Here is a 72,089-nt window from a genome sequence, read left to right as displayed (position 1 = left end):
GTTACACTACTAGTTACATTACTTTTTCTTCACGCCCCACAGAAGCTGTAACTGTGTATCTTCCGCATAAAATTTTGACAATAAAATTCAATAAAAAAACCCTCTTATTTGTGGACTTCAGCTCGGCCTTCAATACCATCATACCTGACCTTCTCTCAGACAAACTGAGACAGCTCTCTGTGCCCTCCTCCATCTGTCAGTGGATCACCAGCTTCCTGACAGACAGGCAGCAGCTAGTGAGGCTGGGCAAACTCACATCCAGGACTCTCACCATCAGCACTGGCGCCCCTCAGGGTTGCGTTCTCTCCCCACTGCTCTTCTCCCTCTACACGAATGACTGCACATCAAAGGACCCCTCTGTCAAGCTCCTGAAGTTTGCGGACGACACTACAGTCATAGGACTCATCAAGGACGGTGACGAGTCTGCTTACAGACAGGAAGTTGAGCAGCTGGCTGTCTGGTGCAGTCTTAACAACCTGGAGCTGAACACGCTCAAAACTGTGGAGATGATAGTGGACTTCAGGAGAAACCCCCCTGCTCTCCCCCCACTCACCATCATGATCAGCACTGTGACTTCAGTAGAGTCATTCAGATTCCTGGGAACCACTATCTCCCAGGACCTGAAGTGGGACAATCACATTGACTCTATTGCGAAAAAGGCCCAGCAGAGGCTGTATTTCCTCCGCCAGCTAAGGAAGTTCAACCTGCCTCAGGAGCTGCTGAAACAGTTCTACTCTGCAATCATCGAGTCTGTCCTATGTTCTTCTATAACTGTTTGGTTTGGTTCAGCTACCAAAACAGACATCAGAAGACTACAACGGACAGTTAGGACTGCTGAGAGAATTATCGGTGCCCCTCTGCCCAGCCTCCAAGAACTTTACACCTCCAGAGTGAGGAAAAGGGCTAAGAAAGTCACTCTGGACCCCTCACACCCAGCTCACTCTCTCTTTGTACTGTTGCCCTCTGGCCGGCGCTACAGATCACTGAGCACCAGAACAGCCAGACACAAGAACAGTTTTTTCCCCCAGGCCGTATCCCACCTGAACAACACATAACACACCCCGGTACTGTACATCTGTAAATAACTCATCAAACCTTCATCTGTACATAGGACACATGCACATTCACAGTTCTGTCTATGGTCTCTTTTCTGTATATTTTTATTTTTATTACTATTGTTATTCTTAATTATTGTATATTCTCTTCATTAGTGTTCTTTATCACCTTAATTATATGTTGTCTGCACTATGTTTGTACTTTCTGTACTGGAAGCTCATAACACCAAGACAAATTCCTTGTGTGTGCAAACACACTTGGCAATAAAGCTCTTTCTGATTCTGATTCTGAAATCTAGGAATTATTTGATTGTTGGATTTTAAAGCAGCGGGGTTGAGGCATCAAAAGTAACTAAGCTGTTTTATAGATGGTAACCGTAATATTATTGCTGAAATCTTAGTAATTAGTTACACTACTAGCTACTGCAAAAAGTATTATTACAGTAACCAAGTTACTAGTAACTGCCCAACACTGGTGATGCTGCATTCAAGAAAATAGGTGCCAGCATAAAGTCCAAGAAAACAGTCAAGCAAAACAAACATGGTGTACTTTTAAAATGTGATTTGTATTCCTTCCATATAGGCACTCGCACTTTGTCGATTCTTGGAAACGCCGCAGGGTCACCAACACATTGATTTACTCGACAAATCAGTTCTTGAACTTGGAGCTGGAACTGGCTTACTTTCGGTTGTCATTACGTTACTGGGTAAGTGTTGGGATAAGACTCGGGTACTAATCTAAATTGTTTTGTACATTGAAAGATAATCACAGGAATTGCTCTATAGGTGCCAAACTAACAGCAACGGATTTACCCGAGATACTAAGTAATCTGAGATACAATCTCAACAGGAACACGAGAGGCCGGCGGAGACACGAGCCCCTGGTTGCAGAGCTCTACTGGGGTCAAAAGCTGGACGAGATCTTCCCCAGATCCACACTCCAGTATGATTATGTGTTGGCGACTGATGTGGTTTATCACCATGACTTCTTGGCCAAGCTGCTGATCACCATGCGTCACTTCTGCCAGCCGGGAACTACTCTAGTCTGGGCAAACAAGGTCCGCTACGCTTCGGATCTGGGCTTCATTGACAACTTTCTCAGATATTTTGAAATCACACTCCTTGAAGAGTTGGATGACGTGAGGATTTACGTAGCAATCAGCAAGACACCAGAGTATGAAGATGACCAGGTTCAAGAGATGAATGAGGAAGAGGAGGACAATTATGAAGCTGGAGAGCCAAACTCTACAAATGAGACAGGAAACAATACAGAGGAAGTGGAATATCTGGAGTCTGATGATACTCAAACTCCAGATGAGGCACAAGTAGACGAAGAACTCCAGGATTTGGGAAGACCTGCAGAGGAAGAAGGTTAGACTTGCATATTGTAGTGGTCCAATGCCAATGTTCTTATATAGGCACTTTCATACCGGAGAAACCTTTTTATAAACTACGTTTACATGGAAACTTTTTGATTCCATCGGAATGACTTCATACTGATTGATGAATCCGTATCCGATAGTGTTTACATGAACACCAAATAAAGTGATCGGGTTGATGTGAGCGTTTATATGTAACCCTGGAGCACAAAACCAGTCTTAAGTCGCTGGGGTATATTTGTAGCAATAGCCAACAATACAATGTATGGGTCAAAATTACAAATTTTTCTTTTATGCCAAAAATCATTAGGCTATTAAGTAAAGATCATGTTCCATGAAGATATTTTGTAAATTTCTTACCGTAAATATATCAAAACTTCATTTCTGATTAGTAATATGCATTGATAAGAACTTCATTTGAACAACTTTAAAGGTGATTTTCTCAATATTTAGATTTTTTTGCACCCTCAGATTCCAGATTTTCAAATAGTTGTATCTCAGCTAAATATTGTCCTATCATAACAAACCATACATCAATGGAGAGATTATTTATTCAGCTTTCAGATGATGTATAAATCTTAATTTCGAGAAATTTACACTTAGGACTGGTTTTGTGGTCCAGGGTCACGTGTCACAAGCTTCTGATCGGATTTAATCTTTTGACATGCGCACACTGCATGAATATACAGAGTTTCCCGCTGTTTTCGCAAGTTGTTTTAAAAAGCACACTTGATATTTATCTACTTCTGGTTCTAATTACAATATTTTTACATCACTGCACATGTGCAGTACTTTCAAGTGTTTACATGTCCTCTCGCTCGGATTACAAAAGGAATAAACCACCCCTTACAATCAGATCGAAATTTTATTCAGATCTGGCCAATTCAATCCGATTGACGTGGTTGCATGTAGCTTTTTTTATTCCAATTGTGCTTCTAGTCCTATTACGATCTGATTAATGTTCATGTAAATGCAGCTATAGTTCCCAGAACTATTGGCATAAGTTCCTTGATTTTTGGCATGTTCGCACTGCATTAACTAGGAACGTATTTAGTTCTAGAAACTCCATTTGGGGGAAATAATTTAGCTCCTACTTGAGAGTAGGGTCTAAAACAGTTCTATAGGAACTATCAGTGATGTAAGTATATGTTGATTGGCCAAACGCATACAAAACACTGGCTACCCGGCATTTTTAAAAAGCCAATAAAAATATTTACTCCACGAACATGGATAACAACAATAACGGCATTTACCTGTTGTCTGCAGCATTGTGTTCTTTTCTTAGCGTCAATGATAACACTGCAAGATGTCATAGGAGATAAAATGCCGTGAATAAAGATGTCGCAGGAACTCTGAAGCAGCTGACAGTAATATCTTTATTCGCGGCATTTACAAACATTTACAACAACCGGTGAATGGAATGCAGTGCTCGGAGCAGTTTTTGTTGTGTGTCGTGGGTTTCATGATGATGGAGATGGAATGTAAACGAACAATTTATGCGATTGAAAGTGAAAATCTAAAAATGTAAAAACGTTTTCTTCGAGACTGAGAAAAGAATAAAAACGCTGCAGACAACCAGTAAATGCCATTATTGCGGTTTCCCTTGTTCATGGAGTAAATATTTTTACAAAGAATTTTAAAAATGCCATGCGTTTGGCCAATCAGCATACACCTACAGTGGGTACGGAAAGTATTCAGACCCCCTTAAATTTTTCACTCTTTGTTATATTGCAGCCATTTGCTAAAATCATTTAAGTTCATTTTTTTCCCCCTCATTAATGTACACACAGCACCCCATATTGACAGAAAAACACAGAATTGTTGACATTTTTGCAGATTTATTAAAAAAGAAAAACTGAAATATCACATGGTCCTAAGTATTCAGACCCTTTGCTGTGACACTCATATATTTAACTCAGGTGCTGTTCATTTCTTCTGATCATCCTTGAGATGGTTCTACACGTTCATTTGAGTCCAGTTGTGTTTGATTATACTGCCTGGACTTGATTAGGAAAGCCACACACCTGTCTATATAAGACCTTACAGCTCACAGTGCATGTCAGAGAAAATGAGAATCATGAGGTCAAAGGAACTGCCTGAAGAGCTCAAAGACAGAATTGTGGCAAGGCACAGATCTGGCCAAGGTTACAAAAAAAATTCTGCTGTACTTAGGGTTCCTAAGAGCACAGTGGCCTCCATAATCCTTAAATGGATGACGTTTCGGACGACCAGAATCCTTCTTAGAGCTGGCCGTCCGGCCAAACTGAGCTATCGGGGGAGAAGAGCCTTGGTGAGAGAGGTAAAGAAGAACCCAAAGATCACTGTGGCTGACCTCCAGAGATGCAGTCGGGAGATGGGAGAAAGTTGTAGAAAGTCAACCATCATTGCAGCCCTCCACCAGTTGGGGCTTTATGGCAGAGTGGCCCGACGGAAGCCTCTCCTCAGTGCAAGACACAAAAAAACACCTGAAGGACTCCAAGATGGTGAGAAATCAGATTCTCTGGTGTAAGGGTATTACATATAATATTAATACGTAATTTAAAGAAATAGTTTAATTTAGCTCAAAGGGAATCATTTATGATTTTATAGGGATTTGAACAGAATCAGTGTTACGGCGATTCACTGAACGAGCCGTATGACAAACTCTGCACTGGATATTAAAATCCCAAATATAGTGAAAACACTATTAAATAGCACAGTAACTAGATCGGCAGATTAAGGCATTTACTTGTGAGCAGAAAACACAAGATACTTCTCTTTTCAATGTAAATAAGATTTTATTTATATAAACCTAAAACAAACTAATCTAACACATGAACACAAGCATTCACACATTCACACGTTGCAGAAAGAGAGAAAGTGAGGAAAGGATGAGTTTAAGAGAATGGAAATGTGAAATCCCAATTAATATGCAGCAATATGTGCTATTGCATAGACCTGAACAACCATCAATCACTTATTTAACCCTCGCTTTGAGTTTCTCAATGAGGCTAAAATTTATATTAAATACACCAATTAGAACCTGTTAGAACCTGGAGGTGTGTTGCTTGCTTTGCCTGTGTAACGGGGTTGTGTCCTCGTTGCAGACAGGGGGGGTTTCCCGAAGTGTCTGATTGGCTGGAAGTTCAGTAGTCTTTGAAGTGACGTCTTTGGGCGTTGGCTGGGGATGCGGAGTTGGTCTGGTTGAAGTTGTAGCAAACTTACATTAGAACACGAAACTCCACGAAAGAAAAGAAACTAAAGTAAAAGAATAAAAATAAAATGATGTAACGAGACTAAGTTGTTTTCCTTCTCATTATGGCACGTGGGCCAGAGCACGCTCAAAGAGCAGCACGCGGTGAGAGGGACGAGAGATAGAGAGAACAAAAAGAGTGTAACAGAGCGAACAAAAAAAGAGGAAGAAAGAAGGAGGGACAACAGTTTTAAACTCGCTTCTGGACACATCCCATCTGGATGTCTTGACCAATTAGATACTGTATTATCTTAGCTAGGGGTGTTCTTTACATCATAAATCAGCTTGTTATCAGTCACATGGTCCAAACTTTACAGGCTCGTGCAAAGTATACCTTTTCAACATTGATTTTTATAACAAGACTATGATACATTTGACCAAGAATTGATTGGAAGAAACACTTAAAGCATGGATTTTCAAGCTCATACATACTAAATATGCAATATTTATCTTTAAGGCTCGAGCTATTCAATAATGATTAAAAAGACATACATATTATTTGATTAAAACATGATATGTGGGTACAACATAAAAATGTCCTTTTAGGATGATTTTATGTGCATATGGAGAAGAAAGTCTTTGTATAGTTCTAAGGAGAACGAAGGCATGTTCTTTAGACAAAGGAATGTTGGGTTGGACTGTCTTCTATGTGGGGGAGAAGTTAGTCTAAGGAAGCTTGTGAATACAATCGTGGAACACGTGATGGCCATCTCTTTGACCATCAGTCTTGATTATTTGCAACAAATTTGACAGTCTCCTTCTTGAATTGGAATTATCAATAAGTGTTCGTTTGTCTCAAGGTTGTAAGCTGTTTGGTGAAAGAGGCTTGCTAAGTTAGGATTGCTTCAGCTAGTTGGAGCTAGGAATCCGGACAGATTTATGATATCCTGTTTCTTGGAGCCTCTCTTTCTGGAATCTCAGCTTCTCATGTTTCAATGTTCTGATGCATCTTAAAATTGTCTGATTCAGTCTCTGATATCCTACACTGGTCTGATGAGACCAAGATAGAACTTTTTGGCCTTAATTCTAAGCGGTATGTGTGGAGAAAACTAGGCACTGCTCATTACCTGTCCAATACAGTCCCAACAGTGAAGCATGGTGGTGGCAGCATCATGCTGTGGGGGTGTTTTTCAGCTGCAGGGACAGGACGACTGGTTGCAATCGAGGGAAAGATGAATGCGGCCAAGTACAGGGATATCCTGGACGAAAACCTTCTCCAGAGTGCTCAGGACCTCAGCCTGGGCTGAAGGTTTACCTTCCAACAAGACAATGACCCTAAGCACACAGCTAAAATAATGAAAGAGTGGCTTCACAACAACTCCGTGACTGTTCTTGAATGGCCCAGCCAGAGCCCTGACTTAAACCCAATTGAGCATCTCTGGAGAGACCTAAAAATGGCTGTCCATCAACGTTTACCATCCAACCTGACAGAACTGGAGAGGATCTGCAAGGAGGAATGGCAGAGGATCCCCAAATCCAGGTGTGAAAAACTTGTTGCATCTTTCCCAAAAAGACTCATGGCTGTATTAGATCAAAAGGGTGCTTCTACTAAATACTGAGCAAAGGGTCTGAATACTTAGGACCATGTGATATTTCCATCCATCCATCTTTTTCCGCTTATCCGGGACCGGGTCGTGGGGGCAGCAGTCTAAGCAGAGATGCCCAGACTTCCCTCTCCCTAGACACTTCCTCCAGCTCTTCCGGGGGGACACCGAGGCGTTCCCAGGCCAGCCGGGAGACATAGTCTCTCCAGCGTGTCCCAGGTCTTCCCCGGGGTCTCCTCCCAGTGGGACGTGCCCGGAACACCTTCCCGGGAAGGCGTCCAGGAGGCATCCTCCACGTCCCTAGAGCTAGCTTCTGTGTCCAGGGATCGGGTTGTCGAGGCCCCCGCCTTCGACTGCCGCCCGATCCTCTTAGCAGGTGATATTTCAGTTTTTCTTTTTTAATAAATTTGCAAAAATGTCAACAATTCTGTGTTTTTCTGTCAATATGGGTGCTGTGTGTACATTAATGAGGAAAGAAAAGAACTTAAATGATTTTAGCAAATGGCTGCAATATAAACAAAGAGTGAAAAATTGAAGGGGGTCTGAATACTTTCCGTACCCACTGTATGTCACCGGTAGTTCCTATAGAACTGTTTTAGACCCTACTCTGAATTAGTTCCCCCAAACAGAGTTCCTAGAACTAAACATTCCTGGTTCCTGCGGTGCGAACACACCAGAAAGCAAGAACTTCCACCGATAGCTCTAGGAACTATGAAAAGCTTCCTCCAGTGCGAAAGCGCCTATGGATACTTATCTGATGGGATACTCTTTCTTTCAGTTGTACCTGCCAACACAGAGCGCAGATCCTGGGCTCCCGCCTTCTACTACAGTCTTGGCAAGGAGATCTACTACTTTCTGGGTCATGAAATCAAAATTCAAGAAGCCATAGACCATTATGGCGGTGTGGTATGGCCAGCGGTGAGCATTAAACATTCAACAGCAGTATATCAACCTGTCAGATCAGGAAGAAAGTATATGTGTACTTTGTGAGAAGATAAAATACATGGAGTCTAATGGAGACTACGAACTCCTGGTTTTGAATGTCATAGGCATTGGCCCTTTGCCGATTCCTGGACACCCCAACGGGCCGACAGCAGATTAATCTACTTGACAAATCAACGCTGGAGCTCGGAGCAGGAACAGGCCTCGTCTCGATAGTCGCTACACTTCTTGGTACATCTCAATATATGATGCAATTAGGTCAGGGGTAGGCAAGTTCATTCCTAGAGAGTCGATGCCTTGCAGAGTTTTGCTTCAACCCTGAAAAAAAAAAAAAAAAAAACTCACCTGCCTACAGCCTTAGTAATCCTGAAGACATCAAGTAGCTTGTTGGATTTAGGATGGAGGTAAACTCTGCAGGACAGCAGCTCTATAGGTCTTTACTTGCCTACTCCATGAACCAGCAGTTCCCAACCTGAAGCCCCCAACAATGCACATTTTGCATAGTCTCACGTAGCCAGACCTTTAGACTGACAGCAGAAGGAGGTCTGGGAACCTTAGCCGCTTTGAATGGCCAAGGCCTGCCCAAGAGGCCACATGACTGATAGGTAAAGCAACCAATCATGTTTCATTTTGTGTCGAGCCACGTTTAGGGGTGTGGAAATGTCCCCACAATAACAGACCGGTGTGTAAAACTCAGACATATTTTAAAGATTCTATGCCACTAATTTTAAATATTTCACATAATCCAGTGTTTAGTTGATCCTGATAAGTGCAAATCATCACAGTTGCAAACACAACGGCTTTAGTCTTCCATGAGGGGTTTGGCCTAACGGCATTTTTGTTTCTAGGAGGAACGTCAAAGAACACGACTGAACAAATCCTGTATAATTTAACCAATCCGAAACTCCTGATGTGTTTCTAATTTTCTGTGCCCGGTCCGTAGAAGTGACGTCTGAGTCTGAGACTATACTCCAAGACCTGAAATAGGTCTGTCAGACAAAGTAGGGAGTAGGGATGGGCGATATGGGCTTAAAAATATATCACAATATTTCTGGTATTTATTGCGATAACAATATTAATGACGATAATTCAGGGAATCCTGTTTCTTTGGAGAAAAGTATTATATCTTATATAATTATATAATTATATCTTTCCTATTTTTATCCAAAATAGGGTGTTGTGAGCATTACGGAGTACACATGTAATGTAATGACTGTTTAATTCATACCGGAAACCAGAGCGCGCTCTTGTGCAGAAACTCCACATATGCATCGCAGAAGTAATAGCACTGACAACTCTCCAGGATATCCAACTCTCCAGGATAATCCCTAAAATGGACAAAGGTATCCAGTTATAGCTAAAAAAAAATCTCAATGGAGATTTTTTAATTGATGAAACTTGAAGACAATAAACATATGACTGCACAAAATATATGGTTTATCTGTGTTCTTCAAGCAGTCTTGGGTATTTTTTATAAGGAACGTATATTTATAATGCAATGCTAATCGGCATAGCCTTTACCACTGTATATAATACTATCATTCTGTGATATGAAACCACGTCTGGTCACAAAAAGAAGTTATTTCAAACACTCAACTATGTTATTAAGTTAATTTGAAGAAAAAGCATGTCAATAAATGATATCTTTGTTGATACAACAGGTTTCTAAACAGGCTCATACACATGCAAAACTGTATTGCACACGTGCTACTGTAGTACATTTATTCAAGGCTCAGACTGATTTTTTGTTGCACTGTACAGCCCTAATCAGTTCCAGACTGTAGAAGGAGCTCCACATTTAGCGATAAACTCCTCCTCAATTTCACGTCCGCCTTCCGCGATTAGACTTGATCATTATATCGCGATAAGACTAATTCTTATCGTGGGGAGAATTTTTACCGGTATATCGCAAACAATGAGATGTCGCCCATCCCTACAAAGGAGACATGCAAAAAGTGGAGTTTTTGTGGGGGGCTCAAGGAATGTGATTGGAAACCACTGGACTAAGTCATGTGGTGTAACCAATCCTGCTCCTGGAGGGCCAGTGTCCTGCAGAGTTTAGTTCCAACATCCCCAACACACCTGCCTGGAGTTTCTAGTAATCGTAAAGACCTTGACTGACCTGTTCAGGTGTGTTTAAATGGGATTAGAGCTGAACTCTTCAGGACAGTAGCCCTCCAGGAGCAGAACTGGACACCCCTGGTTTAGACGAAGCTTAAAGAGTTTGTTCACCCAAAAATTTAAATTAGCCTGTGTTTTACTCACCCTCGAGGCATCCTATGTGTATATGGCTTTCTTCTTTCAGACGAATCCAATCAGAGTTATATAAAAAATTGTCCTGGCTCTTCCAAGCATTATCATTGCAGTAGGCGGGTGTTTCTGTTCAACAGTCCAAAACACACCAAATAAAGCGCATCCATCCATAATAAAATGTGCCTCATACGGCTCCAGGGCATGAATAAAGGCCTCCTGTAGTGAATCCATGCATTTTTGTAAGAAAAATATCCATATTTCAAACATAAACACTTCTCTCTCACATTCACAAAGCCGTTCTGGCAGATAACGTAGGACATCGGCGTTGCGTGATTAATGATGAATGTGGAGAGAGAACAAAACATTAGTCTAAACATTCATCTGAGATATAGAGATTCGTCTGAAAGAGGAAAGTCATATACACCTAGGATACCTCAAGGGTGAGTAAAACACAGGCTCATTTTTATTTTTGGGTGAACTAACCCTTTAAGACCAAAACTAAATTATTTCACTGATTCGTAGGTGCTAAACTGACAGCCACGGATCTGCCAGAAATCCTTGGTAATCTGAGGTGTAACCTGAACCGGAATACCAGGTGGCACTGGAGACACGAGCCTCAGGTTACAGCATTGCAATGGGGCTACAAACTGGAGGAGATGTTTCCCCGTTCAATGCATTATTACGATTACGTGCTTGCAGCTGATGTGGTCTATCACCACGACTGCCTCGCTGAGCTTCTTGACACCATGCATCACTTCTGTCAAACAGGGACAACTGTAATCTTTGCAAACAAGGTCCGGTATCAGTCAGATCTGGTATTTATTGAGAACTTTCAGAAAGCCTTTAACACCACGTTACTCACAGAGATGGATGAGGTGAGGATTTACTCAGCTACCCTGAGAATCTGATGTGAACTTTAATGCACCGCTTTGAGAAGGCTTTCTGAACTTCACTGCTGGCACAGGTAGAGCAGGTGAAGATATGTCGCTCTGGCTTATGTTTGTTTAAGGAACCAACGCCATGTTCACACTGCAGACAATTCGCATTGGCTTTTTTAAATCAATCTGCCAACACTGATGTTTGCAAGTTATCAAACCAGCATCTTTAGACAATGTAGTGAATTCCCAGATATGTTCATTTGGCATCCAAACACGGGCCAAGACCTACAACAATAGGTTGGCAGTGTTATAATATTTGGATCGGCCCAATTCTTTTTTGCTAACTTGTCAATTTTATTACAAACATCAATTAACACAATGAATTAAACATGATTTTTTTTTTGCAGTAGAAAGACTGAAATAGCATTTTAAATTTGGTAATATTTAAAAAAATATTAGAATATTTTTATAATATGAAAATGTACTACATTAATATTTGTTTTATTTCCTAGAACGGCAGAAATAAAAACCAGATGAAATGTGAAATGTTTCCTAAAAGTAGTTACGCATTTGATCAATGCGTAAATATGAATGATATATAAATGTAATGTAACATAATACATCATACAAATTCTAAAAAATAAGAATAATACACAAAAAAAATTTATTTAAATTTTTACTCAGAAATTGCTAGTAATATTTACAAATAATTGCAAAGAAACGCAAGTAATTTTGTAAAACGTCGTCCAATAATCTTTGTTTTATTCAACTTGGAAAACTTATTTTTACAGTGTATTAAAGATAAATTATTTTTAATCACAATTATTAAAGTATAATATTATTAATTTGGTTTCATAATAAAAATATATTTCACATTTTTGTTCAGAATATATATTTATGTGATTGCCTGTGATATTAGAAGAGATTCATTCCAGTGTAAACAGTCAGATCAGAATTCAAGATGTTTTTGTCATCTTTGATTTGGATTGAAGTCATTCTGATTTGAGCAATTGCAAAAAAAAAAAAAAAAAACTGTATGAACATTAAAAGCTCAAGATGGGATTTGAAAAACAAATCTGAATGGTCTGCACTGAAAATAAAGCCATGCTGATTATAGATGTAGACACTTATGAAAATGAATCGGATTGAAATTTTGTTTTGTGAACCTAGACTACAACAGGATAGAGAATTTATGAAGAGTTTGTTACTAAACCTTTGCACAAACATACAATAAATACTGTAATGAATTATTCATGAGACAAAATTTCCAACAAAACATGGGCATAATTATTGAACCTTTATAAAAAAATAAAAAAAAAATAAAAACATACACCCGGAGTATAAAATGGTGAGTCTGGGTGGGAAAGACAGTGAACTCTCTAGTAGTTGTTTGTTGAAATGTTTGTTGTATATTTGTGCTGTTTATTAATATGGTAGCAGACAATTATTAAACAGTAAACAAGTTTAGGATGTTTAAACTGAGTTTACATTATGTAACAATGATGTAAAATACTGAGAAAACAGCTATTACCGTGCTGTAATGGGAGAACGCTGGCTTAAGAAATTTCAGATGAAATGCATTTCTTAATGAAAATTAATTATTGTGCTATGCACATAACCATACAAGAATATGATCTTACAAATATTGTTTACTATATCAGAAAACAATCTAATTTGAATTTAAAAATAGTAAATTTTAATACAATTTTGTACTAAAATGTGATTAAGTAAATTGTGATTCAGCATGTTTGTCACAAAAATTAGCAAAATATTGTCAGTTTCAGATAGTTTTATTCAGAATCTTCATCAAATACACATTTACTGTGTTAACAAAATAACCGGCTGTTACTTCTGATACGTCTCACGAGGAGTAATGGATATAAAATAACACCTACCTACTCTATGCATGAATTAAAATGACTTTAAAATATTGGCATTAACTAGTATTCATTTATACTTTATAAATACAAGACATCCATAAATATATCTGAAGATATCAAGGGTTTTTGATACAGAATTGTGTGATATTTCCTGAAGAAACGCAGAGGAGGACGGGGTTTGATGAATATTTAAGGCCATTTTTGAAGAACCTGTCGTTTGAGACGTCTGAGCTGAACATTAACGATCAATGCAAACACACATGATAGAAAACTGAAGAAAGATCACGTTTCCAAGCCAATGCAAAAGCTCTCTGAGGAAAAGTGACGTCACTAGTGAAAACACACATAGCATGAATTGCTGGCTTCGTTGCTTACTTTCAACACTGCAAAAAATATTTTCTTCCTTAGTATTTATGTCTTGTTTTCTGGTATAAATACCTAAAAATTCTTGAATCAGGATGCATTTACTTTTGTCTTGTTTTCTGAAAATATTATCCAATTTTTGTTAGTTTTTGCATAAAACAAGCAAAAATATCTGTCAGTGGGGTAAGAAAAATAACCTTAATTCAAAGGCTAAACAAGATTATTTTTCTTACCCCATTGGCAGATATTTTTACTGGTTTTAAGCAAACTAAGCAACTAAATTGATAAATTTTTTCAGGAAACAAGACATAATATCTTAAGTCATTTTACTTAAGTAAATGCGTCTTAATTCCAGAATTTGTAGATATTTATACAAAAAAACAAGGCAAAAATACTAAGGAAGAAAATCATTTTTTGCAGTGAAACGTCCCCCTCATGAAGGGAAATGGAGAGATCAGTTTTCAATGTCTAAACCCTGAAGAATCGTTCGAGACGCACAACGCTAAAATAAAGCATGACAATCTCCCTTTCACTTACACACCGAAACGACAGATTCAGAAAGAAATATTGGAGTCCAGGCTCAGAAATGGAGAAAACTTGGACTTTCAATCACACAAAAGCTCAGACTTTCTTCAGAACGGCACAAGATTGAAAGCCATGAACATGAAGCGACCCTCGTGTCTTTATAAAACATGCATACATTTGACTTATATAAGGGCCAATCACAAAATAAATAAAAAATATTATTTCACCCCAAAATATAAAAACAAAATGCCGAATGTTTTCCTTGAATTTAGGGTGAAACGAGCTGGACGTTTTACCCACTGGATGTCCATCATATTGCCTCGATGTTTTCTGTATTGAGCAGTTCATCGCTGTTATTGTTGTTGAGGGAAAAATGTCCACTGTGCAAATGTCTAGTAACAACATAATGCAAGTTACTGTACAAGTTCTTCTTAATAAAAAGAGAAAGATGATGATGAAGAATCCCAGTGAAATACAGCAATGTGATTCAAGCCGTAGGATGAGAACTGTGGGCTCAGTGCTGTGATCCGCACAGAAAGGCATTGTGGGATCCATGAAGGACCGTGTGATATGAGGTGTTTGGTTCCTGATGGTCTCCAGAAGGCATTAAAAGTCTCCTCGGTTAAAAACGAACGACTTTAGAAGGGTGTGTAGTCAGACGGGTACATGATGGGCAGCCAGTTGTCAGAGAACAAGACGCAGTGCATCCAGCCCAGAGAGCGCATCAGCTGCAGAGACGCACAACAAATCATCTTTTATTACAGGAGAACAGAACTTCAGACACATTTACTGCACTGATTATTGGGGGAAAATCAGTGGAATTATGCAGAATAATTTTGACCTTTTCTTGTAATTAAGATGTAGTATCTCACAATTTTGTCTTAGTATCTCATAACTTCTCATATATCTCCTGACTTTGTATCATAATTTTGCCTTTATCTCACATAATGCTGACTTAGTATCTCATAACAAATTTTTTTTGTCATAATGAAAAATTATTACTGAAGGATCATGTGACACTGAAGACTGCAGACGTCTTTCAGAAACTCTTACTTGTATGCAGTTCTTCCAGTTCTCTTTGCTGGGTTTTTCCTCGACGATCTTAGTCGCAAACTTCAAGGCTCTCGCGTACATTTTGCTTGCCAGCGCGTGTTTGTAGGAAAATGCTAGAACCTGCAAAGAAGATATCCTCACATCAAATGAAATGTGAGACCAGTGCTGGCAAACTGAGTCGGAATGAGCAAATTTAAAAAAATGAGAATTCGATATGAATATTTTCACAAAGCTGGAATGCTGTGCTTTGCAACAATAGACCTACAACTTGAGAAGCAGCAGCGGTCGTTCAGAAGTGAGCAAAGAAAAAGGCACTCCTCTCAGAAAACGTACAAATAAAGATGATTTCAGAAGTTTAATTTCTATTTGGAGCATTGGGATCACTAGAAGAGGACCGTGTGCATTCAAACTCATTCTGCCAGCACGGGTCACATATTACAGTGAACAAATAACTAGCACACCTGTAAACACCTGCGCTCTTTACCTTCGAGTCAGTGAGCTCTGCCCACTTCTGCAGCTCCCAGAAGGTGTCGGTCAGTGCTTTGGCCTGCGGCTCTTCCTCGGAGCTGCCCACTTCACCTGCACTAGCACCCTCCTGCGCAGACGTCTGCATCAGCTGATCCGCCAGAGCACAGCCCTTCCTGCAGAGCGCATCCAGCAGAGACACCTTCTGCTTCTCCATCTCACTGCAACGACACCACATCACTCACTTTAAAGGGACAGGTCACTCAAAAATGTCGTTCCAAACCCGTATGGCCTTCGTTCATCTTCAGAACACAAATTAAGATATTTTTGGTGAATTCCGAGAGCTCTCTGATCCTTCATAGACAGCAAGGATCCTCACACAGTCCTAAATTACAGTTGAATTCCTGATGTCACGTGGATTATTTTAATGATGTCCTTGCTACATTTCTGAGCCTTGATGGTGTTAGTATCCTTGCTGTCTGTGGAGGGTCAAATTTCATCAGAAATATCTTAATTTGTGTTCTGAAGATGAATGAAGGTCTTACGGGTTTGGAACGACATGAGGGCGAGTAATTAATGAGGGCGAACCCCAAGCCGTTTCAGGTTGACTTCAACATGAAGCATTAGCATATTCCCCGCCCACTTCTTGGTCTGAATGAAAATGCAAATTCATTCTTTGCCACTAGGTGCCGCTTTATGCATGGATCAGTTTGAGTGAATCGTTTGGGAGTCATTGAGCAAGTAAGGTAAAAAAATAAATGCATATAAGACAATGAAAGTGTTTTTTGACCTTGCATGCATGTCAACCTGTTGTTGGGGACTCCCAAAACCAAAATATGAACCTTTCATTACTCATAATAGGGGCACTATACATGACAATATAATTGCAATTAGACAAAATTGTTTCTAACAGTAAAAGGCTCCATCAGAGACTGATGATGCTCAGTACCTCTTGATGGAGGCGGCGTCGGGCCGCGGATCCATCTTCATGGTGAAGTAGACGGCGAGTGCGGTCTGGTCGATGTGAGACATCACTGCATCGGCTGCAGCTGCGATCTCTGGCAGACGCTTCATACGCTCCTGAGGAGACAGAAGAGCGTCTGTCAGGCACTGTGTGTGTGTGTGTGTGTGTGTGTGTGTGTGTGTGAGAGAGAGAGAGTGAGAGTGTGTGTACCTTCTCTGAGTCCAGTTGATGCAGTCTCTGGACATGAAGAGGCAGGTGTGTGGGGAACGCCTCCTTTAGCTCCTCGAACAGCGAGCTGCTCTCCAACCTGAAGATATACAGAGACATGCACTCATCAAAACTAGGCTTGTGACCATGAGGAAATTTTCCCACTGGTTATTCGACGTGTGACAACACCAGTAATACCAATATCACCATTGAGCTGGGTAGTAACTGAATACATGTAATCAGGATTACGTAATCCGAATCCAAAAATTAAGTACTTGTAATTAGTAGTGCTGTCAAACGATCAATTGCGATTAATCACATCCAAAATAAAAGTTTTTGTTTACATAGTATGGGTGTGTGTGTGTATACGGTGTATAAGTAGCACAGGTATATTTGTAGCAATAGCCAACAATACATTGTATGGATCAAAATTATACATTTCTCTTTTATGACAAAAATCATTAGGATATTAAGATCATGTTCCATGAAGATATTTAGTAAATTTCCTACCATAAATATATCAAAACTTCCTTTTTGATTAGTAATATGCATTGCTAAGAACTTCATTTGAACAACTTTAAAGGAGATTTTCTCAATATTTAGATTTTTTTGCTCCCTCAGATTCCAGATTTTCTAATAGTTGTATCTCAGACAAATATTGTCCTATCATAACAAACCATACACCAATGGAAAGATTATTTATTCAACTTTAAATGTATAAATCTCAATTTTAAAAAAATTGACCCTTATGACTGGTTTTGTGCTCCAGGGTCACATATTTGCAGGAAATGCACTAAAACACCAGTCAGATAGATTTTTAGATCTTTATAAATGAAAACCTTCTTTACGGTCACTATTGTGACCAGTGGGATTGAATGGGATAACACCGTAAACACCGACTATCAAAACAAGCAAGTTAATGAGTGCAACTGACTTGGTCATCCACTGGATCTTTAGGTCTCGCAGCGCTTCGGTGAACTCGTCCTTCACGTCCTTCTCCTTCTCCGCATCCTTCTCCTTTTCTCCTTTTCCATTCTTGGTTTTGTTGGGAGCAGGAACCAGGTGGTAAAAGAATGGCACGATATCCTGCATGAGAGCAACATCAGAGATGATACTGCTGTATCACATTACCCACAATCCCTCAAATCCATTTGCACTGTTCATATGGATTAAACACTGACTCTAATATAAACAGGGGAAATACATCAATAAACAGCCAGACTCATTTCCTATCATCATCTCTGACTTTGTCAAATAGATGCCAACAAACACATGACTGACATGAGAAATAATGGCTGTGTGTGTGTGTGTGTGTGTGTGTGTGTGTGTTTGTGAGAGAGAAGTGCATGTGAGTGAGAGAGAGAGAGCTGGGCGGTTTGATCATATATATTCTACTTGTAGATTAATAGTCAGTTATGTTTATTATTTACATCTGTGGTTCTGATGAACATTTTCAACTCGAAGACCCCAACTGTCCAACAACAATATTTAAAGGGCACCCCAAAAATATATAAATATATTAAATATAAAAATATTTAAATTATTATTATTATTATTATTATTATTAATAATAATAATAATAATAATCTTACAATTCCACAATTTTGGAATAATAATGCATATTAATATTATTAAAACATGACTTATTACATTTAACATGACTTATTATTATTATTACTATTATTATTGTAATAATATTAACATTCCACAATTTTGGGGGAAATAAGAAACATGATTTTGTTAGTGTTTTTTTTTATTTAGATCATCTTTAAATTTAGATTATTTCAATTTATACTACGGGGCCGTTGAATGCTTGAATCTGATTGGCTGACGAACGTTCTGAGGTGTGCAATTATTTTCAGGGAAACGCACGGCGAACGTAGTTCCAGGCAGCTTTCTTGACCGCATTACAGTTCCATATCACTTCGCATCGTTGTCAGCGCTGCCCTGACGATTTTATCAGTTAGCCTAGTGTAGCAACTTAAAGGCTACACATGACATTTCTCACTAACGAGGTAATAACAGCGCTGCATCTTAAAGCAGACTTACAGTTTAGAGACGGTGCTTCAGAACACTGTTGAGGGACACACAGAGGTAGCCTAATTCATACAAGCTCTCTCTCTCTCTCTCTCTGTTTCTCTTTCTCTGTGTCTCTGTCTCTCTCGCTCTCTTTCTAATAACTTCATTATTAACTGCATTAGTCTGCTATCAACGGCTCAAGCCTCCATTGCCAGCTTTAAAATGACGTTTTGGAACTAGCAAAAGAGTCGTTGGATGAGATGCGGAATAAATAATCCTACTCACAATAGCGATTTAAGTAGAAAAACCGGACGAATCCCTTGAAATATATAATCTGATCGATGTTTTGAGGTGTGGCAACCGTAGTATAAGCGGAATAATTGACTCCGGGCCGTTGAATTATTAGAAAAATAATTAGCATCACCACCTCGGGTGTGCATTATTTTTCTAATAATTCAACGGCCCGTCGTCAATTATTCCTTACATATTCAATTAATTTAAATACTTTTAAATCATCCTGGGGACACTTTGAAAATTTGACAAGACATTCCTGTTGAGAAGCACTGATTTAGATTATTGAGAGTGATGACGATTCAAACGAGTCACTGATATGAACCTAAATCTTATGAATCTTTTGTTCTGAGTCCATCAAGTTCTGAATAATAACAGAAGATAAATACTTGAATTATCACTAGTTTATCAAAAACAGACAATAACACGTGTTTACTGAATATATAAAACATCTTTAGGTTGGGTTTCCAGCAAAAACAATGTATTGGTCATGCTGCCCAGCACTAGTGTGTGTGTGTGTGTGTGTGTGTGTGCGAATTTAGGGTTTGTATTATTCATATAATATTGTTATTAAATAAGCCATTTAATCGGGCCCCTGCAATATAAATACATTAAAAAGCAAAAGTTCTGTTCTTTCTCTATCCGTCCAGTACCTTTTTAAATTTTCCTTGTCGTTTGGCTGAAGCTTGTCCCTGCTGGTCAGAATAACACACATCAGAGAGAGAATCTCACACACACACACACACACACTCTGTCCTCTCTATCCTCTGCCCTCTACTCCTTCACATCATCATCATGAATCACTGTAAGGTGCAGCAGTACAGGATGATCTTATACAGGACAGTGAGAGTAAAAACCCCATTAAACGAGCCCTGAAACTCAGAGACACACAGACGGGACACAGCCCTTCATCACTGAAACTGTGCTGGATGCTAGGGGTGTGCGATGTTGACAAAAAATAGTGGATTTTATTGATAACAATAATTAGATGACATTTTGCTGAGTGTGTTATTGTGCTGGTATCTTAAGGACTGCCATGGACAGCTGACTCCTAAAATTTTTGATAATCTTCATATTGGAAAAGATTAATTTCTATCTGACCATCACACAGAATAAGTTTAAATTGATTTTTACATTTTATGGGCATTTTTACCTTTATAAAGCCATTTTTTCTAAAAGTGTGCTTTATCTTTTGAGTCAAATTATTACATTTAATCAGTGAATTAGAATAATAAGACATTTGAGCTGTTACCAAGCAAATGAAATCAGTATCAACAAAATTCATCTTTGCAATGCAGAGGAAACACAGAAGATGCGTCTGAAGAGGCGTTTAGATGTATTTACACACTGTTTAATGCAGGACATGAATGCATTTAACCTGCAATTACAAATGCATAAATAATGTTTTGATATTAATCATAAAACGTTGAATAGATACTTTAAATGTGAAATTAAAACCACCAGCAGGTGGCAGCAAGTCACTGTTAATAAGTGAGTCATTGCGATTGAACCGAATCATTTAAACAGTTGATTCACTCAGGAATTAATCACTGTCATGTTGCTCAGAGACACAAAACTGTGCTGTGGCTGTGTTTGGGATGATTTTTGTTGTCAAAATAGTGCAAAAACAGGCAATATGGTGTCTAAAACACAAGTCTCTTAATTAACTTCCTGTTTGTTGAACTGTTGTAGAAAATCAATATCACATTTATAATGATGGTAATTTGTAGAGAAAAAAAAGGCACTTTTCATGTGAAATTAATTAACTATATGAAGGTATACATATATACATTTTCTGACCCCATGTCTTGAATTTGTGATCATTCTAAATGCATTTATTACACTGAATCATGTAGTGAAAGAATGCACTCTCAATGCGCTTCACGTAACGCAAGCGTGCGCTCTGTAGGGGTGTTTTGAATGATTTTTGAAAAATACTCGATAAAGTCAAATCGTACATCGTTAAAAAAAAACAATTACTATATTAAATCGCAGACAATATATAAATCACACACCCATACTGGACGCGCTCAGAAGACAGATATATAACTGAGATGCAGTGTAATTCTCTGTAGATAAAAGCATCTGCCTAATGCCTAAACGTAAATGTTGAACTTGGTAGTTAGATTGTTCACCAGAACCATGACAGTGGAAAGGAATAAAGCTGATAAACATGCTTTTGTATCGCAGTGCTGTTTTTTTGTTACTGGACTGGTAATAAGCTGGAGTCATTGTGAAGCACAGAACACAATGATCAGATTCTCTGAGTGAAACACGACCGACACAAGCTGATCAGACAGAGAACAGAAGCAAATCAATGTGAGCAGGGGTGTGCCATATGAACCGTATCATGGTTGTTTTAATGATGTGGAAGCTGACATTATTGAGTCTCTCCATCACTCTGCAAAAAAACAAAACAGGTCTTGATAGTCCACACTTTCATTGTGTGATATGGACTAGCAGACTGCAGTTAGAATGACCACGAAATTCAATATATGGGGCAAAAATGTTAAGGTTTCTATATGATAGTTATCACATGACTTTTTCTTAAATATCTGCATGCTTGCAAATGTGATATTGAATTTATGTAACAGTTCAATAAACAAGAGGATAATATCGTGAGTTACAATAAATCAGTGTTTCAAATCAATGATCCATTTATAAAGACAGTCACTTGCTTCGTTCATGAATGAATCAGCCGTTTGTATGAACCGGTTGAGTGAATAATTAATAATAATAATAATAATAATAATTCATTACATTTATATAGCGCTTTTCTGCTTCTCTAAGCACTCAAAGCGCTCTACATTGTGAGGGGTGGTGTCTCCTCGTCCATCACCAGTGTGCAGCATCCACCTGGATGATGCGACGGCAGCCATAGTGCGCCAGAACGCCCACCACACACCAGCTTGTAATAATTCAATAACTCACTCATTAAGAGAGTCATTTGCTTCATTCATGAAGGAATCAGGCATTTGTGCAAACTGGTTGAGTGAATAATTCAATAACTCACTCATTAAGACAGTGGCTAGTTGTATGCTTCATATTTAAAGTATCATTTTATTTAAAAATAACATTGTTTCAATATACAAAATCAAATTTTTAGAACATTAATCTCATAGTATTATTTATGTAATTGTAATTACAGTGTAAATGTTCCTAAACGCAGCTTCAGATGCAGTTTCTACAGTGCAAAAAATGGCTTTTCTTGATTCTGATTATTTTATTGGTAACAGCCTATAGTGTCTTATCATTCTAATTTAATTTATTGCATAAATGGAAGAATTTAACATATCTAATTAAAGGTTAAAAATGCCCTTATAAAGGTAAAAATGCCACTGGAAACCAATTTAATGTCACCCCTTATTGAAAAAGTTAATTTCTGCCACTGAATATGATGAATATAAAAAGCTTTGAGAGTCAGCTGACATGACAGACCCGCAACAACACAAAAACACACTAAATATTGTTTAATTATCAATATAGGGATGTAATGATGAACCGCAAGCCGGTTGAAAATCTATTCAAATATGTGACGATTCAGTTGGAGTAGGAGTTTATATGAATGTATCTCTGAGGGGAACGGATTGTCTTTAGAAAAGTTTACGTGGTATTTTCTTTTAATCTCGCCTCTGAACAATGCTATTAAAGTAGAGTTCATAAGCGTAGCTCTGCTTTGTTTACAGCAGTAAACACTGTATCATTGCTGTTCATAAGCGCCACCTGCTGGCATTCTGCATGTATGCTGCAACTTTGTTTGGATCGTGATTAAAATGCAGTGTTTTGCCTAGAAAATGACCATCATTTTTTGTCAGTACTGCACACCCCTACATGTGTGAGAGACTGAGCTATAGAAACACATTAAACAGCAGCAGGAGCAAAACAGCATGCAGATCTACAGATGAGCTGAATCAACACTGTGTTTGAAGAGACTGACGACTCACAGCTTTTTTGCCGAACTCGCTCTTGGGCAGAACCAGCGAGCCGGTGATGTATCCGCCGGGTCCCGCTCCTTTAGGGATCCTGAAACACAAAGATAAACGTCTGCATCTTCTGACGTCTAACAACAGCGGTGGCTGGACGCATGGATCGCGGAACAAACCAAAAGAAGGGTTTTTGCAGAACTACATTTTAATATTAGAAACAGCACTAAAAGTATTAGTTAGATGGACGATATATTATTTAGCTATTTTTTAAGGTATGACTCTGGATATTTGAAGTTTAGAATAGAGATCACAGTTCTCCCACGATTCTGAAAACAAAACATTAGACAACAAAATAAGTAAGCTAATTTACTTGAGTTTCTGACTAAATGTTTTAAAGTTATAAATGAGTCTTAGAAGGAAATATCTGAGTTACTTTTTCCAATAAGTAACTCCAGTTACTTTGTTTTTCATGTATTGACTGACAGCTCTGGTGTTGCCATGTTGACAGAAATCAGGAGTAAGTGCAGAGCGTTGTGTGTGAACATGTTCTAGACTCATCTCACTCGCACAAAAACAGATTCAGTATTCCTCAAAATGAATAAAAACAGTCAAATGCAAACTCAGAATATTATACAAACCTACAATAATTAAGACAAATATAATTTATGTATTTAGTCCCATTTTATTAACCAATGTCTTTGCTACTGACCTTCGATGATCCAATTCAACCATACTAACAAGCAAAAATTCCGCATTTGTGTATAATTTTTGATATTGCTGCAAAATGTTGAACTTTCTTCTTCTGCGTCATATTCTTCATGCAATTTGTTTGAGCTGCGCCCTCTACTGTACAGACGTGAATTTACATTTCCTTCAGCCTGAGGCAGATTCACTTCACTTTTGTTGTGAAAGGGTATTTTACATTTGCAAAAGAACTTTTTCTATTACAAAACAAAGAAGATTTAAAAAGTAACTCAAAAGTAACATAACACATTACTTTATATAAAAAGTAACTAAAAAGTTAAACGTTACATAATTAGTTACTTTTTAGGGAGTAACGCGATATAGTAATGCATTACTTTTAAAAGTATCTTTCCTCAACACTGGGCTGTAGGGACACTCACTTGTCGTCGGGCAGGGCTGTGATGTAGAAGGGCTGCGACGCGCCGGGGCTCAGTGTGATGGAGTTGGCCTTTTTCTTGGCAAGCATTGCGGCACGGTGCGTCTCGTAGATGTCCAGCGAGAGCGTGTTGGAGAGACGGTGAGACACGAGGAACGGCAGGTCCTTCAAACGCTCCAGATCGCTCTGCTGCTCGTGACGCACCTGCAGACGCACCGTGTAGTCGCCCTTCTCCAGCTTCAGAGAATACTGCCACAGACGAACAACAGCTCAAATAAATACTGCAACCCAACCTCATCAATCGCAAAACACCTGCTTGTTATTGTACTTAAAACAGGATGAGAAAGTGTTCTATTCTCTGTTTTTTTTCAACTGCCCCTTATCATGGATTTTTGACAATGAGCTTTCATGCAGTGTCTAACACAGCTATAAGTGAATGAAAACATCCTGCAAAGTTTTAAATCTGAAACTGCACCATGTATAAAGTTATTGTCTCTCAAAAGAAAGAGTTGAGACTGAATCATTGAAACGAGTCGTTTTTAACACAAATCCCAAGCCGTTTCATGTTGACGTCAACATGAAACATTAGCATATTGCCGCCCACTTGTTGCACGCGCAGACCTGGGGAAACTCGATTTTCACGTTGGTCTGAATGAAAATGAAAATTCCTTCTTTGCCCGGTAACACTGTACACAAAGCAGCACTGTGCTCACAAACTACTTTAAATGAAATCCACCAATCACCGCCGATTAGCTTCATGCAAAAGGAAGGGTTTGGAAAAATGAATCGTTGAGCGAATCGTTTGGGAGTCATTGAGCAAATAAGGTAAAAATAAATGCATATTATAAGAAAATGTAAGTGTTTTTTGACCTTGCATGCATGACAACCTGTTGTTGTGGACTCCCAAAACCAAAATATGAACCTTTCATTACCCATAATAGGAGCACATTCATGTTGAATTTAGCATTAGTATTTTTTTTACAACCTGAAATCCCATCAATCCCTGAGGTTTGGGAACCCTGGGTTATTATATTATATTATATCATATATTTTACTTATTTACTTACTTGTTTACTCGCTCATTGATTCACCCACTCATTGACTCCCCCACTCACTCATTGACTCACCCACCGACTCACCACTCACTCACCCACTCACTCATTGACTCACCACCCACTCACTCATTGACTCACCACCCACTCGTTCATCGACTCACTCACTCACCCACTCACTCTGACTCACCCACTCGTTCAGACCCACTCACTCACTCACTGACACCCCACCCACTCACTCACTCACTTACTCCCCACCCACTCACTCACTGACTCACCACTCACTCATTGACTCACCACCCACTCACTCACTCACTGACTCACCACCCACTCACTCACGCACTGGCTCACCACTCACTCACTGACTCACCCACTCACTCACTCATTGACTCACACACTCACTCACCCACTCGTTCATCGACTCACTCACTCATTGACTCACCACCCACTCACTCACTCATTGACTCACCACCCACTCACTCACTCACTGACTCACCACCCACTCACTCACTCACTGACTCACCACCCACTCACTCATTGACTCACCACCCACTCACTCACTCATTGACTCACCACCCACTCATAGACTCACAACCCACTCACTCATTAACTCACCACCCACTCATAGACTCACAACCCACTCACTCACTGACTCACCACCCACTCATTGACTCACCACCCACTCACTCACTCACTGACTCACCACCCACTCATTGACTCACCACCCACTCACTCACTCACTGACTCACCACCCACTCACTCACTCACTGACTCCCCACCCACTCACTCACCCACTCATTGACTCACCACCCACTCACTCACTCACTCACTCCCCACCCACTGACTCACCACTCACTCTCTCACTCACTGATTGACTCACCACTCTCTCATTGACTCACCACCCACTCACTCGCTCATTGACTCACCACCCACTCACTCACTCACTCATTGACTCACCACCCACTCACTCACTGACTCATTGACTCACCACCCACTCACTCACTGACTCATTGACTCACCACCCACTCACTCATTGACTCACCACCCACTCACTCATTGACTCACCACCCACTCGTTCATCGACTCACTCACTCACCCACTCACTCTGACTCACCCACTCGTTCAGACCCACTCACTCACTCACTGACACCCCACCCACTCACTCACTCACTTACTCCCCACCCACTCACTCACTGACTCACCACTCACTCATTGACTCACCACCCACTCACTCACTCACTGACTCACCACCCACTCACTCACGCACTGGCTCACCACTCACTCACTGACTCACCCACTCACTCACTCATTGACTCACACACTCACTCACCCACTCGTTCATCGACTCACTCACTCATTGACTCACCACCCACTCACTCACTCATTGACTCACCACCCACTCACTCACTCACTGACTCACCACCCACTCACTCACTCACTGACTCACCACCCACTCACTCATTGACTCACCACCCACTCACTCACTCATTGACTCACCACCCACTCATAGACTCACAACCCACTCACTCATTAACTCACCACCCACTCATAGACTCACAACCCACTCACTCACTGACTCACCACCCACTCATTGACTCACCACCCACTCACTCACTCACTGACTCACCACCCACTCATTGACTCACCACCCACTCACTCACTCACTGACTCACCACCCACTCACTCACTCACTGACTCCCCACCCACTCACTCACCCACTCATTGACTCACCACCCACTCACTCACTCACTCACTCCCCACCCACTGACTCACCACTCACTCTCTCACTCACTGATTGACTCACCACTCTCTCATTGACTCACCACCCACTCACTCGCTCATTGACTCACCACCCACTCACTCACTCACTCATTGACTCACCACCCACTCACTCACTGACTCATTGACTCACCACCCACTCACTCACTGACTCATTGACTCACCACCCACTCACTCACTCACCGACTCACCACCCACTCATTGACTCACCACCCACTCACTCACTCACTCCCCACCCACTGATTGACTCACCACTCTCTCATTGACTCACCACCCACTCACTCGCTCATTGACTCACCACCCACTCACTCACTCACTCATTGACTCACCACCCACTCACTCACTCACTCATTGACTCACCACCCACTCACTCACTCACCACCTACTCAAGATTCAAATAGCTTTATTGGCATGGTAAAAGAAATCTTTACATTGCCAAAGCTTTAATAACACTATACAAAAAAAAATAAAAAATAAAATAAAATAAATTATATTTTTTTTATAGAAGTGCCTCAAGGCATATAGTGTGTTGGTATTTCTGTCCCGCTGGAGGCTCTTTCGTCGTGACAGGACCTCACATACCTGGCGGCCAGGTTTGAGCTTGCTGGGCTTTCTCCTAACAGGTATGGGAGTTTGTCCATATTTGGTTTCTGAAGGAAGTCTTTGTGGTGAGTTGTGAAATGGGGATAGAAAGTGTCCCTAATTTGTGCATATTTAGAGCAGGATGTCAGGAAGTGCAGTTCTGTTTCCAGTTCATTTCCTGTGCAGTGGGGACACAGCCGATCTTCTTTTGATTCAAGATTTTTATTTGTCACATACACAATTATACAGGGTATAACCAGCAGTGAAATGTAAGTCAGGTCCGCTCCAAGGACAGTGCAATTATAAAGTATACAGATATTAAGAAAAAGAAAAGTAGAAAAAAATAAAATAAAATATAAAAAATATAAATATAAATATAAATGTGCAGGTCAGTATGTTGTTGACTTAAATAGTAATAAGAGGAATGTGCAAAAAGTTGTCCAGGGTATTTAAATAGCAGCAATGTGAGGTAGAGAAAAATTATGAATAGCTATTGATATGGTGATATTTACATGTGATGTTATGACACAGAGTTAGAGTTTAGGAGCCTGATGGCCTGGGGGAAGAAGCTCCTCCTAAGTCTCTCTGTTTTTGCCATCAGGCTACGGAAGCGCTTACCAGATGGAAGCAAAGTGAATAGACGGTTACCAGGGTGATTTGAGTCCTTGATTATTTTGACAGCTCTATTTTTGCAGCGTTTGAGGTAGATGTCCTGCAGAGAGGGGAGAGCAGACCCTGAGATGCGCTCAGCTAAACGCACAACTCTCTGTAGTGCTTTGCAGTCCTGATTTGAGCTGTTCAAAATTAAGTCAATACACTTTCTATGGTCCCTGAATAGAAAGTTTTCAGGATTGCTGGTGAGACCCTGAATTTCCTCAGCTGTCGCAGATGGTACAGTCTTTGCCTGGCTTTCTTAACTTGTGTTTGGATGCGTGTAGTCCAAGTCAGGTTCTCGGAGATGTTTACATCGAGGTACTTGAAGCTACTCACCCTCTCCACAGGGGTCCCACTGATCATAAGAAGAGTGTAGGGCTGCTGCGGTCTCTTCCTAAAGTCCATGATCAGCTCTTTAGTTTTGCTCACATTCAGAGAGAGACAGTTGTCCTGGCACCATGATGTGAGTCTCTCTACCTCATCCAAGTATCATCGTTGTTGGAGATGAGGCCCAGAACCACAGTATCATCAGTGAATTTGATAATAGATGTGTAGCTGTGAGAGGACACGCAGTCATGCATGTAGAGAGAGTAGAGCAGGGGACTCAGGACACAGCCCTGTGGGGCTCCTACGTTCAGGGTGATGGGGTTTGAGGTGAACTGGCCAACTTTCACCACTTGAGGTCTGCCGGTGAGGAAGTCTTGAATCCAGTCACAGAGTGAGGAGTTTAGGCCGAGGTCTGTGAGTTTAGATGCCAGCTTGATGGGGACTATAGTTTTAATTATTTGGTTTGGTCTGGCTAAGTTTTTATTCTCAGTCAGACATGTTGTGGTTTGTGTAGTCAGCTCGAAGACCAATTGGCTGAGGGCGTTTCTTTCTGGTGTCAGCTCTTGGTAGTTCAGGGCTTTGAGATGGAGCGTCTCTTTATCACTATTTTTTAAGTCGGCATGGAATTTAATGGCCCTTTTTTGAATTGTGATTATAAGTGGGTATAATCCTAATTCTGCTCTGCAGGCATTATTTGGGGGTTTGCGCTGTACTCGGAGCAAAACTTTGCATAGTTCGGTCTGCAGAGTCAGTCTGCAGGGTGTTTGTCCCATTTAGTGAACTCTTGGTTTGTGAGCGGCCCCAGATTTCACACCCATAGAGTGCGATGGGTTCTATTACTGATTTGATTATTTTTTATCCAGATTCTGATTGGGATGTCAATTTTGATATTTCTCTTAATAGCGTAAAAAGCTCTCCGTGCCTTGTCTCTCAGGTCGTTCACAGCTTTGTTAAAATTCCCTGTGTTGTTAATATTTATTCCAAGATAAGTGTAGTTCTGCGTGTGCTCAAGAAGCATGTTGTCTAATTTAAAACTATGATGTTGGTCTTGGTTGCTGGGTCTTTTCTGAAAATCACAATTTTTGTCTTTTTGGGGTTAACTGACAGGGCCCATGACTGACAGAAGCTGTGCAGGAGGTCTAGATGCTGCTGTAGACCCTCTTTAGATTAGATTAGATTAGATTAGATTCAACTTTATTGTCATTATGCAGAGTACAAGTACAGAGCTAATGAAATGCAGTTAGCATCTAACCAGAAGTGCAAGAATATAGTGTTTTATATACATATAAGTGCAGAGTAAATGAGGATATGATTTACAGAATGTACAGTGGAATTGCTATATACAGTATTGAGCAGAGTATATACAGAATATAAATAGGAATGCAATGTAGGGATTGTATGTACATTATGAACAGAGCAATGTGGGATTATATATACACATTATGAACAGCAGAGACGTGAGAACAGTGGTAATAAATAAATACAGCTGGATGAGTGTGTGCAAGTATTGATAGAACAATGTATTCTATGCAAAATAACAGTAGTGCAATATTTTATAGAAAATATTGCACTACTGTTAGTGGGAGACAGCAGCACCAGATCATCACCACCCACTCACTCACTGACTCACCACTCACTCATTGACTTGATCAATGGCAATATTCTGCTGTCTTAATTTGTAACAGTTCACATTAACATATTATTTTTATTATTATATCAACAAAAACAACAACACAAATTTGTTCAAATTGCAATCACAGAATGACAAAACAATTGCAATTAGACTTTTTTTGTGAAAATCGTCCATCCCAAATTAACACTTTGTTGTGTGTCAGAAATATCAAAAGTTATTTTTTTGATTGAAAAAGGGTCAATGGCTTAATTTTATAAATGATGTTTGATTATAATTTTTAATTTGGCATTAGTATTTACATCACAATCTGAAATCCTATCATAAAGCTCAGAGGTTAAGCAACCTTGGCTGGGTTACAGCATGTTATTTATTATTATTATTAAATATCAAAATTTGACCTACCAGTACAATGTTAATATTTTTGCTGTCTTAGTTTGTAATAAATAAAAATTCTGAATTGCAATTAGAATTTTTGGTGAAATTGTGCAGCTTAAATTAGCTTAAATTGTGCTGAATGCTGGAAATGTTAAATAAAAGTTATTTTTGAAACTGGAAACGGCTCTATCACAGAATGGTTTAAATTTATATTTAATTATAAAATTTCTTTAGATTTAATGTGGCATTAGCATTTCTTAGTATGTAGTATTAGTATTTCATTAGTCTTAGTAAAACCCTGCAGTTCAGCAGGTTTGCATCATCATGTGATCATGTGAAGGTTATGCAGCGGGTCAGTGGTGTTCTGCTCACCTGGTGTGGATAAGCATCTCCAGAGCCCATGAGCCTCTTATTCTGGTCAAACAGGAGCCAGAGCTGACTGTCAAACTCAGACTCGTATAATAACTCACACAGCAGCGGACAGCTGGGTGTCACCTCGCCACTCTTGGGCTGGAAAAACAAGACCAATAATTTCAATAACAAACAATAAATCAACCATGAAAACAGAAACACTGTGGAAACAACATAATCCACCTGATGGAAATTATACGTGAGGACGATCTCGTAGAGCTGTCTGTTGTTGGGTAACACATCTCTGGCACCGAGGGGTTTTATTTTAGCACTTACAGGCCTGTCGAGGAGAAACACACACAGTTAATTATGCATATTTTATGAACACTTATAAAGTATTTAAACACATTTGTCTCCTCTGGGAGCTTTTCGTCTTCTGTAGGTCCTTTATGATCAAAGAGCCATAAAACACTTCAGTCCCCACTTAAACTGTATTTATGGGCTTCACTGAACATCATTCTGTCAGTAAACGTGAGTATGCACGCTAGATCAGGATGCTATGATGCTTAAAAAGGCTTTAGGGTGCTTGGGAAGTCTTTGGGCATTTTTTTGCAATCCATTTAACTGGTGATCTGTGAGATGTGTGTGTTTACCTGAGAGGCTGAACCCAGTTCTTCAGTGTGATTGTTGGGGAAACGTCTTCATATCTCAGTGGAGAACAAACCTCAAAACTAGAAATCCCTTCAGAGGCGTGCTAGATACAGAAACACACGAAACAAGAGGCATTCATGAATCTGATGTAAAACAATTAAACTAAATGACAGAGAGAGTTTTGCAAAGAGGTTTACATGTATACTGATTAAAAGTTTGTTTGTTAAGACTTTTTTAATGTTTTTGAAAGAAGTCTCTTCTGCTCATCAAGGCTGCATTTATTTGATCAAAAACACAGTAAAAATTGTGAAATATTATTGCAATGTAAAACAGCTGTTTTCTATGTGAATATGTGTTAAACTGTAATTTATTTCTGTGATCTGCAGCTGTATTTCCAGCATCATTACTCCAGTCTTCAGTGTCACATGATCTTCAGAAATCATAATAATATACTGATTTATTGCTCAACAAACATTTCTGATTATTATCAATGTTGAACACAGTTGTTCTGCACAATATTAACTGTGATGCATTTTATTTTTCAGGATTCACTGATAGATTTAAAGCATTTATTTGAAACAGAAATTGTTTGTTACATTATAAATGTCTTTACTCTCACTTTTAATTAATTTAATGCATCCTTGATGAATAAAAGTATTAATTTATTTCTGCTTCTGCTATTAAATCCTAAAGATACTCACGATATGAATAGGAGAAGGTGATGTCACCAGCCCATGGAAGGAAATTACATAATCAATAGTGACATCCCCGAGACTCGCCCACCAGCGAGCAACACAGAGCTCCAGAGTCCGTCCTGGCTGAGAAAGACACACGCAGATGAACATGTGACCCGATAGACACAGAAACACTAGAATTAAACAACATGTATAAAATATTTGCAGCAGTGGCCAAAATGATCAGAACACTAGTATCTCCAGCAGCTAAAAATGGTTTGTCAGTAGGAAACATTCATTTAGCCATTAATTGTAATAATCCAGTGAGATTTTTGAGATCTGATCTGATCATCATCAGTCTGTCTGGAATGACATGAAGAAACAGAACAAACTGAGACTAAATCCAGAAGAACTGTGTCTCTGCTTCAAGAAACCTCCTGCAAAGCTCCTGAGAAACTCTGCTCAAGTGCACCGAGGACAAAAGCTGCTTTAAACACAAAGCATGCTCACAACAAATGTTGATTTCATTTAGTTAATAAAATTAATTGATAAAGAAAATCTATTTTTGACAGCATCCTCATTTTACAGCATTTTTAGACAAGTGCCTAAAGCTTTTAACAGCACTGTAGCTTTGCAGGAGGTTTCTTGAAGCAGAGACACAGTTCTTCTGGATTTAGTCTCAGTTTGTTCTGTTTCTTCATGTCATTCCAGACAGACTGATGATGATCTCAAACATCTCACTGGATTATTACAATTAATGGCTAAATGAGTGTTTCCTACTGACACACTACAGCAAAAGATACAAATAACTGTCTTAAAAGCCGTTTTTAGCTGCTGAAGATACTCGTGTTCTGATCATTTTGGCCTCCACTGTGTGATAGTTTGTGTATTGTGTACCAGCACAGGAAAAGCCTCCGTGAGCGAGCCCTTCTCCAGCAGAGATGAGAACTTATAAAACTCATTGGCTCGATACGCTCGCTGCTTCACCAGATGAACCGCATGCAGGACGAACTTTGACGACACGTCTCCAGAGTGAGACGTTAATGAGATCTCTGAAAGAAACAGAATAATTAGATCACAGATCTATGTTTGGGTGAGACTGCAGTAGGGATGTAACGGTATTATCAATATCGTATTTCACTAGATTTGTAGCGAGATGTGTTTTTATAAGCCTGTTTTCACTGAAGCTGGAGTTTTCCTTCAAAATAAAAGCTCTACTGCCGTTTCTGTCAAAATAAAAGCTTAAAGTGCAGAATGAATTACTGACAGCTAGCGGTTTAAATGCAAGTGTAGAAATTAGGAAAGTAGTATTGTAATTTCCCTACTGTAGTGTAAAGCAAAAATAATACCTATGAAATATTCATTTTCATTTATTTTACAGTGCAGTTGTTTAACAATATATGGCTATTACTGTCACTGTTGTTATTATTATTCTATTCTAATTAGTTTGTCTTCCTAAAACACCAGTGTGAATAATGTAGACCAGGGGCGGAGCCAGACGATGTAAACATTCGGGGCTTAGCCCAAACCTAGGGGGGTCCGGGGGCATGCTCCCCCAGGGAGATTTTTTTCCCATTTACGTCAGCTAAATGCACTATTTTTCAGGCTGTTTGAGATAATAGAATGCCTAAAAATCTATACACTATATGGGAAAATGATGAATGTTACTCAGTAAAATAAAAATAAAAAATCATCCAGTAGAGCCTATAACCTATTTTGTATTTAATTGTTCTCCAGCTGTAGTGAATCCAAAACACCAAAAATGTTAAGGATGACTAATTTTCATCCAATTATAATTATAAACGCAGGGCTCTATACACTTATATTTTTGAAGGAGCACTTACACAGCACTTACAAAGTGCATAAATAATCTTATGAGGCGAATGTATCAAATATAAAATTTGGAATACAGAAATATGAAATGATAAAAAACATTAGAATGGTACTTTGCCACTAGGTGGCGGCAAGCCACTGCCTTAATGAGTGAGTCAGTCAGTCAGTAATCAATCGATTCGTTCGAAACAGATGATTCATTCAGAAAAAAAAGTAAGCAACTGTTTTAATGAATGGGTCAGTGAATCATTTACTCACGCAAATTTATTCTGTAAACACCGCTGTGTGTTGCTGCAGAGCACAACAACATGCTTTGTTTGGAACCATTTCCTTAGCGAAATATGTCTTTTTTTATTATCTTGTTTATTGAATTGTTGCCCTGACACGAAAAGTCTGCCACAGACCATGCTAACCCAACATTATAACCGCTCTGTGTGTGTGTGTGTGTGTGTGTGTGTGTGTGTGTGAGTGTGTGTGTGTGTGTCCTAAAGACTGTGCTGCGCAACCGTTAACTGTTAGATGTTCAAAATGTAACGTTAAATCAGACACAATTTAAAACCGAATAAGAAATATAATACTATGATTAAAAGTTACAGATACCTGAAGCTGTTGTATCTTGGCGTTCAAGTGTTGGCTGGGGGTGTTTTCCTTTTTTTGAAGAATTTTGAAATATCCATTTTATTTTTCAAATAACTTGATCTAGTAAAATACTACACGCCAACAAACCGCCTGGCTCCAAAAGATCTAATTTGATTGGCTGGATCGTACAGGTGCTCATCGATGGTTGGCCAGTTTACATGTCAGTCAGAAGCACTAGACTCATTGGGCGGTTTTTGTCGGGTGTGAATGACAACGCGTAAATTGACAGACACTGTAGACGTGAGAGTCGAGAGATATTTATTTATTTATTTAAATTCTAATATAAATTACTTTATTGGGCATGGAAACTCATTGATGGCATAGTAATAAAAACATTCGGGGCTTTACTGAAAACATTCGGGGCTCCAGCCCCCTTAGCCCACCCCTAACGCCGCCCCTGATGTAGACTGAGACAGTATATCACAAATAAAAAGAGTGTCGAGTCCCCTTTAAAGTTCAGGAAGAATTCAATTCACTGACTTTTTTCTGACTTAAGTTTTCTTAGTTAAGCACATGGGTTGCAGCTCTTAATTTTGAACTCTCAAAGTGCATTAGATAGAATAATTTAACTTTAAAAATGTACAAAATTATTTTCTTTTTTTTCCAAGTCTTCATTTGTCTTTTTAAATATGGCAATAACTACTGTCCTCTCCACTTCATATCGAGGTATAATTGTACCGTGAGATTTTGATATCGTTACATCCCTAGACTGCAGTGATGCATCATTCGTTCTCGCTCGGATTACCTGCCCATGATGCTCCATGAGGGACGGTAATGAAATGCCGTCGGATCTGTCCTGGTCTGAAGTGGACGTCTGTGAACGTGATCTCCTGACTGCGACTGTCAGCTACTCTATAAGACACAAACACATGTCACAGGCGAGCAGAAACACAGATCAGGGCAACATGGGCAAAAATTTGTATCTCGGTATTTTTTGGCCGATTTGCAACATACAGTATACATCTCAGTATTTAGTTTTTGTTTTTGCATTAAAAAAAAATCTGTATTTAATATATACATTTCACTTACTGCCCAATGCTGTCCAACAAAACCATACATTATGAACAACAAATGAAGTGAATGTAACCATGTAAGCCTTTATATTATGTGCAAAAAAGGGTTAAAAATCACATTTCATTCTAACCTTGTAACATTGCAATCTAAAAACACAAATAAGGCTTTTAAAGCGGAAGTTAAATTCACTAAACTAAAAATGAAATAAGCACAGAGTTGTGTTAGGCTATTTTGATTACCCCATTACAGTCACTTTACAGTTAGTGCTATCATAAAAATAGACTTGTAGGTTTAAAATTATACATATGTCACATTAATTGTCCAACTACAAATATTTAAGGAAAAAGTATATTTGCGCTTCGTTTGTTTGGTGCGCGCAGTTTTTAAAGCCCTTCATATAAAGCTTGTCACATGTTTAGAACAAACTGTATCATGCACTTTCTCCACAGCAGCTCAGTCTGTGTCCTCCGCTAGATATTTATCAGATGCACTCGTATCAAACTACTGTATATCGATATAAACTAGGGGTGTAACGGTACACTGATGTCACGGTTCGGTATGTACCTCGGCTCTGGGGTCACGGCTCAATACGATTTCGGTACAACAAGAAAAAAACAACAACAAATCTACTATGCTAGGTTTCTTTTCAGTTGTTTTGAACAGACATTAAATTATGTAGTAGCCAACATCTGCAGTACATATATACACACAAGGAATAAATACTCTAATATTTGGTCTCATACTGTATCGTGTATCTTGTCAGTGCACTTGCTTGGCCATTTTTAGTGATTAATAGGAAAGTGGGTTCAGCTGAATTCAAATAGTGATTTGTTAGATGGGTATAAAATAGGTTATTATACTGCGGCAGCGGTCGTGTAAAGCCCTCCTCGTGTGACGATCGAAGAGTGTAAAGACCATCGACTCAACCGGACAGGGACACCAGCAAAGGATATAAGTATCGCTTTTTATTTCTCCTCTTTCCTACTTTTCACTTCTGTTTCAGTTTTTATAACCATTTCTTGCTGTGTAAGTCGTTGTTGTTTTAAAACGTGTGCTTGGCTCAGTGTTGATGTCTGTATAGGTTGTTTATTCAGTTTGAGTTTTATTGAATTTGTTATTTTAGTACTTCATACTATATGGAAATGAAATATGTAGAATTTATTTTTATATGTATGTATATGTGTGTGGCTGTACATACACATGTAGTTGTTTTTTGGTGTTTGGCTTAGTCTTATGTTAGAAGCATTATTATACTCATACCTTTTGTTTTAATATTTTGTGTTGTTTTTAGCTTTTTTTTTTTCATTTAAATGTTCAATATTGAAATGTTGTTGTATGCATTTGTCAATTTTATTTAATTTCTTTATTTTCTTAAATGTGTGTAGTATTACAGAGTTTACGTTTTCTTATTTGTAAGTCACTTTGGATAAAAGCGTCTGCTAAATGACTAAAAGTAAAGTAAAGTAAAGTAATATATTTAATTTAGTTAACAGATAAACAAGGGGAAAACTGTGACACGTAATGTAGCCTATATATGCGAGTTTCAGTTCATTTTTGTGACAGGCTTAATTTGTTCACAGAAAGGAAACTCAAACGGCAGAAAGCGACATCCTATTGGTTTTCTTTATTTTACAGAAGCACAATGTTTGGTTTTCATTGTGAGTGTACACAAATAAAAGACCTTTTATAGTGATGCATTATTAATAAGACAATGAATGACGGAGTGTTTTAAGTTGATTCTGCTGGTATAAGGAAACAGTTAGAAGTAATCACACACACACACACACACACACACACACACACACACACACAACATATCAGTTCCAGCATTGCTAACTTGACAGCACAGTTGGTACTTCATCAAAATAAAATACAGTGAACCAAACATCAGTGCGCCCGCCTCTGTGTCACCGTTGGAACGCGACTGAAGTACAAAACCTATAATTTACATAATAAATCATAGATTTTCATTCAGATACATCGCAAATATTAAAATATTATGGAATATTTGGATTTGTGCCGAATGAGAGAAGTAGGATACACGAGAACAAAGCTCCATTTCGCAAACAGTTGAGTGCGCAAGCCTTTAAAGTATACTCCCTTGTCAGTGAGAGACGCGTTCAGAATCAGCACACGGTCACTGTCTAGCGGTGGCGGTTATCAAACAGCGTTGCATTACTGCGGGCACACCCTTCTGGATTGAGGGTGAATTGCCTGTTTTTGTTGTAAAGCCTCATGCACCGAACCGAGATGTCCGTACCGTGACGGTTCAGTACGAATACATGTATCGTTACACCCCTAATATAAACAGCATTGCCTCATATCATATCGCTTATAAAAATTAAAAAAACTATCGATATATAGTATAAACTCGACATACCACCCAGCCCAGATACAAACGGAACAGAGCAGTGGGACGTACCTCGCAGGGATTATAACCGTTATAGGCACTCTGAAGAGAGGACCGGCGCTGAGAGCCGACGTGTCGTATCCACACACCTGGAAAACACACACACTTTTATCATTATTGCAGCTCAGGATGATCAAAGAGTGTGAGAGCGTGGATTGGATCTGTGGACGTGCCTCGGTGTAGTGCAGCCCCTCTCGCAGGCCCTGCGGGTCGATGCGGACGTTGACGTGTCTGCACTGATTCATGAGCTCCAGGTGCGACGGACAGTGAACCCATGTAGCGTTGCAGACGAGAGCCAGATGCAGCTGCAGCGAGATACGGGCTGAGTTCTCTGGAGAAAAAAAAACACCCCACAATCCATCACACATGGGTAAAAATGGTTTGTTTTGAAAGAAATGTGTATTTTTATTCATCCAGGATGCATTAAACTGATGAAAAGTGAGTAAAGTCATTTTTAATACACAAAAGATTTCTATTTCAAATAAATGCTGTTCTTTTGAACTTTCTATTCATCTGTGAATCCTGAAAAATAAAATGTATCACAGTTTCCACAAAAATATTGTGCAGCACAACTGTTTTCAACATTGATAATAATCAGAAAAGTTTGTTGATCAGTAAATCAGTATATTATTATGATTTCTGAAGATCATGTGACACTGAAGACTGGAGTAATGATGCTGAAAATACAGCTGCAGATCACAGAAATATTCATAGAAAACAGTGATTTTAAATTATAATAATATTTCAAAATGTTTCATGCAAGAAAAATTCTTACCACAAACCTTAGAATATATAAATTATGTTCATTATGTTCATGGTCAGCTATTTTAAATTGTAATAATTTCACAATTTGTACTGTATTTTTGATCAAATAAATGCAGCCTTGCTGAGCAGAGTAGTCTTCTTTCAGAAACATAAAAAACACAGACCTCAAACCTTTAAACCATAGAGTTCAATCTAATCAAAAACTGATTATTGTACTCAATACTGGTGTATATTGTATATTCTGATGATTATTTGAGTATTGCATCATTAGTTTGCAACGTTAACATCAAACTCTATCAAAATAAATGGAGTCAAGTCTCTCATATGCGTGCGTCATTGCTATTTTAATAACAGATCAACACTATCATAGTCTTTGCCAATATTCAGATTTTTCTGTTTTAATTGTAATTTCATTTAAAGTTTTAGTAATTTTGTTGTTCGTTTTTGCCATTTAATTTTTTTTTAATATATGTCTACATATTTTTTTAAATTTTACTTTTTAGTTTATTTAGATATTTTAGCACTTCATCTTAAAAGTAATCACCTCGGCATCTAGCTAATATAAAGTGTTTCATATTTTATCTCAGTTCATGGTTATTTTATAACAATGTTTTTTTTTTTGTCAATAACGATAATAACCCCAGAATCAGAGCTGCTTGTTCAAAATCAGTCCAGGTTAAATAGGTCAATAATGAACTGTGATATCTTCATGCTTGTTCTGGCATTAACCTAATTAAGTTCAAACTGTGAAAGATCTGTGAACATATTCTCCACTGCATTCAGCTCCACTATGAAGCGTAGCATGTACCCGTGTTCTCTGGAAACACAGGTTCGATGCCGACCCCGTGATCGGACGGGCCGGTGACGTGGGTCGGGTCTCTGAGGTAGATGCCTCGCTGCGATCCCACAGTCACAGTGAAGCCGATGCTGCTGGTGGGCAGCGATGCATGCTGCATGAGGTAGTCGAATGCCCGCTCCACCTGCGCATCACACAAAGACAGTCATGAACACACGAATGCATGCATAATGAGCATCGCTGAGAATGCATGCTTAATAAGAATGCATGCATAATGAGCCTGCCTCACTGCTCCGCTCCTCAGTACCTGAATGATGCCGTGGCCCTGTGCAAACACCTCTATGTCCTCCACTTTCAGAGCCGTGTTCTCCAGAGCCCTGCGCACCACCGGCACTGTGGGCCGCACGCCGTTCTGCTTCAGACCTGACAAACACACACAAATCAGTAATAAGAGCACAAATGTATGTCTAGGACAATATGTGACCCTGGACCACAAAACCAGTCATAAGGGATCACAAATTGAGATTTCTACATCATCCAAAAGCTGAATAAATAATCTTTCCATTGATGTATGGTTTGTTATGATCGGACAATATTTGGCTGAGATACAACTATTTGAAAATCTGGAATCTGAGGGAGCAAAAAAATCTAAATATTGAGAAAATCTCCTTTAAAGTTGTTCAAATGAAGTTCTTAGCAATGCATATTACTAATCAAAAATGAAGTTTTGATATATTTACGATAGGAAATTTACTAAATATCTTCATGGAACATGATCTTAATATCCTAATGATTTTTGGCATAAAAGAGAAATGTATAATTTTGATCCATACAATGTATTGTTGTCTATTGCTACAGATATACCTGTGCTACTCATGACTGCTTCTGTGCTGCAGGGACACAAATTTAGCAACAAGTTGGCAACACTGCTCAGAATCGATTTCAGGGAGAATCGTGATGCATTTGGAAGATCTCAGAGTCCATCTACGAATCTTTATGCATCGATTTATCGTCGAAGCCCTACTAATATCATTATCAACAAAATTCTGAATGAGCTGGATATTTCTGGTTGAAACGGGCTGAAGTGCATCTGTACCTGAGAGCACCAGAGCGATTCCTCCGCAGGCGTTGGGAGAGGACATGGAGGTGCCGTTCATCAGCTGCGTGCCGCGGAGCGTCCAGTTGGGCACGGAGGCAATGGCTCCGCCGGGGGCACTGATGCTGACCCCCAGGGCCCCGTCTGTGCTGGGGCCACGGGATGACCATGTGTACTGGTTCGGAGGAAGCTTCTCTCTCAGCGAGTACTCGGCCACCATCATGTCCGGCGTGACGTACGCACCCACACCTGCACATCAGGAACCATCAAACCAGTGCTTTCTGACTGAATGATGTGGTTAAAAGTCATTAAAAGTCATCCAGGTATCAAGTAAATATGTGGTGTGAGCCAGAACATTCTGGAGATCGTCTACATGTTCTTGGTGGAAAGTATGCTGATCTATAATATAACATCCTGGTACGGGCACTAGAACTCTAAACAGAAAAATACTAGTGCTGTCAAACGATTAATCGCATCCAAAATAATAGTTTTGTTTACATAATATATGTATGCATACTGTGTACATTTATTATGTATATATAAATACACACACATACAGTATATATTTATTTTACTATACTAATATATATATATATATATATATATATATATATATATATATATATATATATATATATATATATATATATATATATATATATAAAATATTTTGAAAGATGCTACTCATTTTTGAATGATCAGTTTGTCTTATTGTTTTCTCGAAGACGTTATTTAATGCCCAGGGCAGAGAGAAACATCTATAAGAATTCATTTATACCTGAAGTAATTGGACATTTGGATCAAAATACCAAGGTGGAGTGATCTGATGTTATATATATATATATATACACACACACACACACACATACATACGCACATGATAAATGTCTATTTTATACACGCATATGTTCCCTTGTTTTGGTCAACTGTGGCTATATCATACTAATTCATTCCTTTGTTTTAGTCAATAAAGGCCACAAATTAATAATTTGTTCCCTGTTTATAGGTAAATCATGGCCATGTTGCATTAATTTGTCCCCTTGTTTAGTGGCCATGCTGTATTAAATAGTTCTCTCATTGTACTAACTGTAGCCAAACTGTATTAATTTGTCCCCTCGTTTTACTAAATTCTGGCCACATTATACCTGTTTTGTTAAATCGTAGCTATATCACACTAATTTGTCCCCTCGTTTTATTAAACTGAAGCCATGTTTAATGATTTCATACCTCATTTTTGTAAATAGAGGCCACAAACTAAGAATTTGTTCCCTCTTTTTAGGTAAATCATGGCTGTGTCAAATTAATTTGTCCCCTTGTTTTAGTAAATAGTGGCCATGCTGTATTAAATAGTTCTCTCATTGTATTAAATTGTGGCCACTTTGTACTAACATGTTCCCTTGTTTCAGTAAAATGTGGCCAAGTTGTACTAATTTGTTCATTTAATTTAGTAAATCGTAGAACAATGTTGCCCCACTTTACTAAAGTGAAGGTAAAAATTCTTAATTTGTTGCCATGATTTAACTAAAACAATGGAACAAATTAATTAAACATTTATTTTTTGTCTGCAAATCAGTTTGTTATTGTTCATATTTCTTGTCATGGCTTGTTTTGTGTACAAGGCAATATTGTATGTAAACACAATCATGATCTGAACTGAAGGAGTGAGTTTTAGGTCGTTACCGATCACACTGCTGGTGGTTCCTCCGGGGCAGCCCACGGTGGACAGACACGGGCCGTTATTCCCAGCGCTCGACACAAACAACACATTATACTTCTGGACGGCCTCCATGATGACCTCACAGATTCTCCTGAAGAACACAGACGTGGATCAGAGGGCTGGGCGATATGAGCAAAAACTCATTTCTCAGTATTTTTTGGCTGATTTGCGGTGTATATATCTAGATATTTTCTACATTTTTGTATTTGGATTAAACCAATAAAGTGAATGAAACCATGTAGGCATATATTATTTGCAAAAAAGGGTTAAAATCACATTACATTCTAACATTGCAATCTAAAAAACTAATTGCCTTATTTACCCAGCTGATCGATTACAGTGATAATTGCAAACATTTTTTATATTACAAGGTTTCTAAAATGTTAGGTTTAGATATGCAAATGAGGCATTATTTAATGAAATATGCACTAATTTGAATACATTTCTAGTACAAAAATCTAAACACTGGATGACGTCAGTTTCAAAATTCTGATTAATTTTTTTTTTTTTACATATTAGTGTCAAAAGTTTTTACAGAGGGAATTTTGGGTATCTCATTTTTGTCACTCCATAATTCAGAAAATGCTTAGAACTGACAGAAAACACTATTTTCACAATTTTGGGGGGATTAAGATGTATGTAATTAAGCAAATTGTATATAGACAAATCCCTCTGTAAAAACCTTCAGGATATAGACTATAGGAATAAAAATGTAAAGTTCAGTGTGTATAAGTGCTACTGATGTGGAGATTTATGGCTCGGTGTAGGAGAAAAAAAAACTCATTTTGAGAAAACGGACTTTAAAAATATGTACACTCACCTAAAGGATTATTAGGAACACCATACTAATACTGTGTTTGACCCCCTTTCGCCTTCAGAACTGCCTTAATTCTACGTGGCATTGATTCAACAAGGTGCTGAAAGCATTCTTTAGAAATGTTGGCCCATATTGATAGGATAGCATCTTGCAGTTGATGGAGATTTGTGGGATGGTCATAAAGGGATGGACATGGTCAGAAACAATGCTCAGGTAGGCCGTGGCATTTAAACGATGCCCAATTGGCACTAAGGGGCCTAAAGTGTGCCAAGAAAACATCCCCCACACCATTACACCACCACCACCAGCCTGCACAGTGGTAACAAGGCATGATGGAGCCATGTTCTCATTCTGTTTACGCCAAATTCTGACTCTACCATCTGAATGTCTCAACAGAAATCGAGACTCATCAGACCAGGCAACATTTTTCCAGTCTTCAACCGTCCAATTTTGGTGAGCTCGTGCAAATTGTAGCCTCTTTTTCCTATTTGTAGTGGAGATGAGTGGTACCCGGTGGGGTCTTCTGCTGTTGTAGCCCATCCGCCTCAAGGTTGTGTGTGTTGTGGCTTCACAAATGCTTTGCTGCATACCTCGGTTGTAACGAGTGGTTATTTCAGTCAAAGTTGCTCTTCTATCAGCTTGAATCAGTCGGCCCATTCTCCTCTGACCTCTAGCATCAACAAGGCATTTTCGCCCACAGGACTGCCGCATACTGGATGTTTTTCCCTTTTCACACCATTCTTTGTAAACCCTAGAAATGGTTGTGCGTGAAAATCCCAGTAACTGAGCAGATTGTGAAATACTCAGACCGGCCCGTCTGGCACAACAACCATGCCACGCTCAAAATTGCTTAAATCGCCTTTCTTTCCCATTCTGACATTCAGTTTGGAGTTCAGGAGATTGTCTTGACCAGGACCACACCCCTAAATGCATTGAAGCAACTGCCATGTGATTGGTTGATTAGATAATTGCATTAATGAGAAATTGAACAGGTGTTCCTAATAATCCTTTAGGTGAGTGTATATGTATTGACACAAATAGATAAAGTGCTATAAACGAAACACTTAACAGTGTCTTTTGAATGTCTTCTTTCCACTAGTCTGACAAACATTTTATGAAAAACCATAAAGCCCAAAATCGACAGGTGCATGTTTTTGTCTGCAATGTCTCCCCTTAAAGCAGAAGTTAAATTCACTAAACTAAAAATTAAAATTTTGATTACCCCATTAGTCACTTTATATCATACAAATACACTTACTTGTTTCTGTGAAATATAAGTTATGCATTTAGGAAAACAGCATCTCATCTCAAACACATTAAACAGCGCGAGTAGCGTCTTAAACTACACCAAACTATAAACTATACCATATCTTACCAGTTTTTAAAGCCCTTCATATAAAGCTTGTCACATGATTAGAACAAACACTGCAGGGGTAGACAATGAGGGAAATTTGCCACTGGCCCAGGTCAACGCGTCGGGTATTGATCCCAATAATCACGAAAAAGAACAGTTTGCTTGAACAACATGAATAGCATTTATTTTTTTTAAGGTAGGTTTAGTGCAAAGTGCAGCAAAACTGTGCAAAAACATGAAACAAGTGCAAATAAACCTATTGCATAGGATTCATTCTCCGTAGTCACACAGCAATTCATTATATTATGTTCATACCATAGGTTTCATACACGTTAACTTTTCTCTAACTTACTTGTCTGCATATGTGGGCATTGATCTGCAGAGCTCACAGTAAACCTCTTTTTTTTCTTGATCGTAGCCCAGCTAGGGGTGGGCGATATGGGAAAAATATATCACGTTTTTTTTTAGAAATATCACGATTCGCGATTTTATCACGATTCTTTGTCATGTTGGTTTTACAAGTTGTGTGAGCATTACAGCCAAACTAGAAAGACAAAGCCTTTCAAGGTAACAAAAAAAAAAAAAAAAAAAAGACATGACAGATATTTAGGCCAAAGTGGGCGAAGATAAAAATCTGTCATCATTCTATCTTTGTTATTAAAAAATAGGAACAGAGATACACATTACAAATACACATAATATACAAATAAAACAAACAGTGCTTTATTTTCAGGTACAATAGGTGTATTTAGCAGAGCATTCAATGAAATTGAATGAACAAATATACAAATAAAACACTAGATAGACTGATTCCTAAAGCAACTGTATTAAAGTTTTTCAGTCAAGAATAGAGAGTGATTTTTCTCTGTTTTGTTGTTTTGTTAACGTTAAATTAATAGTTCCCCCAAAAATAAATATTCTGTCTGTCAATTCTGTCATAATGTTTTATTTTTATACCATCATTTACTCAAAAGTTGTTTTAAACCTGAATGAGTTTCTTTCTTCTGCTGAACATAAATGCTATTTTGAAGAAGGTGGAAAACCAATCAGTTGCTGGTCCTCAGTGACTTCCATAGGATTGTTCTTTCTATCAAAGCCAATGTAGACCAGCAACTGTTTGGTTACCCTCATTCTTCAAAATATCTTCTTTTGGGTTCAGCACAAGAAATTAATAGAGGTTTGGGAAACATGTGAGTGAGTAAATAATGACAGAAATTACATTTTAGGGTGAACTATCCCTTTAATGACAGTCGACAGCATGTTTAGTGTCCTGTCCCTTTAAGAGCTGCACGCATCTAATATACAGGCACTCATCTGTTTCTCTCTTAACTATTTACTTTCATTTTAGAGATAACCAACTGAGTCTGTATGTAAACCTTGTGTGTTTTGACAGTATTAGCGCAAAAGATAACTTAGTTGAGTAATCAGGCGCTGTTAGACAGGCTTTTTAGTGTGTGTGCTTCAGGTGTATGCGCTCAGAAAAAGCGCACGTCAGACCAGCGCGTGAATTAAACATTTAACCAGCAAGGCTTGTGTGCAAATAATGTACTTCTGCGATCGCGAATAAGTGCAGTGTCCTGTCAGAGTAACTCTACTGCTGTATGTCGTGTTGTACAGTATATAGAGACGGAGACCAGAACTGTATTTGATCATGTGTGCTGTAGCACGATACTACCATATTTCTTCAAAAGCAGATCGTGGAGACATTTTTATCGTCCACCATCAAGAATCGTCATATCGCACACCCTAAGCCCAGCCAATTCCAGCGGTCTCGCCACTGGGGCTGAAACTATCTCTGCCTTTTCTTTTCGTATTCCCTTTCGCTTTCCCTCAATTCCTCTGGTGATTTTCTCTTCCTTGCCTTCTCTTTTTTACCCGGCGTTTGGCCGGGTGATGGGGGTTTCAGAAACATGTAGCCTAGCTTAATAGTAGCTATAGGTAGGTGCTGAGCAGCAGTGTGCAGTTTGCGCGCGTAACCGCGGGAGCGAGCAAGGCGGTGCAGACGGAGCGCATCTGTAAGGCTGTCGGGATTACGTAACGTGTTAGCGGTGGTTACCGAGACGATTTAACAGAAATCAAAACACAGAACCACAGGTAATTAATGTGAAATTAGACTTATTTTTAATCGAGGCATTATTTTTTACTGGCCCCACCGGGCTAGTGGTTGGAGCGATCTGGTGGCCCTGACGGTTTTAAAAGTACGTCCGGGCCATTTATATTGTCGACCCCAGAACTGTATCATGCACTTTCTCCACAGCAGCTCAGTCTGTGTCCTCCGCTAGATATTTATCAGATGCACTCGTATCAAACTACTGTATATCGATATAAACAGCATTGCCTCATAAAAATATATCAATATACCGTATAAACTCGATATAGCGCTCAGCCCTATATCATAATGTCATGCTCCATGCAAGTAAACAAGTGCTTTTACTCAACTCCGACTACTCAACTTTGCAGTGACGCTTTCGGATGAGAATAAAAGCTACAGAAATACATGTGACTTGACTTCATCTGTGTATTTTGCACGTCTAATGTCATCAGAAGCGCAGTGAGAGACTCACCCTGAGTTCGGCCAATGCGTCGCCTCCCCGTAACTGTAGTTCACAAGATCACACTTATAGTTTATGACTTCAATCATCTGCAAACAGAGATATATCATTACATTGATGTTGCACACGCATCTAAATAAAAATAGCACACAAAACAGTGCTTTCAAGAAGCAGACTGCATAATTTATTGGAGTACAATAAAATGGAGCTAAATAATTCTGACTAAAATCTACATTTTGTTATAATATTTGTTGTTGGACATTAAATTTGATATGTAACATGTCATTTTAATTTTATGAGAGCAGTAATAGCAAAAAGGCAATTGTAACAGGGTTTTGTAAAACTAAACATTTAGCCCACTTTGTAGAAAATTCAGATTTATATATCATGTATCACAAGTATTCAGCAAAAATATACAGAGATATCATTTTTGGTCCATAACATCCAGCATGATTAACTATCAACATCATACAAATAAATACATACATAAATAAAGTGTTTATTTATAGGCACCTTTCAAAACACTCACTACCAAACGATATAAAATAAATTATAACATATGCTAAAAAATAACACTTGATTTGATATTTTGTATCTAGTGAGTGACATTCAGGCATTTTTGGTGTGATTTAAGCGTTATTATAGTAAACAAACTATAAACAATTGCTTTATTAATTGAAATAAAGCTGAAATAAAATAAAACAAATATTAGATGAAAAATTAATGAAAATTAGAAATGTTGCTTTTGGCAGCTGAAAATAACTTCAAGGTTATATTTTTTACTTTTATTAAAAAAAAAAAAATTAAATTAAAAAAAGAAAAAGTCTCAAACTACAACGAAACCTGAAGAGTAAAAAAAAAAAAAGTTATAAAAGTTTATAAATAATCCTATAATAGCCTTGATTTCAGAGTTTAAATACCGTATTGACCCAAATACAAAAAAAACAGTCGTCTTATATTCAGGGTCTAGACTTTGACATGTCAATAAGAAAAGTGCTATATAAATGAAATGAATTATTATTATATTATTAATAATACACCCACAACAATAGGTGGCGCCAGATACACATAAAACGAGTGTGCCAAGAAATCCGTAATGTAATGCATGTTATAATGATGTTAGAAGATCGCGATTGAACACAAAAGAAAAAGAAAAGCTTGCAGCAGCATGAGTCATGCTAGTCTGATGGCAACAAACTTCCTCTGTAAGTGATTTTAAAACGGAAGACAGAACCCAGATAAGAAAGCTACAATAAGATTTCACTTCTACTGATAATGAAGTGTTGCTAGGCTACTATGAGATGGATAGCCTAAATCTTATATAATTCAGATGGGCTACCGTTATTTTTATGGTGTGTAAGATATCAGAGACCGAATCAGACGAATTTAAGTAGCATCAGAACATTGAAACCTGAGGAGCTGGAACGCAGAGAGGCTTCAAAGCTGTAACAGGACAACGTCATAAATCGGATTCCTGGCTCCTAACCAGCAAGCCTCTTTCACAGAATAGCTTACAACCTTGAGACAAAAGAACACTTATAGATAATTCCAATTCAGGAAAAGACTGTCAAATTTGTTGCAAGTAATCAAGACTGATGGTCACATGTAAACCTGTGATAGAAAATCACGAGCTACAGACTGTCTTGGGGGGGGTCTCCACACAGAAGACAAAGAACCCGACTGAAGTCCTTCGTTCATAGAGACAATCTGTTCACATGTACTACATCTTAAAAGGACATACAAGTTATTTCTCTGCATAGAAATAACCTATATTATGTTTGTAAACTACACATTAGATTATCATGCTTTACTCAAATATTATGCATGTTTTTTTATCACTATTGAATAGCTGAAGGATTCAGATGCGTGTTTGGTATGTATGAGTGTGAAAAATCATGCTTTAAATGTTTCTTCCAATCAATTCTTTGTCGAATGCATCATAGTCTTGTTATAGAAATCATGTTCAAAAGGTATACTTTGCAAGAGCCTGTATAGTTCGGACCTCTGACTGAACAGATAACAAGATTTATTATTGGGGTGGAGAAACAAAGCAATACCCCGAGCAAGGACAGTATCTAATTGGTCAAGACGTCCAGATGGGACGGTCTGAAAGCTGAGTTTAAAAACTCAGGACACCATCAAACTCTCTCTTACTCTTCTTCGTAAAAATGCTCTCTTAGTCACTCTCTCTGCTCTTCTTCTCTTTTGCCACCGCGTGCTTCTCTTTGAGCGAGCTCTGGCCCACGTGCCAGCTGCTACCATAATGAGAAGAAAATCAACCTAGTCTCATTACATCCTTTTATTTTTATTCGTTTACTTTAGTTTATTTTCTTTCTGTGGAGTTTCGTGTTCTAATGTAAGTTTGCTACAAAGTCCAGCTCCGACTGCACTCCTTCAAACTTCGACCAGACCAACTCCTCATCCAACGCCCAAGACCTCACTTCAAAGACTACTGAACTCTCAACCAATCAGACACAAAGGAAACCCCTTAACACAGGCAAAGCAAGCAAGTAACACCTCCAGGTTCTAACTGAATCAGCTGCATTTAATACTAATTTTAGCCTCATTGAGAAACTCAAAGCGAGGGTTAAATAAGTGATTGATGGTTGTTCAGGTCTATGCAATTGAACATATTGCTGTAATCTTGGGATTTCACATTTCCATTCTCTTAAACTCATCCTTTCCTCACTTTCTGCAACGTGTGAATGTGTGAATGCTTGTGTTCATGTGTTACTTAGATTAGTTTATGTCTTAGGTTTATATAAATAAAATCTGATTTATATTGAAAAGAGAAGTATCTTGTGTTTTCTGCTCACAAGTTAATGTCTTAATCTGCCGATCTAGTTACTGTGCTGTCTAATAGTGTTTTCACTATATTTGGGATTTTAATATCCAGTGCAGAGTTTGTCATACGGCTCGTTCAGTGAATCGCCGTAACACTGATTCTGTTCAAATCCCTATAAAGTCATAAATGATTGCCTTTGAGCTAAATTAAACTATTTCTTTAAATTACATATTAATATTACGTTGTTATTACGTTACAGGTGTATCAAAAAAAAGTGTATATTTTTTAAATGTGATTGTTGGTACATTTTACCAGTATTTACCATGCATTCAAAAATAAAAATTAAAATAGGAAAAAATATGCAATATGAAAATAATTTAAGAAAAAAAAATCTTAATAAAATACAAGATTTGGTTTTCAAAAAGGCTTTTTCCAAATTGTCTTATAATTAGGGTCGTCTTGTATTCGGGTCAATACGGTAGTTCCTAAAATGATGTGTCAGTGAGTGAGTGTTGATGTCTTACAGCTCGTATGAGGCCGGTTCCCGTCTCCATTGTGCTGAGGCGTGTGTCTCCGATCTTCACAGCCAGGATCTGAGCTCCTGGAGCGACTCCGTTCCGCTCGGGTTCATCGGGGAAGTGACCCGCTGCGATGCTGGCCACATGCGTCCCATGAGCTCCTGCAAACACACGCTGATCAGTGAAAAGCCTCTCAATGATATACATTTACAATATACATGTGCAACCCTGAACCACAAAACCAGTCATAAGGGTCAATTTTCTGATTTTGAGATTTATGCATCATGTGAAAGCTGAATAAATAATCTTTCCATTGATGTATGGTTTGTTAGGACAGGACAATATTTGGATGAGATGCAACTATTTGAAATCTGAGGGTGCAAAAAAATCTAAATATTGAGAAAATCAGCTTTAAAGTTGTTCAAGTGAAGTTCTTAGCAATGCATATTACTAATCAAAAATTAAGTTTTGATATATTTACGTTAAGAAATTTACAAAATATCTTCATGGAACGTGATCTTTACTTAATATCCTAATGATTTTTGTCAAAAGAAAAATGTATAATTTTGATCCATACAATGTATTGTTGGCTATCGCTACAAATATACCTGTGTTACTCATGACTGCTTCTGTGCTGCAGGGACACATATTATTATTATCATCAGTCTCACCTCCGCTGGTGACGATACACAGAGTGTTTCCCTCGTCATAGATGTTTATGGAGTAATTGAGCATCTCGGCGTATCCCAATGTGGCATATTCCTGTCTCTCTCGATAAGAGCTCAGGATGGTGCAAGACGACAGGTCTCCGGTCTCAGAAGTGTCCACCACAGCCCTGACACACACCATAAACACACACAATCATCTCACTAATGCACTGAAAATATCCTCACCCTCAGACCATCCAAGATCAGGATGAGTTTGTTTCTTCATCAGGTTTGTAGAAATGTCTCTGCATCAGTGTCTCAGCAATGGATGCTCTGCAGTGAATGGGTGCCGTCAGAATGAGAGTCCAAACAGCTGATAAAAACATCACAATAATCCACACCACTCCAGTCCATCAGTTAACATCTGGAGAAGACTAAAGCTGAAACAAATCCAGCATTAAGATGTTTTTAACTCAAATATGAGTCCATAATAACGCTTCCTCCAGTGAAAAAGTGCATCTCCTGTTGTCTCTCACATCATATTTGTTTAGAGCTCTTCTGGACTGTTTTGGCATCTGTGCAGATTTCTCTCCTGATTCAGACCAGAACACTTTTTCACTGGAGGAAGCGTTATTATGGACTCATATTTGAGTTAAAAACATCTTAATGCTGGATTTGTTTCAGCTTTAGTCTTCTCCAGATGTTAACTGATGGACTGGAGTGGTGTGGATTATTGTGATGTTTTTATCAGCTGTTTGGACTCTCATTCTGACGGCACCCATTCACTGCAGAGCATCCATTGCTGAGACACTGATGCAGAGACATTTCTACAAACCTGATGAAGAAACAAACTCATCTACATTTTAATTTTTGAGTGAACTATTCCTTTAAAGCTGGTGGTTTTATTGGAAATGCTCTGACCTCCACGTGACGCCATCGTGCCACAATATACAGTCATAAACCGGCCCTGGATCACTGTACTTCTTCTCCAGGGTTCCTAAAAGCTCCACGTGACACTGTAGCTCCTCCTTCTGCAGCTTCTCCATCTGACAACACAAACACACATTTATTTTAAGCCATGTTCAACATGCAAAACAATCAGCAAGCATCGTACGATAACAGCTTATTTTGTCATGTTTTTATTTTTATTCACACATGCAGGCTGACCTGTGATGGGTTTGGGTGAGTCTGGTCAAACTCTTCTATCCTGCGACTGGCCTCAGCGAGAGCTGCTCTGTGTGCCGGATCCCACAGCTTCTCCTTACGCTCTTTCTGAACCACCAGACATGGAGTTATTATGAATAAACATAAACAAGCCAAAATGTGCATTTGTTTGAAGTCGACTTGTGCATATAACATCAGAGCTGTCAAATAATCAAGTTACCTGTATTCTCTCTTTGAGAGCTTTAGGGAAAAAATCATAACCGTTCTTTATTCCAATGTGATATTTTCCAGACGGATTCACCCAAGCATCAGGAATCTGAAGAGAAACGGGAAACCTTTAGTGCTACTGAAACACTACGGTCTGGTTATTAAAATAAATATAGAGGAGTGAAGCTCACAAAGCCTGTGGAGAACAGGTCTGATTCATATTTCATCCCAATATAAAGAGATATTTTTATAAAATATAGTCATTTTTTTTATTAAATATAAATGTATATACACACACACACACATAAATATATATATTAGGGCTGGTAAGCGATTAATTTTTTTTATCTAATTAATTACATGATGTGGTGATTAATTAATCGCATATAATTAATCGCAAATTAATCGCACATCAAATTTGGCTGAGAAATTACTCCCAATAATTTAAAGTCATTGTTGTGTAAAGCATCAATGAAAGATTTTCATTGTTGTGTAAAACAGACGTTACAAAAAGTAGCTTCAGCAAGAAATATTTAGTTTGATTCAACATAAAATTTATTACATATACTCTTTTGGACCCTGAGGGTGAGTAAATGATGACAAAATTTAAATTTTGGGGTGGGTGAACTATATCTTTAATCATTTTTATTATTATTATTACTATGGAAATATTAAAATATTTCTTTAATGAAATGATCCTCTAAATAATAAACTAAAACTGCCAGTAGGTGGTGGTAAATGTCTTAATGATTAAGTCATCGAGTCATTTATTGATTCATTTGATTCGTTCAAATGGCTGATTCATTCAGGAGTGAAGTAAATGGTTCTTTATGAATTGAATCATTAGGCTTGTTTGACTTGAAGCGGATCATCAGAATCAGATCGATCGGTGTGTGTCATCAAAGCAGCGGGAGAGTGATTAGAGAGCAGATGACTCTGCGATGCGTTTGATCTGTGCCAACGAGCCTAATGATTCACCCGATTCATTCAAAATGTGGATTAAGAAATTAAATGCAGTTGTGTGTTGCTTGGAGACGAACAGTTCTGCTTTGTCGTTGGCAAAATTGAGCAAAACAGACAACATTGTGTCTAAAATAAAACACCATTAACTTCTTATTTACTGAACTGCTGTATAAGATTAGGATCACATTTGCACTCGTGTGATATTGCTTAACTACATGATGTAAATATGAGACAAAAATGTGTTTGTGTGTATGTATATGTTTTTATTTTAGATTTATTCTATTTTTCATGACACTCTCAAATGGCAAAAAACTCTCTACATTTCTATTTATTTTTTTAAAGGGCCAAAAACTACATTATTTACATTATTTGTACATCATGGTAATCTTTGTTGTAATTATCAGACCTGCAAACTCAGAGAAAAAAAGGTGACAGTGTTTGGGGGGGGGGGGGGGTGCAGAATGGGCGACGCCGACACTGTGAACGCATTAGCCTTGCACGGTCGCCAGATTCTAAATAGACATTGTTTACAAGTAATGCGGCGCATCCAATGCAACAAGACGTCAAATTGCTTTGTTACACTGTATTACTCTCGCATCAGCTGTTGTCTAAACAGTCACATCTACCCACATCAACACATCAAAAACGCTTTAAAAGTAGGGCTACATCCAGCTGACTTGAATGACTGCTGCGCACACGACAACCTCCACAACGTGTCGTTAATCAGGGTAGCTCAGAATTGGAGTAGTAGCCAGAACTCAGGGCAGAGCACCTGAGATTCCGATTGGTCCAGAAAAAATGTCATTTATAAGAATTGTCCAATAATGGCCTACATGGCACGCAAGCCCACCCCCACCTCCCTCTCTTGACAGGCGCGAGCTCAGTAGAGATTCCGATCGGCCCAGATGTCAATTAACGCAAGACCCCCCCCCCCCCCCCCCCCCCCCCCAAAAAAAACTCTCCGGTTCTACACGATTCACGTGAATGACCCAATTGACAATAAAAGCGGCGATTGTCGCCGAAAAGCGACAAGTTTGCAGGTATGATTTATAATTTTAAGCGGAATTTAAATAATTTTATTTACAGCTCCACCACAGATAATATTGTACTAAGAAATAAGAGCAATGAAAACATCCGGAGAAAATAAATCTATATTTTGTGTATTGGTTGGTTTGTTCACACCATGACAGGTTCCCTGGACATTTTCATGCTGAGTAACAAGCTCGAGTACAAAAGCACAATCTAAACACATATACAAGTTTGCTTTGGATAAAATGGATTCACTGCTGACGCCATTTAAATTTTCTTTGAAGGTATTTTTGCATTGAGAATCATCATAAACATCACAATGTAAAGAGGCTGCATTTTCTAAATGAATAACACCATCTCTTATTTCCTCTATTTTTGATTTTAGGGTGAAATATAAGACCCAAACATATCATTGTGCTGTTCACACACAGATATAGCTTTAGTAACCTGAGCCTCTGAAAGCTTGTGTGAACTGTGATGAATGCCCCTTAATCTTACTCTGAGCGAGCGTCCGGTCAGTCCGGTCACGAGCCCGTCTTTAACCTCCACCACACTGGACATGTTCACATCACCGCTGCCCGTCGTGTCAATGATGTCCACGATCTTGGGTTTCCCGTCTGTCGTAGTCTACAAGAAAGAGCATGAGATACAGTTCAGCATCAGTCTGGAGTCAGACAAATCATATCAGATTCACAGCGGGGATGCGTTTGGCTGTATATATGATAAAAGATCTGTGTTTGAGTGCACAAATCAGCTCACATGAGCCAAAGTGTTGCCATATGAGCTTTACAGGATCATTCTTCTGTTAAAAACGATGATGGACAGACAGAAACAAGACACATACATCACATAAACCCCTCAGTAGTGTAGAATAACGGCTGCCAGGTGAGCGAGAGCTGCTGGGTCCACTTACAGATCAAGATAACAACACTACCATCATGGTGAACACTAACTATAACACACAAAACACTAGTGCTGTCAAACGATTAATTGCATCCAAAATAAATGTTTTTGTTTACATCATGTGTGTGTAGTGTACTAAGTATATTTACACACACATGCCTGTATATTAAAAAAAAAAAAAAAAATGTTGTTTATATATTAAATATATTCATATATAATATAAATATATACATGTAAACATTTTCAATATATATACTGTGTGTGTGTCTTTATATATACATAATAAATATACACAGTACACACATTTATATTATGTAAACAAAAACTTTTATTTTGGATGCAATTACTCGTTTGACAGCACTAACTAGTTGCTCCCTACATAGACAGCATTTCGGTATTGCTGTCTCTATAGGGAGCTCGCTAGATTTTGAAACACAGCCTGTGTCATATACAATGGTTCTTTGATAACTAATTGAGTAAATTGTTACTATATTCAATTATCAAGGTATTTTGTCATCTAATGTTGCTTAGAAATACCATGGTAGTCCAAACAAACTGTGGTATTACCATGGTACTCCCTTTGTAAGTCAGAGCCATTGATGAGGATGACACAGCTTGTCCTTTCAAACGTGTAGTTTATGTTTTTAACAGCTTTATTCAGCTTGATTTGTTTCGTATATGTTAGTGCTTCTTTGTTGAATTATGACACCGGAGTCCCGGTAACGTCCAGTATTTGTGGTCCCTTAAACGGGAGGAAAACCGACTGCGGCCTAGTGATGAACCGCAGCCGCGGGCTCGATTTACCTGCATGCCCGGGGCCCCTGGGTCCACCCCGGTGTCGAGGATCGCGATGAGCACCCCTCGGCCATCGTACTCCGGGAATTTTGTGAGGAACGAAGCAGCGCCGGTCTCTTTTTTCGGAAGCAGCCCGTGGAACGGGAACGGGTCTTCGGCGGAATGAGCAGACATTACGGTACAGAGCGAGAATGAAAACACAACACGACAGCGGCGGACCGGTATCGACACAATGTGCGCGACAGGAGAGCGACTCTCTTAAAGGTACAGTACCACTCAATCTCAGTCACCCTCAACATACACCACTCCATCACAGTATCGTTCTGGTTTAGTACATAATTCTTGGGTTCATAATATTTATATATTTAATACTTATGTTATAACGTGTAACCTATTCGAATAACTTTAATAACCTTAATACAGTTATACAAAAAGCCGTTCTCTACTGTTTTGCCAGCATTACTAGTATAGAGTTTGGCAACTACGTCACGCCGCGTCAGATTCCGCCATGTTTTAGGTCTGGCTCAGGAGCACACAGTGTAAACACATGCAAATCACCACAGAAAAAACCCACCGTTTACTATTAATATTTTTTGAAAACCATCTTACATACTCTTAGAATAAAACGGACTAATAAGCAAGTCTCTTCGAGTCCGACTCTCTAACCATTAGGCCACGACTTCCCAAAATTAAGCCATATCTTATTTGAGTTGTTACCGAGTTTCAGTTTAACTTTCATCCGAGTGTGAATGTAGACATTATATAGGCTATTATTTTATGTTTATGTGACTCAACTTAAGATTGCGTTGAATGATTAACGCTTGCTGTATCAACAGCGTTAATCAAAAGCAGAGGTATTTCATGCAGACACTGATAAGGGCTAACTTACGGCATCTATTAATGTCTGCAGGAAATACCTCTTTCTGCTTTCTAAGGCTAAAAAAAGCAGGTTTTTCACACCGGCTGTGCAAAGGGCTATGGCAAATGAAGTAAAGTGAGCCTTAACCACTCCAACGCGATCTTAAGTAGGATAATAGAAACATTAAATAATATCAACGTCTATATTCACTATATTATCCTGTCTCCGCTGTAGCTCCCGTTACCTAAATTCCCAGAATGCATTGCCGCTGTGACGACACATTCCCATTCTATTCTGCTCCAGGATTACTTTCATTATTTTAACTTTTTGGTCACTTGTATTAGTCTCATTTATACACAGCTAACAAAAATATGTTCTGAGAACGTTTGTCTAGTTTTCCCATTAAACGTTCGTTTTTTAAATGTTTTACTCAAACATTAGGGGGGAATTTTTGTAATTTTGCAAACAATATGAAATCATTACTTTTGAATGTTTCCTGAAAGTTCTGAAACAAGTAGGCCTAGTAACATTTAAAAACAAACGTCCAATTGAAATGTTTCAGAACCCTTACGAAAATTAACCTCATTATAATAAATTTGTAGAAACCATGTTTTTTGGCGTATTGAGTACCATTTGTATAACCACAGTTTTACTACAAATATCATGGTTAAACAGTGGTAGGTACTGCAAAGCCATGGTTAATTTGTGATTACCATGGTTTTTACTATAGTAGGAACCATGTTTTTTTTGTTTTATTTGTAAAAAAAACATATAATGTTTTTATAATGTTTTTTGTAAGTATAAACAATGTTTTTGACACTATAATGTTTTGAGAACATTGTTAAAGACCAGATAACTCTAAATGAACTTTCTATTACAGTTACTGGAACAACAGAACTTTGAGAGAACGTTGAATGTTCCCTTTTAGTATGAATGCATGTCAATATTTCAATGACTCCAGTTGTACTTCATTCAGTTCTGCTGCATCGGGACATTGGGAATATAGTGCACTACTGAGTGGGGGGAAGTCGTGGCCTAATGGTTAGAGAGTCAGACTCGTAATCCAAAGGTTGCGGGTTTGAGTCTCGGGCCGGCAGGGATTGTAGGTGGGGGGAGTGAATGTCCAGCGCTCTCTCCACCCTCAATACCACGACTGAGGTGCCCTTGAGCAAGACACCAAACCCCCAACTGCTCCCCGGGCGCCGCAGCATAAATGCCCACTGCTCCGGGTGTGTGTTCACTGCTGTGTGTGTGTGTGTGTGTGTTCACTGCTGTGTGTGTGTGCACGTTGGATGGGTTAAATGCAGAGCACGAATTCCGAGTATGGGTCACCATACTTGGCTGAATGTCACTTCACTTCACGTCACTTCACTACTGTTATGAATCATTCTCGGAGCTTGATAATGTCTAGATTAGCATGAGGGTGAGTATACAAGACAGAATTTTCATTTTGGAGGTAATATAGTCTTTTAATATTGCCTAAATTGCTATCATGAACAGAAAATGTGCCAGTGATGGTGAAATATTCAATGCATAAATAGTCAAGACATTAGGAATATTTGACATAAACATATATTTGTATAAACATATACAGACTTACAGTGAATATGGTGATCTGGCAGCGTTTAGTATGCACAGTAGTAACAGTAACTACAGTGTGGATTTTTCTAAACTAAATAAATGAAAGCAAAACTATGCTGTGAAGTTGAATTGTGAAGTTCTCGTGAGTTGTGTGGTAGCATCAGTTCAACCACTAGATGGTCATATTGTCCCACTGAGATCATTATTGGTGCCCATTGAAAGGGTTGATGTCCAACATACTGCTTTCATTCGTTTGTGCTGTGCTGTGCTGACCTGCAGTGAGGAATGACAGAAACCCGTCCTGAGCTAAAGAGCTTGTTCTGCTTTGATTGTGTATGTGAAGTGTGTGTGTGTCTTTTCAGTCTTGAATCTGTCAGGATCCTACCCTGACAGTCTTGTCTGTCTTGACCCTGTTAAATGTTTGTTTGTTTTGTGTCTGAGCACATGGCTCTGTCTCTGTTTGTGTTTGCCACGTGCTCCTCTTGTCCAATCTCCCTGTTTCCCATGGTCACGCCCCCTTGTCTAGTCCTCGTTTGCTTGATTGTGTTCACCTGATCCTCGTGTGCTCTGCTGCTTTATATTGTGTTCCTTTCCCTTGTGTCTTTACTGGTTTGTTTTGGTGTTTACCTGTTTCTTGGCTCTAGAGTATATCCTTTGATCTAGCGCAAGTGATTTTTTTTTTTAATCTCTTATCTTGTTATTTTATATTCTCAGTTCCTTTTTGTTTTCTTTAGTTCTGTCTAGTTCTTGTTTTTTGATTGTGCATTATCTAGTTTTGTTTTCTCTTTGGATTTAGATTTTCTTTTGTCTGTCTTGTGTCGTTGTGTTGTCTTGAGTCTTGTCTTGTTTGTTATTGTGTTTTGCCCTGTCCTGCCCTTTACAAATCTGTTGTTCACAAACAGTGCAGTCATATTACAGGAATCTCTCAATGTAAGAAGAGGAAATAAAATAACTACCCAGAACATAATGACTTCTTGTGTTTTCTGTGCTGTAGTATGAGAATCTGGGACAGAAGCGATTATAGAGACATATTAAAGCAGAACAACAGAGGCTTTATGAATATGGATTTTACTGCTGTGCTTTCTGCATTTCATTTGGATGTGTTGAATTACACGAAACACTCCTCAATCTATCCAGAGAGATTCGCTGTATTTCTCATGTTAATCTCCATATGGACATATACTGTCTCTGTTTTCTCATCCTGAATCCAGTGTTCGCAGTGAAGCTTTACCAGCCTGCAGCAAGACATGCCAGCTCTGGTGTGTGTGCTGATCTCAACAGCTATTTCCAGCTCATCTCCATTGTTTCTTTGACTTGTGAGTGAAATTAAAACACTGTTGAGCATCTCTCAGTTTATAAAAAGGACTGTCCCTCAAACAATTAGAGACAAATGACACTGCGAGGCCTCGTGCACACATCTGACGTCTGCATATTTACTAATGTTTTTGTCAATGATGTAAAAATAGAAGGGAAGCAAATATGAGTGCTTAGATGTAGGTCAGATGATCGGATTTCAGATCACCACATTCGAAAGTGACACAAATTGGATGTGAAAAATGTGCCGCTTATATGCATGCAATAAGATTTGCAGTGGAATAATCAGGCTGACAGTGTAACCTATCAGACAGCAGATGAGTGCATGCTCATGCTGAATTAATAAATGCAAATGTTCCCTAATCACTTCATACAACAGAAGAAATTCAAGACTTAGCCATTAAAGTACAATTTTTATGTGTGCCGAGCTGATTGTCAAGGCATTTATACCCTATAAAGCCTGATATATGAAATAATAGTCGAAAAAATCAATTTCAATTGAATAGTTTTGTGAAAATATTAAATAATACAATATACTAAAAAATCTAAAGTTTGCGAATGTGTTTTATGTTATGCTTTTATGGTCGTATAGTCTGATATAGTGATAATATGGAGGAAAAGACCCAAACTGAGCAAAAATATGTAATTTTGTGCAAATGCTGATATTTGTATGCCAAATATATAAGTAAGATATAAGTAATTCTGAAATCAATGAGATCTTTATAACAGTATAGCAGATACTTACATAAAATGATATAAATATCAGTCGTCACTCTATATCTTCAATAATATGTCTTAGTAAGATGATATTTAAATAAATGCAAGGATAATTGAGAGATGAAGAAATAAACACTCCTCAAAAGCCTGATGATCATACCTGATACTCACATCCAAAGATGCTTTTGACAGTGTAAATGTGGCCGAACAGACACAAACGAGTGCTTTAAATAGAAGTGTGTGCTAAATTAATCAATGCAAATGTTCCTTTATATTTCCATACAACAGAGAAACAACATATATCATAACCAGCTTCCTGAGCAGATTTTCAATGCATTTTAAGAATTAACCTCTGTCTTCTTAAAGCAGAACACACACACACACCCCTGGTGGTTTACCACAGGGCGTAGTCAGTGCTGTTTTGACTAAAATAAAAACATCAAATAGACGGTTACATTGCCCCCATTAAACACTGCCCTACGTGTGTCTGTAAACTCCCTTCACTGGGAAATTTGCATGCGGCTGGTGCTTGTGTGTTAAAGTATTGTTTGTCTCAGCATGCTTTGTATATGCGTCAAAGCGTGCTCATGTTCAGAAGTCTATCAGTTGCATTCATGCAGACATCACCTGTTTTCTCAAAATGAGAAGTTGCATGCTGACATGCAGGATTGGAGCAATGCAATTAGCTCTGGTGCTATTTTAAAAGGGTCAGACATGCACTAATACCTACAGACATGGTTAATGGAAGCAGTGTGGCAACAACAGACCGTTCTCTAAGACTGCTGACAAAGACTGCTGCCCGTCCTGGAAGGATGAAGCATCCGGCGCAAATTAGAGAAACATTTCAATGAGCTTAAGTCCAACAATAAGTCCAGCAAAGCCCACATGATAGAGGCCCAACAGTTGTAGAGCAGCTTCAGGGTCATTAAAACATCACCCTGGACTTCATGATCCTTCAGTAAGAGGCTCACGGACAAATCTGCAGTTTGTAGCCTAAATGGACATATGATATGAGATATGGTTTAAATTACACTCTCGCTCGCTCTTCACAAGCCAGATGAGATTTCAATGACTGGTAACACACTAGATGAGCTTTCAGTGGATTGCACATCACGTTATTATAGCTCCCATGTTGTTTTAGTCAGTGTTTAAGCTTATTTTCAACGAGCCTGTGATGTATGTGCTGTAAAATATGATAAGGATCATACATTTCCCACAACAATGACAATGGTAGCTGTAGTATGCACTAAAATGCCTGGTATTAAAGCAGGAATGTGGTGTGGTGTTTTGTCGCTGTGCAGATCCCACATTCATTTATCATGATTTTACAGTAACAATAATAGCTATGCTATAATGGCGATTAATATGAGATTTCAGAATGCATTCGGCTGTTCCCCCACCCTCAATGTTGAATATTTGGTTACGCCTACGGCGAGGGTGACTCTTGTCCCAAACTATGCTTGTGTTATTCATAGTAGCAGATGAGGGCAGAACTCAGAAGTGGTGCAAAAGTCTCAGAAATATGCGAAACCAGACATTTTTACATTGCACTTCATTGTCATTATATAGAGTTCAAGTGCAGTGAGCATCTAAAAAGAAGAGAAGTGCAAACAGCATTAAGGTGTTTACGGCGAGAATAGGCAAAAAAACAATAATAAACAAAATTGGGTTTAGATATGCAAACGAGGCATTATTTAATGAAACGTGCGCTAATTTGCTTAAATTTCTAGTACAAAAATCTGCACACTGGATGAAGTCAGTTTCAAAATTCTTATATAATTTTCTTAACATATTAGAGTCAAATGTTTTTGTCACTCCATAACACTTAGAACATTATAATTATACATGAACACATCCCTCTGTAAAACCTTCAGGATATAGACTATAAGAATAAAAATGTGAAGTTTGGTGTGTAAGTGCTACTGAAGTAGAGATTTATGGCTCGGTGTAGGAGAAAAAAACTCTTTTTGAGAAAACGACCTTTAAAAATATGCATATGTATTGACACAAGTGCTATAAAAGAAAAGCTTAACAGTGTCTTTTGGAGGTTTTCTTTCCACTACTCTGAATAAATACGAAGCCCAAAATCTCAAACTTGACAGGTGCATTAAAAAACAGTGTTTCTCTTTAATTAAAAACTACTAATTTGGTACATGACATAAATAATGAATGTGGTTCAAAAATAACTGCAAAAGGTAAAACAATAGTTGTTTTTTAGGGAAAGCTAATGGCATACTATTACTAATGCTGCTGTTTAGGATGACTAATTTGGGTAACATCTTGCACTCAACGCGACGCGATTTTGACGCGACGCTTTCGCTGCAGACGAGGTGTAACGTGAGAGCCCCCTCCCACTTCATGACGCGCCCGCGCTGTCATCCAATCAGCACGCGAGAAGCAATTCCCAGGCCCCTCCCCCCGAGAAACGGTCGCGTTTGATCTGTGCGTTCGCCGCGCGCTGCTCAGTCCGGTGAGTCACCGTTCGCGCTGGAATACAGAGAGAAAGAGCGCCGGTTAACGAACGGAAAACGGGACAAGAGCTGGAGCTGCGAGCATGGCGGTCGAAGAGGAAGGTCTTCGGGTTTTCCAGAGTGTCAAAATAAAAATCGGTGAGTTTTGGAGCGTGTCTCATATTCTGACTGAAATCACACGGTGAATCTATTGTGAGAATTTGTGGATATTTAGACAAATAAATAGGTAATTTTGTCATTTGGCTATTAACGCGGATATATATGAGGCAATGTTATTGTATTACATGGTAAATAATGTGATATTATGTGTTTGAATGGCGCCTCAGCTCAGTGAGCCTCAAATAGCTTCACATCCAGATGCGCGAAAACAACGATATCTGTGCCTTCAGATCGTTATATTCGTGTCTTAGCGGTGTTTTTCCTCATATAGACACAGATTAGTGTGTTTCACTCCAGCTGTGGATGTTTAGACGCCGCTGAGCATATTAGCCCTGGATACTGGCGGTTGTTTTCAGTGTGTTCTGCATCTGAATTCATTTATACAGACATTGCAACAAGTACAGCATGCTGATGAAATCATTCTTTCCGACTCGAACTGAAATGCATGTGATTTTCTTCCTGGACAGACTGACAGACATGTGTTGTGTGTTCTCGTGTGGTTTGACTGATGTAAACATGATAAACACTGCGAAGATGCTCTTTGTGTTTTTCTCTTTCAATTTCTGTTTGAGTGTGCTTGACATTTGAGATTGTGCATTTGTGTGTGTGATGTTGTTCTTCTGTTCCTCAGGTGCACACAGGTCTCATGCATGAGGTGAGTGTGTGTTTGCTGCTGTCTTTGAGTTGTTATTTGACTCAGATTAAAGCAGAACACACACACACACAGTCCTGCAGGTCTAATCTAATCTCTGTAGGCACAGTAAATGCGCTCTGTGCAACACCCGGTAACATGCTTGGCTCTGAGCGGCAGTCTCTTATTTCCATATGTACCACATTTATATGAGGTCGTGTAACTGCTTTGCATTTAAATATCACTCAGTTTGGGTTGTACATTGACAAAAAATGGTGTAGGAACAATTTTTGGTAACACTTTGCTGGATCTCATTAGCTCTGTGCTTGTACTCTGCACAACAGTAATAAAATGTAATCTAATCTAAAACTTCAAGCCTTAATATATAATGCATCATAAAAGTATTAATTATGCCTTGTAATGCACCTCATAATGTAAACACACTTATAAAACATTATAATACTTAAGTATGCATTGAACACACCTTAAGAAAGTTTAATGCATTGACATAGCAAACAACCAATTTCAGATGTAATCTGCAAATATTATAATACATTACAATTGTTTATGAAAAGATATAATGCATTATAATGTACGTTATGAATACATTTATTATGCATTATGAAAAAGGCTTCAAATAACACGTTACCCGATTTTCATTAAGAAATTGCTTGAATTACTAACACACTGAACTAAACATGAAATAATGAAGCAGAAAAACTGAAATAGCATGATTTTTTACAACTTTTTCAATACTGTTAGGCAAAGATCAGTTCATAAATAATGTGTAGAATCACTGACCCATATCAGGATTATTATAGTTAACTAAAACTAAAACATAATAATCTTTTTGTTCTAAATTAAAATTCAACATTTCATTTCAATTCATGTATTAAACTACAACTGATATAAAAAAATAATAAATCAACATATTTAAAAAATCAGTAACTACTAAAAATTACAAACACAGCAAAATCCACAATGCAATTTTGGGTAAAACTTTATTTTACGGTTCCATGTATTAGTTTCTTATTAGCATGCATATTACTAGAATATTAGCCATGTATTAGTGCTAATTAAGCACATATTAATGCCTTATTCTACATCCCTAATCCTACCCAATACCTAAACTTAACAACTACCTTACTAACTATTAATAAGCAGAAGAAAAAAAAATTATTGAGGGAAAAGTCGTAGTTAGTAGTTAACAAGTGTTACTATTCTAAAGTGTGACCCAATTTTGTTGTAATAACTGGCAATTAACAGCTGCTTTTATTAAAAAAGAAAAACAACAAACTTAATAAAAAAAAAAGTCAGTAACAAATGTGCAATTAAGTAATTAATTAAGGGTAATTAAGTTATTCTCCACTTTCGATGAATAAAATGTGTTTGTTATTATTTTATTTTTTATTTATCCTTTATTTTACCAGGATAGTCCCATTGAGATGTAAAATCTCTTCTTCCAGGGAATTGTTGTTATACTTAAATCAAAACTGATAAGCAACAGTGATGTATTAGATTGATAGACACATGGGAACAAATCCATTTGTGCTTGATTCGTGATTGCGAGTGTTGTTTCCTAACATCTTCACGTCCCTGGGTGGCAGTTGGGTATTTTTAACTCAATTGCTTCATCAGTGTTTGACAGAATTGAGCATGTTTTGGAGAAGTAGCCGCGGTTCGGCGCTCCACGGCACGCACCTTCAAACAGCAGAGGAAACCAGCGAGATCTTTGACAGAAATCTCGTCTGTGGTAGATGTTATCGGCAACAATATACAGTATATATATAATATATAACAATATATTAGATCATGCATTACAGTAGGTCTTAATATAGATCTGTCTCAATGTTAATCAAACATTAAAAGAAAAGACAAAATCACTCGCTGCTCTTGATTAAACTACTGTTTATTTGCATCTTTGTTCTTATTTTTAATATCAAAGATAAAATTAAAAATAGCTATATTGTGATAATATATAATAATATAGTTATTATTATTAAGAAAAGAATTGGAGGAAAATATGCAACGTTGCTTGGTGATTTTTTCTTTGTAATCTTCAGAAAACTTTAACTCTGCTGACTCTATCGCTTCAAACAGCTGTAGCTCAGTCCTTTTTTGTCCTATTCCAACAAGTCATATGTGACCCTGGACCACAAAACCAGTCATAAGGGTAATTTTTTTTTTTAATTGAGGTTTATAGACCATAGAAAGCTGAATAAATAATCTTTCCATGGATGTATGGTTTGTTATGATCGGACAATATTTGTCTGAGATACAACTATTAGAAAATCTGGAATCTGAGGGAGCAAAAAAATCTAAATATTGAGAAAATCTCCTTTAAAGTTGTTCAAATGAAGTTCTTAGCAATGCATATTACTAATCAAAAAGGAAGTTTTGATATATTTACAGTAGGAAATTTGCAAAATATCTTCATGGAACATGGACAAAAAATATATATATTTTTAAATGTGCTTATTCCAACTCATTTTGCCAGCATGGGTCACAAATGCTCTTTGCTGAAGTGGTGAATCCTGACGTCTCTTGGGCACAGTGCATTATGGGTGTTTGTGGAGTGCTTCTGTGAGCAGTACTGTCACGGTTAAGATCAGGTCGAGGTGTCGACGGAAGGAAGCGGAGGCTCCTCGCTCGCTCTCATACTTATATGGAGTTTCCTGACGGAGCTCGTGTCTAAAGGAAATGCTGTCTGGCTTTCAGGGGTCAGAGCTTCTGGAAGAGGGAGCGACGAGGAAACAGGAAACTGCTCCAGATCACTTCCTGATTTGGCCGAATGAGCTGCAAAGCTGCTTGTTTTTCCATATTCCTGGGAAGCAGCGGGATAATGCAAACCAGATGGAAGTTCACTGTCTTCGGTCACGTGATGAATCATGAATTTGTGTTGCTGTTTCCTTCTTTCACTCACATTTCAAATCATCTGTGACTGTGTTTACTCTCTTAATTAATGGTCAGGATCTTATTGTGAAGGATTAATGTTAGAGCTGGATGATTAATCTATGCTTATGGAAACGCAACATGCATAAAATATCTTCCCAAATTATTATAATTAACACGAAAACAACCATAAATGTTGTCAATAATATTATTTTATTACAATATTTTAATATAACATTGTATTATTATAATTTCTTAAATACTTGGTTTTATTGTACAATGAAATTAAAATATTAATATTATATTTATTAATTATTATTAATAATAATAATATTATATAACCTTTAATAATGTATTATTATTTATTGTCTAGATGTTTTATTTTACAGTGGAATATTACAATATTTCATTTAAAAATATTTGTTTTTATTCTTATCAATAATAATAATAATTGCATTTTTTCTTAAATGCTTGTTTCATTTTAGAGTGAAATATTACAATATTTATTCTTTTAATATTTTATTTGATATTATTTTTATCAATAATAATATTTTTTTTCTTAAATACTGAATGTTTTATTTTCCAGTGAAATATTACAATAGTAATATATATATTTTTAAATATTTTATTTGATATGATCATTATCATCAATAATAGTAATAGTAATAATTATATTATTATTATTTTCGAGTTAAATATTACAATAGTTAAATTGAATGTTTTATTTAAATATTTTGATTTGATATTATTATAATTTGTTTTGTATTGATATACAATCATACATTTTTTGGCCAAATTGTGCAGCTCTACATATAAGTACAGCAAACCAGTAGCTTTAATTTGACATTTTTACCAGAAAATATAACAGTTAGATTTTTTCCCCAAATCACGAAGCCATAACTGACTCTATTCTACAGGAAAATATCTTCATAATCTTTCATCAGAATGCAATAACTTTCTCAGAAACAACTTTTCTCTTCAGCTGGCATCAGTCCATGCGTGCCATTAGTTAATGTTAACTAGTAGTCAATGGTCTGCTCAGTTGTTTTTTTATGCTGTTGTTGTAGATGTGATTTTCCAAACTCCTGCCAGTAGTCGTTTAATTATGTAATAAAGCCTGTAGTACACCGTGGGGGAAGTCGTGGCGGATAGTGTATTATTAGAGAGTTGGACTCGTGATCCAAAGGTCGTGGGTTCGAGTCTCGGTCCGGCAGGGATTGTAGGTGGGGGGAGTGAATGTCCAGCGCTCTCCACCCTCAATTTTCCTGTAGGAAATTTACTAAATATCTTCATGGTACATGATCTTTACTTAAAGGGCATATTGCAGGTTAGAGACTCCAGTGAGTCGATGTATAGGAAAATACTGTAGGAACTAGATTTTCTTTAAAATATACTTTAAAATACGCTATTAAGGCTTCTGGAGTCGTTTTTGTGAGAGAATTTTACTTTTAGGGAGAGTGGTCCATTTAAACCACAGGAAAACAATGGATCGCAATGACAGTTCGGACGCTGAGGAAATGTTAAATGTGTATTTACACTCGTGTGACGGACCACAGATAAAATGATGAGCCTGCTATGCAGCCAAGAGAGTAGGACAGGCCAGGATTAGACAGAACAGCGGTCAGAGAAGACACATTGAGTTGATGTGAGAAGAACAGGGCAGGTGTTTGGTGAGAGATCAGTGTTAGCTTACAGATATACACACGTTAGCTAATGTAATCAGGCAATAGCAATGCTAGAATTGCTCATCTGAGTATTGATACTTACCAGTAATAGAAACTAATAAGCGTTGATCAGGCGTGTCACACTCGTTAATATCCGACACTAATGTTACGTGATAGTGGTTTCTTATCACCGCAGGAGAGAGAGATAAACACGTTTTTGATTCATAGGTGCTTGTGTGGGAAATGCGAGGCCATGGTCACAGCTGAGGAAAGTCAGTGCTGCAGGGAGTTAGATACGTTACATACTGGGTCTTAGTGGAGAATGTGACCCCCACACTTGATGTGCAGTGTCTGACTCTACACCCAGGCTTTGAGGCTTGCTGTCTGAACCCATGTGTGCTACAGATAGTCTCTATGCACTTCAGACAGGAGCATAGACCTCTCCAGGCCAGCAGACACATGTTTTAGGGCAGAAATCATTTATTACTCTAAGCTAAATACTTGTATACATTTAAAGATTTTAATATTAAAACAGTCTGAATAATTTTGATTCTCAATTACAAGTTAACTCTAGTTAGGTCATGACTACCTATAAATAATTTTCATTTTTATTTCTACCTATTTATAATTTTCATCTAAATTTGTGCCCTCGCGTCTTGTAAAACATTTTCAAATCCTGCATTAATGGTTCATATGGTATTTTCATACAAGGCTATATTCATTTAAAAAAATTTTTTACCTGCAATATGCACTTTAATATCCTAATAATTTTTGGCATAAAAGAAAAATGGATCATTGTGATCCATTGTTGGTTATTGCTACAAATATACTTGTGCTATTTATGACTGCTTTTGTGCTCCAGGGTCACGTGTGTGTGTGTGTTGAAGGTGGATTTCTGCATGTTTCCACCTGCTTTCATTCATGGCTCTCGTTGGAGTGGTGTACATGAGGGCAAACAGAAGAACGTCCTTCAGAAATTAACAGAGCACATCCAATATAACTCTGTTACTGCACGCTTTATGGACCAGCAAAGCCATAATGTGTGCCAGGTCTTCAGGAAGAACAAAAGAAGGAAAGCACCTGGTCCAGACGGTGTGTCACCAGCCTGCCTAAAAACCTGTGCTGACCAGCTGGCCCCCATCTTCACACAGATCTTCAACAGATCACTGGAGCTGTGTGAAGTCCCCTCATGCTTCAAACGCTCCACCATCATCCCCGTCCCAAAGAAACACAAAATTACTGGACTTAATGACTACAGACCTGTGGCCCTAACGTCTGTAGCCATGAAATTATTTGAAAGACTGGTTCTGGCTCATCTGAAGGACATCACTGGACCCTTACTGGACCCCCTGCAGTTTGCCTACAGAGCAAACAGGTCTGTGGATGATGCAGTCAACATGGGACTGCACTTCATCCTGCAGCATCTGGACAGACCAGGGACTTATGTGAGGATCCTGTTTGTGGACTTCAGCTCTGCTTTTAACACCATCATCACGGAAACCCTTCAGAATACACTAACTCAGCTCTCCGTCCCCACCTCCGTCTGCCAGTGGATCAACAGCTTCCTGACAGACAGACAGCAGTTAGTAAAGCTTGGCAAATTCACATCCAGCACTCGTACCATCAGCACTGGAGCTCCTCAGGGCTGCGTACTCTCCCCACTGCTCTTCTCCCTCTACACCAACGACTGCACATCTAAAGACCCCTCTGTCAAGCTCCTGAAGTTCGCAGACGACACCACACTGATCGGCCTCATCCAGGACGGTGACGAGTCTGCTTACAGACAGGAGGTTAAGGAGCTGGCTGTCTGGTGCAGTCTCAACAACCTGGAGCTTAACACGCTCAAAACGGTGGAGATGATCGTGGACTTCAGGAGAAACCCCCCTGCTCTCCCCCCTCTCACCATCATGAACAGCACTGTGACTGCAGTGGAGTCATTCAGATTCCTGGGCACCACCATCTCTCAGGACCTGAAGTGGGATATTCACATTGACTCCATTGTCAGGAAGGCCCAGCAGAAGTTGTACTTTGTTCGCCAGCTGAGGAAGTTCAACCTGCCACAGGAGCTGCTGAAACAGTTCTACTCCGCCATCATCGAATCCATCCTCTGCACTTCAATAACTGTCTGGTTCAGCTCAGCTACGGAGGGTAGTCCGGACTGCTGAGTGAATCATTGGTACAACCCTCCCCACTCTCCAAGAACTGTACTTATCCAGAATGAGCAAAAGGGCTGGTAAAATCACTCTGGACCCCTCACATCCAGCACACTCCCTCTTTGAACTGTTACCGTCTGGTCGACGCTACAGAGCTCTGAGCACCAGAACGACCAGACACAGGAACAGTTTCTTCACTCAGGCAATCCATCTCATGAACACTCAACAATAAACGTGGAACACACAACTATAATACACTATCCATTCACCACACTCACTTATTTCATTTTTATTTTTATCATTTCTAATTTGCACATACTTGACCTGTACATACATAGTTGTCTATATAATATATTATATATAGTTTTTTTTTGCTGCTTTGTACATTGGTTATTGGCTATTTCTTGTTATTTTGTTTTTATTATCTGTGTCCTGTCCTGTTACTGTCTTTCTGTTGCACTGTGGAGCTTCTGTCACTACAACACATTCCTTGTGTGTGTAAACATACCTGACCAATAAAGCTCATCTGATTCTGATTCTGATTCTGATAATGGCAAGACTAGGCTACTAGGATGTGCAAAACAAGTTGTCTGAACAATTAGTAGAATAATAACACATTTTTAAACAATATATAATATAAAAAAGAATGCAGAGATTAAGGTGTTCATTATTTTTGTCACAAATATTATTGACATAATTTTACTAGTAATACCATGCAGAAGACAATGTTATGAATTCCTTTCAAAGTGTTTTTGTAACAAATCCAATTGAAGAGAATGATTTTTTGTTGTTGCATTGCACATGTATTATATTAATATTATACTTGAATAATTGTGATAAAAAGAATTGATCTTTAATACACTGCAAAAATTAGTTTTCCAAGTTAAATAAAACAAAGATTATTGGACGACGTTTTACAAAAGTCCACATTTAATTCAGTGTGTTTCTTTGTAATTATTTGTAAATATTACTTGCAATTTCTGAGTGAAAATTAAAGTAAATCCACTATTTATTTTGTGTATTATTCTTATTTTTAGAGTCTGTATGATATTAATTATATTATATTACATTATATATCATTCATATTTACGCATTGATCAAATGTGTAACTATTTTTAGGAAACATTTCACATTTCATCTGGGATTTATTTCTGCCGTTCTACGAAATAAAACAAATATTATTGGAGCACATTTTCATATTATGAAAATATTCGAATATTAAATATTTTTAAATATTACCAAATTTAAAATACTATTTTAGTTTTTCTACTTTCTAAAATTCATGTTTAATTCAGTGTGTTAATTGTTGTTTGTAATATTTATGAAATTTACTAGCGAAGTAAATCCTACACCAATATTTTTGTGTATTTATTTTATTCTCAGCATTTATATTATTTTCAGTATTTATCTTATATTATATTATTCATGTTTACACATTGATCAAGTGTGTAAATATTTCACGAAACGTTT

General features: G+C 38.2%; 2 protein-coding genes across 3 annotated transcripts in view; one reads left to right on the top strand and one right to left on the bottom strand.

The window, feature by feature from the left end:
- Positions 1 to 13,056: 13,056 nt before the first annotated feature.
- Positions 13,057 to 56,444, bottom strand: LOC306872698 (tripeptidyl-peptidase 2-like). Of its 2 annotated transcripts, XM_079421449.1 has the most exons (29): positions 56,188 to 56,444; positions 54,979 to 55,107; positions 52,502 to 52,597; positions 52,285 to 52,389; positions 52,039 to 52,163; positions 51,142 to 51,305; positions 50,477 to 50,631; positions 47,180 to 47,256; positions 42,408 to 42,535; positions 40,728 to 40,976; positions 39,939 to 40,054; positions 39,644 to 39,815; positions 38,244 to 38,401; positions 38,083 to 38,159; positions 35,392 to 35,498; positions 33,072 to 33,226; positions 32,202 to 32,318; positions 31,503 to 31,603; positions 31,093 to 31,189; positions 30,871 to 31,008; positions 24,101 to 24,345; positions 22,995 to 23,073; positions 19,704 to 19,742; positions 17,675 to 17,826; positions 16,744 to 16,840; positions 16,519 to 16,649; positions 15,589 to 15,790; positions 15,105 to 15,224; positions 13,057 to 14,779 (listed from the first exon to the last, which is right to left on the bottom strand). In XM_079421449.1, exons 1-29 carry the CDS (start codon positions 56,350 to 56,352, stop codon positions 14,690 to 14,692), a joined length of 3,786 nt encoding a protein of 1,261 aa, XP_079277575.1. In that variant the 5' UTR covers positions 56,353 to 56,444; the 3' UTR covers positions 13,057 to 14,689. The 2 variants fall into 2 exon arrangements, with proteins under 2 accessions (XP_079277575.1, XP_079277576.1); XM_079421450.1 differs by lacking the exon at positions 19,704 to 19,742.
- A 6,702-nt stretch (positions 56,445 to 63,146) lies between these two features.
- The window catches only part of LOC306872073 (ras GTPase-activating protein 3-like), a 62,486-nt gene continuing 53,543 nt past the window's right edge, over positions 63,147 to 72,089 (top strand). Inside the window, exon 1 of the mRNA XM_079420425.1 lies at positions 63,147 to 63,258. Within this exon, the coding sequence (XP_079276551.1) occupies positions 63,204 to 63,258 (55 nt within the window). The 5' untranslated portion in view covers positions 63,147 to 63,203. The remainder of the gene's footprint in view (positions 63,259 to 72,089) is intronic.

This window comes from Barbus barbus (genome assembly GCF_936440315.1).
Source record: "Barbus barbus genome assembly, chromosome: 7".
Classification (NCBI taxonomy): domain Eukaryota; kingdom Metazoa; phylum Chordata; class Actinopteri; order Cypriniformes; family Cyprinidae; genus Barbus; species Barbus barbus.
The sequence above is the reverse complement of the archived record's forward strand: the minus strand, read 5'-3'. Positions and strand labels throughout refer to the sequence as shown.

Excerpts from the sequence above, each read along its gene's own strand:
- LOC306872698 (XM_079421449.1), bottom strand. The coding sequence starts at position 56,352 with ATGTCTGCTCATTCCGCCGAAGACCCGTTCCCGTTCCACGGGCTGCTT. Across the intron at positions 38,402-39,643 it reads TGTGTTTCCAGAGAACACGG|AGAACTCAGCCCGTATCTCG; the intron begins GTACATGCTACG and ends TTTTTTCTCCAG. Across the intron at positions 16,650-16,743 it reads ATCAACTGGACTCAGAGAAG|GAGCGTATGAAGCGTCTGCC; the intron begins GTACACACACTC and ends CTGTCTCCTCAG.